At 37.7% G+C, this 72,089-nt stretch overlaps 1 pseudogene; it reads left to right on the top strand.

Annotated features, from left to right (window-relative positions):
* Positions 1–19,863: 19,863 nt before the first annotated feature.
* Positions 19,864–38,170, top strand: LOC125079808 (ubiquitin-like protein 5; annotated as a pseudogene).
* The last annotated feature ends 33,919 nt before the right edge of the window (positions 38,171–72,089 follow it).

The raw sequence follows: 72,089 nt of genomic DNA, 5'->3' as shown, positions 1-72,089 counted from the left end.
CTGAGCAGAGAGCCCGATGCGGGGCTCGATCCCAGGATCCCAAGATCATGACCTGAGCTGAAGACACAGGCTTAACCCACTAAGCCACCCAGGCGCCCCTCAGTGTTTTTATTCTTTATAATTATATTTAGACACGAGGAGACAGAGAGAGAGAGAGAGCAGAGGGCTTGCCTGAAGTTCACAGAAAACGTTTGATCTGGAGGCAAACTCTCTGCTGGGTTCAAGTCTGGTGTTCTTTCTCCTACTTCACGCAATTCCACTTTGCATGCAGAGCACAGTCAGCAAATGTTTTCTAAATGAATGCATGAAAGAATAAGTAAATGAGTGAGGAGACTGAATTGTTACATAAGTTGCAAATACAGCAATGAATAAGAGGAGGAATCATTCACTCAACCAAAAAATGCATGTGTCCGGAACCAAACCATGTTAAATCTTTTAAGGGGGTAAAATGATTTTAGAGCTGAAAAGTATCTGATAAATCATTTAGTCCCTGTGGTTTTCAAACTTTTCCTAAACTCCACAATTATAGAAATTCATAAAGGAAAAGTTTTTCAAAAATAGCTAAATATCTAAACTTCAATCATAGGTCTTTTTTGGTTATAAATGAAAGACTGAGGGGCACCTGGGTGGCTCAGTGGGTTAAAGCCTCTATCTTTGGCTCAGGTCATGATCCCAGGGTCCTGGGATCAAGCCCCAAATCGGGCTCTCTGCTCAGCAGGGAACCTGTTTCCCCCCTCTCTCTCTGCCTGCCTCTCTGCCTATTTGTGATTTCTGTCTGTCAAATAAATAAATAAAATATTTTTTAAAAATAAATAAATGAAAGACTGAGAAACACTAAATTTTTTTTGAACTTGATTCTTCCTATAAATATTGTTTGTGAATAATCTACCAACACCAATCATTAGTTTTCAGAACATGGATAAATCATGACCCACACTAAGAAGCCGCTGAAACACTTTAATAAGACTCATGTGTTTTAGTTTGGATTCCCTCAAAAGCAAACCATGAGACCAGGATTTGTGTACAACTAGTTTATTTGAAGGACTGCCCCAAGAAATACACGAAGTAGTGGGAAGTGAGATAGACCATAAGGGAGAGCAAATAAAATGGTGGATTGATAAGTGCGTTACTGCATTATTGAGTACCAGTTATGGGTGACCAGTACTCAGTTAAACTGGGGACACTCTACCAGACAGTGAGTGAGGACTAGTCTACAGAATTGTCCCCAGGAGGTGTGAGGCTGAGATTTCAGTCCCTCTTGGGTTGAGGGATGGTTACTCCCATCTGCTTGTTTCCATCTCTTACGGACTAGAGACTCTCTTATGACAAGAGAATGAATATCTGCAGCCAGGCAAAGATAAGAAGTGATAAGTGTTCTAGAATTTTCTGCTGGTGACCTCCAGGGTAACCCAAGGGGCTAGGATCAGGACAGGACAATATCTGCTATCCAAAGTCCTAACTTGAGAAAGGACTGGTTAAGATATTTGTTTTAGCTTCATGTCATTATCAAAATTAGTAGTAGTGTAAAAGGCAAGTGATAAACTGGGGCAAATATAAATATGACAAAGGATTTTATCTTTCAAACATAAACAATGGGGTGCCTGGGTGGCTCAGATGGTTAAGCGTCTGCCTTTAGCTCAGGTCATGATCCCGGGGTCCTGGGATCAAGTCCCACATCGGGATCCCTGTTCGGCAGGGAGCCTGCTTCTCCTTCTCCCTCTACTGCTCCCCCTGCTTGTGCTCTCTCTCTTTCTCTCTCTCAAATAAATAAATAAAATCTTAAAAAAAAATAAATAATGCATAAGGAAAGAGCTAAAAAAAAAAAAAAAGACCTGATAGAGAAATGGATAGTAATGAAGTACACTAACTCATAAACAATAGATTAGAAATGGTAAAAACATGGGGAAGGGAGTGTTCATTATGCCATTAATCTGAGGAAGTTTATTGAAAGTAAAAGCTAGATTTTTCACATCTGCTGCCAAGGTGGAGGCAACCTTTTGGAAAGCAATTTGGCATCTATGTCAAAGGCTTTAAAGTTCATTCCCTTTGATTCAATCATTCCACTTTCTGAAAGTGGGAGAAATGCAAATAGATAGGGGAAAAAAATACACAACTTCGTTGAAGCATATGGAGTAGTTTAAAACAATAAATTATCTACATGGACAATATCATGCAGATGACTAAATATATCATAGATTCATATGAAGTATGTTATGTAAGCACTTTGCAAGGAATTTTTAATAGCATGCTGTGTTCGTCTCATTTGTTTGAAGTCAACAAACTTTCATACAAAACACATAAAAGGTATAATATAACGGTGAGGACTTGCACTCACCACTTCCTTCCTAAGTACTTTGTGTATTAACTTGCTTAATCTTCTTCAGGGCCCCATGACCGACTGTTCTTACCTTCCCCATTTTACAGATGAATAAAATGAGGGCACTGGGCTGTTAAGTATGTTATCTAAAATTACACAGCTAGAAATGATGGAGTAGGGATTCAAACCGAGATAAAGTGAGTATAAAGCCTGTTAGACTCTCAACCAATCCTTTATACATTTTGCAGGAGGCTCCTAAAAGGATAAACTGAATTTGGGATACTGTTAGGCCCTGGGCACCACACACTCTCTCTGTCCCTTTCTCTCTCTCTGCCTTTTCTCATTCCCTCCTTCCCTCTCTCTTCTCCTCTTTGCTCATTGTGCAGAGCCCTCTCTGCCAGGCTATACTATGGGGTACCAGGAACTTAACGGCAAACACAACTCTTGATAGGTACCCACTCCTGGATCAATTCATGGCCACTCCAAATTAAGGCCTTTCTAGAGCTTTCTGAGCTAAGAACTCCCACCTAGGGAAGTCATGATTATTACTAGGGATGCCTCTTACTAATGATATTTAGTGCTATTAATGATAATTATTGTAAGATCTCATGTTTACAATGTTTTATGTACTCCTATTTCCCCATAGGATCATTAAAATAACATTATAAAGCGTGTGAAGGATACTAAAATCCCATCTTTTATGTTTTTTAAATTTTTATTTAAATTCTGGTGTGTAATACTAGTTTCAGGTGTACGATTCAGTGATTCAACACTCACATGCAATGCCTGGTGCTCATTACAAGTCCTCTCCCTAATGCGCATCACCCATTTAACCCACCCATACCCCTACCACCTCCCCTCTGGTCACCACCGGTTTGTTTTCTGTAGTTAAGAGTCTTTTGTCTTGGTTTGCCTCTCTATATATATTTTTTCCCTTTGCTTGTTCATTTTGTTTCTTAAATTCCCCGTATGAGAGAAATCATATGGTATTTGTCTATCTCTGACTGATCTGTAAGATCCCATCTTTTAGATGAAGAACATCTGCATTAGAGAGACTCACAGTAGCAGATTTCTTACAAGGTAAGATTTCTTACAAGATAAAATTGATCAGACAGACCTGACTTCAAATGCTACACTCCTACCTGCTGGCTGATTTTAGGTAGGTTACTGAGGCTCTCTGTTTCGCTCTATGAAATAAGAACAGTCCTAGCACAAACCCCATTGGTTACTGTGACATTTAAACAAGATGATGCAGGAAGTCCAGAAGCTAAACTACTGTTCTTTGTTCTTTTTGTGTTGTTTACACATCTGAAGAAGGGTTGCTGTAAGCTCACCTACAGTCCTAGTAAGTAGGCAGCCTTCCCTGATGCTTTGCTGTTGTCACCACTTACGAAGATAGAAATCAGCACCTTGTTTCCTTTTGGTTCTTGCCATAGACTCCAAACTGGTCCTTTACACACTGGCCCACTACAAGGAGTGTGGTGAGTCAACAATCTTTGGGGGCGGGGGTAAGTCCTTCAGGAACTTCCTTAGCATTTCAGCCAAGATCACACTCTTCTTGGGGCAAACTCTAGTCAAAGGATCATCTAAATCAGGGGTAGCTGACATCAGCTCTTCTCAGAGTATTACCTAAAAAAACAAAAACAAAACAAAACAAAACAAAAACTGAGCAAGACAGTGGTGCAAAGGTACAGGGACTCTTTACTTCCATCCAAGGTAGCATTCTCTAGTGGGTAGTCTTTTTCCAGACTCACTGGACTGGAAGAGATTTTGTCAAGTCAAATGGTCCCCGTTGTCCAATCCTGCCTTTGGCTTTTGTCTTTTCATGAGTGTTGCTTCCAAATGCACATCAGCGTGTGCTTTCTAGACTATAATCAGCTAATTACTTACTGCAGCCAGGGAAGTCTGCTTTCAGGCCAAGGTTTCTTGACTTTGGTACCACTACATTCTGTGTTGTGAACTATGTCCTCTGCATCCAGGAGCTTCAGCAATATCTTTGGCCTCAACTCACTAGATACCCATAGAACTGCCCCTCACCCCACCCCGCCACACACCCATCTCAATAACTGACATTATTTCTAGGAACTGCTTAGTATTCCTGGCTGAGGACCACTGCTGTAGGCACATGCCTTCACTTTTACCAATGAGGAAACTAAATCCAAAAGAGTTAACTTTACCCGCCCAGTTAGATGGCTAAATTCAAGAGAGAAGTAGGGCCTAGAGCACAGGTTTCTGCTATTTGAAATCTAAGACTCTTTTAAGATTTGGAATTTGAAAAACACAGAATTTACAAAAGTAATAGCATCGTCTTCTACTTTCAGACCAAAAGAGCCATAGGTGAAAAATTCCAGAACAAAAGAATTTTTGTTCATTTTCTTCTTTATGCCTCTGTGAGGAAGGTGCTGTAACCTCTACCACATCACAGCCAGGAAAGCTACAGAGTTGTGTGCCACCTTGGCTGCAAGTGTGAATCTCTTCTGTTTCTTTGGTTCCTTATGGAAACACTGGGAAATCATCGGGGTTCTTTAAGTGTGAAACTCTAAATTGGTCTCCCTCCAAACGGACTTAGCTCCTATGGATCTGTTCAGTGCACATCAGCCTTCCCTGTAACCTTCTGTGTCATCTCTTGTAAAAAGTTTTCCATTCATGCCGTTGCCTTGACCTTTCTGTAGAAATGAGGAGGATTCTGCGTTTATGAAGTGTCTATTCCAGAGCTCTCAGTCATCTCCCCAACTGTCATAGTCTTGACAGATGTCCCCTCTTGGACCGTGATGGCCTGAGCCTTTCAACATTGGATGCCTAATTCTTAAAGTTCTTAACTCAGTAGGTGTTTTGGTAATGAATGAATAAATGGATAAATGATGAAAAGCAGCCAGATGGGGTGTTATATGCAATGGATGAATAACTGAGCTCAACCTCTAAAACTAGTGATATATTGTATGTTAATTAATTACATTTAAATATAATTTAAAAAATTTTAAAGCAGCCAGATGACTCTATCAGAAAGATCATTATGAAAGGAAAAATATGTGGTTTTTTTTTCTTATTCTTTTTTTTTAAGACTTTATTTATTTGACAGACAGAGATCACAAGTAGGCAGAGAGAGAGAGAGAGGAGGAAGCAGGCTCCCTGCTGAGCAGAGAGCCCAATGCAGGGCTCAATCCCAGGACCCCGAGACCATGACCTGAGCTGAAGGCAAAGGCTTTAACCCACTGAGCCATCAGGACCCTGAGACCATGACCTGGGCTGAAGGCAGAGGATTTAGCCCACTGAGCCACCCAGGCGCCGCTCTTTTTCTTATTCTTCAGGAGTTTGCTATGTTCCTTACCTGAGTCTTGACTGTCTTCTCAGGCAAAATTAACAGGAAAGTGTCTTAAAACATTCCTATCAAATCAAATACTTTTGCAAATGTTCCGGTTGGGCATTCAGTCCCACTCACCTAAATGTAATGCAGGCATGTCTGTGTGATAACATCTAACCTTAGCTCCTTTTACCTTTTGCTCTGAGATTTAAAAGCCTGATCCTGGGGTAATGAATTTGTAATGCAGCACAGGCAAATCTGTTGCTGACTGACTGACCAAAGGAATTCAGATTCTTTTCATAAACCCCATTCTATCCAGTGCCAGGCATTATGATGGAATAATAATGATTACGCCATCCTCAGGAAAAATAAATCTGTAAAGCAGGACTATGCTTATTTAAATATTGTCTATCCAGGTATTTATTATAATAAGATCATGATCTTACTGTGAATTAGCTATCAAGTGAGATGTTCTGGTTGTTGGTAAAGTTTAATTCTATACCAAAAAAAAAATAATCTTGGGATGTAGTCACTGTAATTAGCTAATTCATTAGCTAATGAATAAATATGAAGCATATTTTCAAGCCATTTACACATTAGGAAATTTAGGTTTTAGCCCTCCTTATTTTATCACATTCAATATAAAATTATAGACAGGCTTTGTCTTGATAAGTAAAATAATTTGCATGCATCAATCACAGCAAGAAAGACAAGGTTTAACATTTCTCATAAATGAATACTGATGTGCAATTTGAGTTTTAGCTTGAAAGGGCGAAGAAGTATTTCTTTGATGCCATTAGTATAGATCTCATTGCTTGAATAGCAATGTGTATTAATCAAATATTATTTATTAAGCAATAATATTTACTTAGCCCTGAGCTGTATGTTGAAATATAAGAACATATAAATTATTTTAAAATATGATCATGAGGGGCACCTGGGTGGCTGAGTGGGTTAAGCCTCTGCCTTCAGCTCAGGTCATGATCTCAGTGTCCTGGGATAGAGCCCTACATCAGGATCTCTGTTAAGCAGGGAGCCTGCTTCCCCCTCTCTCTCTGCCTGCCTCTCTGCCTACTTGTGATCACTCTCTCTCTCTGTCAAGTAAATAAATAAAACCTTTAAAAAAAAATATGATCATGACTGTCAGAAACAGTACACACTCCTTGAGAAGATGATGTATATGTATATGCATAATGTGTTGATTTTTTTAAATTTTTTATTATTTGTTTATTTATATGACAGACAGAGATCACAAGACTTTATCCCAGCTCTATCTTTACCAGCTAGCATGGCAGCTTAGACATATTACGTGCAGTCTCTAGCCCAGTGATTCTCAAACTGCGGCATATCAGAATCATGTTAGGTAGATTTGAAAAACCCCAAAGCCTAGGTATCAGGATTTTTTAAAATGTAGGTTTCAGGGTGATTTCAATGAGCACCCAAGGTTGTGAATGATTAATCTACTTCACTATTTCTCAAACTTTAATATGAATATCAATTGTCTTATTCACTATAGAAAGTGTAGTTTCTCATTCAGGAGGCTTGGTGTGGGACCTGAGATTCTGCCTTTCTCAAGGTTCCCAGGTGATGTCAAGGTGGCCAGTCCATGGACCACACTTGAAGTGGGAAAGATCTAGCCCACAATTTTCTTATCTTTAAATGGAGATACTTCTTGGAGGGTTGATATAAAGGCTAGTCATCAGGCACCATGCAACTCACATGGCATATGTATCTTATAATAGTTCTGGTTGTAACATTGATTTCAACTCAACTTCCCCCAAACTATTCACATAACTAAGGAGAGTCATCTCTTTCTAGGATGGATTGACTCAAAAAAAAAAAAAAACAAAAAAAACCCGAAAACAAATAAACAAACAAAAAGCTTTAAATTCCTCTTCTTTCCCTAAGTAGGCAAAGGCTAGTCATTCTTCCCAGCCCTGAAGCATATGCGACCTCTACAGCCCATACTCATTTTCCTGTGGCTCCATAGTTCTCCATCCTGGCTCTGTATTGGAATCACCTGGAAGAATATTACAGCATACTCAATGCCTGGGCCACCCCCAGACAGATTAATCAATGTCTCCAGGGGTGATTCAGTGCAAAGGTATTGTAAACAATACAGCTCACCTAATTTTCTACATTCCATTTATTCGACTTTTTACTCAATTACCATGCATTGTGCTGGACCTTGGCATTGTGCTGGGCCATCGGACTGATACAAAAATGAGGGATAAAAAGCAACAAGGTGTTAAGATCTTGGTATTAATCACTTTACTATTTTTACAACAAACCTATAGGGTAGATATTGTTATTATATCACATGACAACACTGTTCTCTAGGAAGTTAGAGTACATCGTAAAACTGAAAACAGGTGCTGGAAAGACCTGTGGGACCATAGATGTAGTTTTATTTTTGGAATATGATCTTCACAGTTCTACACCTTGGATTTCTTTTCTTTCTTTCTTTTTTTCTTTTTTTCTTTTTCTTTCTTTCTTTTTTTTTTTTTTGACTGTTAGGTTAATTGGCTCAAGTATAGTCTAAAATCCTAAGGTCAAGGACCACATTTTATAGTTATTTTTTACCCTAGGACCTAGCAAAAGACTGAAAACAAAGTGTGTTTTCTCTTTCTCTGTCTTTCTGTCTTCCCTCTGTATGTGTGTGTACACATGCATATATGTACACAATTTTATTTACATTTAAACTTTTTTTTTCTTTCTAAGATTCTCTATATTCCTTATTCTGGGTATTTATGACCCTCATCAGTTGTAGAGAAATGTATTCATTAACTCTTTATATATCATTCCCCAAATCCTCCTTATAGCCCCCATTTATAAACTCCTTTTAGGCATATGTTGGCTCTTCTCATTGCAAATTCTGAGTTTCTTAACTTTACTTCTAATGTGTTTCATGCATTTACCTTTTGGGGATGGATTTTAAATTACTTCATCAGTTGCCCTTTTAGTTCATGAACATTACTTTCCATAGTATCTAATTAAACATTTAATGCATACATTAAGGTTTTCTTTCTTTTTTTTTAAATTTCTATGTGCTTTTTTAAAAAAAGCTTTTATTTATTTATTTGAAGGAGAGAGAGACAGAGAGAGCACAAGCAGGAGAAGGGACAGAGGGAGAGGGAGAAGCAGGCTCCCCGTTGAGGAGGGAGCCCAGTGCAGGGCTCGATCCCAAGACCCTGGGATCATGACCTGTGCTGAGACAGATGCTTAACTGACTAAGCCACCCAGGCACCTCTATGTGCTTTTTTCAATCCTAATAGTTCTGTTTGATTATTTTTCAACTCTTCCTGTTCCATATCCAAAGTATCTGATTCCTTTCTTTATTTTTTATTTAATTGCTTTATGTCTATAAAATTTATAAAGATACATTTTGTGTAGTCTTTTTACACTTATTTTCTCAGTTTTAAAATATCTCAGTTTACTCTACCTATATACTATGTTCGATAAATGTTCATTCATGAAGGGAATATTGTATAAGTGTTTTGAAATATTGAGCTTATTTTTACTGTATCTATGGAGATCTTTTCAGTGTAGCTTTGCCAATGCTTATAATAAGAGCTGTACCAGCAATATCATTAGACTTGTCAAAGATCTATGCTAATTTTGGATTCTAAGGCCAGTGATACATTTTAAACTCAGTATATAGAACATCAAGCCTAATATTTTAGCAGAATATATGCTTTCCTCTCCCAAATCTCAGTTGTGACATGTTTTCTTATTGGTTTTCTATGCTATAGGTAGATTTTTCAACTTTTCTTTGAATTCACGGTGAAGCTCTTGTGGGTTGCAGCTATATGCAGAGTCCCAAAACTGTCTCATGCAGAACCAAAAATTTTCCCATTTATATATATAAACATTAATACCTATCTGCTTTGTTTTTCTTTACCCCCAAAACCTCTATACTTACCTGGAACAGCTGTAATATTAGCACACATAAATTATTTCTCTATGATTCACTTCTTTTTAATTTTCTAAAACCTAAGAATTTATCTTTTCCTTGGGTCAGTTATTCATTATTCAATGACAGTATTTTATCCACCTCTTCCAAGTATTTGTTGTAGAATTTTCAAGTTTTTTGTCAGCCATGTTGCCAAATATAAAGCCATATCTGTAAGTAATTGGTATTAATTTTATAAATAATACTATAAAGTATTTTATTTATTTTTTAAAGATTTTATTTATTTATTTGACAGAGAGACACACAGTGAGAGAGGGAACACTAGCAGTGAGGAGTGGGAGAGGGAGAAGCAGGCCTCCTGCCAAGCTGGGAGCCAGGAGAGGGGCTGGATCCCAGGACCCTGGTATAATGACCTGAGCTGAAGGCAGACGCTTAATGACTGAGCCACCCACACACCCCAATATAAAGAATTTTAGGTAATAGTCCTTGTTTCTATATTAAAAAAAAAACAAAAAACAAACAAAAACACAAACACAAACAAAAAAACACAACACAACACAACAACAAAAAGGACCTTTAAATAATAGGGATGTTCCTTCAATATTTTGGTGGCACAGTTTCGTGTGTGTTGGGGGACAGAGATATAGAATGCAAAGGTAATGCCTAGTGTACCTGTACCTTTGCTGTGCAGTGCTTTCTAGCATGAGGATAGTGTTGCCCTAATTTCACCCCATTGTATCAAGCATTTGTTTCTTTCCTGCAATTCAGTAGCATGAGACAATGTAAGAAAGAGGAAAAGCAGGGCTGGAAAGGCCTTTCTTTGATTATCTTTATATATGTCACCTGGTAGTACTGTTCTCGGCCAATGTTACTTCTCACATTGAGTCTCGCCATCCTCGATTTCCCAGATTTGACACAATTCCATCCATTTCACTCTCTCTTCCATAGTATTTTGTACCTTTAGATGCAAGGAACTGCCAACAAACCAGCTAGCGTTCCATTCTGTACAGAATATCTGAAATATTTGTTGATCACTCAATTATGAGAAGATGGATTTGTGACTTTATCAGTAGTCAGTCATGAAAGAATATATAAACGAGATACCATTATGTAAAAGATGTTACATGGTGGCTAAGTATTCCTTAATGCCGGTGCTCTTCATGTAAGGCACCTAGTAAGAACCACATTTGATAAAGATTTATGAAGTAATGTTCCCAGAGAAGATATTCATTCATTTATCCCCTTAGTAAGTATTTATTCAATACCTTAGCCTGTGCCCAGTGATGCCATAGTGAGGTGCCTTTAGACTCAATTCCTAATTTCATTTGTCCCCTCCCTATTCTTCGAGCAAGACAATTAGGTTATTCTCAAACGGACACAAAATCCCATGCAGATAAGTCTTCACACCCTGCCTTACTGCAAGACTGCCAGTCCGAAGACTTTCTCATACAGGATGAGAAGCACTATATTCCCTGGGCCCTTCACTGTATAACTTATTGGGTTACAATGAATCAAAACAGATAGGGCCCTTGTGCAAGGAGAGTATGATATGCTGGGGCAGACAGTTATCAAAGGATTCACTAAAAACACTTGTTTGTTTTGTTTTGTTTTGTTTTGTTTGAGCATATACACAGCCATGGCTCATAGCCAACCTGCATTCATGTTCTCTTGACTGGTTGTTTTGAATGATGTCGATTCTGACGGGGCCAGTGTCTATTTTGATTTCTCAGGGTTCCTGCTCTACTGACTATTAAATGATTTCATTATCTCCTCTGATAGGCTGCTCTGAGAACTTGGGGAGGCATCCCTAGAGATTTCCAGCAGTTGGTTCTTTTTTCTTTTAAGATTTTATTTATTTATTCATTTTAAGATTTTATTTATTTTATATAAATTTATTGAAATTTATTTATTTATTTAAGATTCTATTTATTTATCCATTTTAAGATTTTATTTATTTAATATAAATTTATTTAAAGTTATTTATTTAATTATTAAGATTTTATTTATTTATTTGAAAGAGAGAGAAAGATAGAGAGAGAGAGAACATGAGAGGGTAGAAGGTCAGAGGGAGAAGCAGACTCCCCATGAAGCTGAGAGCCCTATGTGGGACTCGATCCTGGGACTCCAGGATCATGACCCAAGCCGAAGGCAGTCGCTTAACCCACTGAGCCACCTAGGCGCCCTCTAGCCATTGTTTCTTATTGACCTGTCCCTACTCAACACAAAAGTGTGGATGATTTTCATAGATCCATAGGTCAGTGCCTAGCTTATATTAGACCTATGCACTCCAAAACTGTGGCAACAGGGCTCATGTGGCAATTGAACACTTGAAATATGGCTTCTTCCAACTGAGATGCCCTGAAAGTGTAAACCGCTCATTATATTTTATCTTTTAATTTTTTGGCCTATTATATTTTATTTTTTAACAGTTTTTAAAGGATTTTATTTATTTATTTATTTGAGACAGAGATACAGAGAGAGAGAGAGAGAGCATGAGCAGGGGTAGAGGCAGAGGGAGAGGGAGAAGCAGACTCCCTGCTGAGCCAGAAGCCCGATGTGGGGCTCTATGTGAGGCTTGATCCCAGGACGTTGGGATCATGACCTGAGCCGAAGGCAGACACTTAACCATCTGAGCCACCCATGCCTATTATAAATGCTAGAATTTAAAATGGCTCATTAATTATTTTACGATGACTACGTGCTAAAATGATACTATTTTGGGGATGTTGGGCTAAGTAAAATATATAAGTAAAATGGATTACAACTATTTATTTTTATCCTTAATGTGACTATAAGAAAATTTGTAATTATGAAATCTTTAAGAAAAAGAGAGAGAAAGAGGGTTGAGGAACGCCTGGGTGGGTGGCTCAGTTGGTTTAGTGTCTGCCTTCTGCTCAAGGTCATTATCTCAGGGTCCTGGAACCCAGACCCATATCAGGCTCCCTGCTCAGCAGGAAGTCTGCTTCTTCTTCTTTGCTCCTCACCCCCCTCCCCCGCTCTCTCTGTCACTCGTTCTCTCTCAAATAAATAAATAAAATCTTTTTTTTTTTTTAAGAAAATTTAAAATTACACATGTGGCTCATGATTTCTATTTCAAAGCATGGTTTTAGACTTTAGATTTAATTTAAAATAAGCAATTATATATAAATGCCCCCATTTTTTGTGGTTTAGCAAAATGAGGTCCAGTAATGGGTTACTAGCGAGTTACTCAAGAACACAGAATGGGGTAATATTAGAAATAAGCTTGTGGACTGAGCTTTGCTCCCATACTTACATTGCTCTTAAAGTTATGGTCTTCAAAAGAAACATATTAGTATAAAAGCTGTTTTGGAGATATTAAACCCTATTTCTTGAACATTGATCATAAAATGTTTTATATGAAAGAAGAAACTGGAATTACAAATGTTTCTGCTTCTTGCCATTTTCTCTTATCGTAGATTTCAGGAAATAAAACTAACCAACATAAACCCTTTTGATTTCTTAAGGAAAAACAAAATTCAGATACTTAAAAATTGTATATTTACTAGGTTGTGTAAATGGAAGGAACCAGACAGTCAAGTAACCAAAACTGTAAATAGCTCCAAATTCAGTTATTAGTTTGTGATTTTATATACTTTTTGGGAGCATGAGATGAGAGTGTTTTCCTTCATGATTATTTATTACATATTTAAAATTTAAGTGAAATTGTGTATTCTAGACCCATATTCATTCACCACTAAGTATGTGGACTATAAGCACAATCAGTGCTAATTAATATGCAATTTATGAAAAATAATGAAACATGATACATCAGTAATATAGTGGATGTAAGTTTGTTTATAATATGATTACTTAAATGAAAAGAGATGGAATAAATACCATTTAAAACCTTTTAAAATCATTGTTGATCTTGTAGGTGAAAAGGATATAATCCTCCAGAAATACCATGGAAGTTTATTTAGAACATTTGGGAAGTACCATGTGAGGAATTGGACTCTTTTGGGATTAGCATAACCTACCCCTCCCCCAGGATAATGACTTATAGCTCACAATTTTATCCTTTTCCATAAGGAAAGGTAGGCATTGTTATCTTTCAGTTTGCTATGGCAACTCCATGATAACATCAGAGACCAGGCTATTTCCAACTCTCTGTCCACTATTTTTGGGTTGTGTGACTTACGCTCATTATGTAAAATAAGATGTGAAAGTCCAGATATCAGATCTGTGCTTCAGAAAACTAACTGGTCAAACCATGAAGAAGTATATCATTTCTCCCTTTAAAGGCATGTCTTTGAAATCCCACCTGACAACTCCACTTATATCTCTTTGTCCAAAACTCAATCATGTGGACACATTTTGGTGCACAAAGGCTGTAAAATGTGCATTGCTTTTTTTGTTTTTTCTTTAACTGGACAGCAAAACACTGCCAAAGTTGTTGGTTTTGTTATTAAAGGATATGAGAAAATAGATTCTTGGGTAAGCCATAAACAGACCATACTGTGATCTACACATTTGCTTCCCAGATATTTACGCATGCCTTCCTCTCTAAACCTTAAAATTTTATCCATTTACTGTATCCACAAATCATCAAGGAAATCAGAGTGATGGACAGTCCTTTCCTATAGATTCAGGTAAATTTTATGTGATCTGAAGACCAATATACTAAAAAGGTTAGTTATTGGATATTAACAAATATAATATATAAAAAGTAAAGAAGGAAGTACATGAAAACTCTCTTTTCAGAAAAGGAGAGAGTGTCAACTCAAGGGTAGTCATGGGTGGGTTAAAATCATCAAATCTGCTGGATAGAAACAGTGAAAGTTCTTTGTTCTGGTTCTATCTCCAGAAGGTCTTCATTATCCATTAATCTCCACATCTACATTTTAGGGGAGGAATTAGAAAATAAGCCCTTCTTGAGGAGCTATAGCTTTTGGCAAGATATCAAGTAAACAAAATGTTTTCAGGATTAAGTCATAGGCTTGAGATTGTTTTGGCAACATAATTCCCCTAAAATTTGTTAATTATCTGGACTATTAGCTCCTAGCCCATCCTGTGTGTGAGTAATCCTACCCAACAATTTTGTCCAAGGTGTATTCAGCCAAAATTGGTCAAGATAACCAGAGTCTGGAAGCCATGTGAAACTGGCTCCAAATTGATGAACGTAGGCAGAAGAAAGGTTGAGAAGAGGTCTGATATATCATCATGTAGCAAAGAGGAATATTAATGCTGATATATCATCGGGTAACAAAGAGGAATATTTTTATCTTGGGTTACTTCAGAAGGTAAAACAATCCCTAGTAGAAGTCAATTCTAGGAAGGCAAGTATTGATGAAATTTGAAAGAAACAGAATAGAATAAGACAAAGTAAACACTCTTTCCAATAGTAGGAGATGCTCCAAATCTGGAAGTCTCCCTCAGGACATTCCCTTGCTAGTTTGGGGGACTCCTTGGAAGGCATTTGTAGTGTGAAAAGTTAAATTAGCTAACCACCAGGGTTCCATCCTACTCTGCTTTCTATGTTTCTATGATTCTATGAAACCGAAGACAAAAATTGGACAAGTATTGATTCAGAAGAACCCAGAGAGGTATGAAGCAACTACTGAAACATATCAAACTGTCTTGCAACCTGCCTTAAAAGATTTATGCTACTCCCTTAAGAATAGCCAAAAAGTTAAGATTGTTCAATCTTCATCTTCCAGTTGGCCATTTGATCTACTTGAATTCCTGACACAAGTTTTTGCGGTCGTTTGGCCTACTTTGAATTCCTGACACAAGGGAGTTGTCATAAAAGAAAAGTTCTCTATAAATTGCATTTTGTTCTTCAGGAAATACATTCTGTTTCACAGGAACATTTTGTAGACATGTTCATTTTTTTGTAGATATGTCTAGTGAGTTGTGGGATTTGTCTTGGTTGGTGAGATGGGGGGGGAGTTGTTTTCAGTGACATCTAAATCCATGTTACTGTATTTTAAAGTTGTCTTTTTCTGTTGCTTCGACTGTTCACATGAAGTGTTTGACTTTCCTCTCTGCACTTATCTTTAAATTCAGAGGTTTGGACGGAGTCCTAAGTAAAGGTATTTAGCTATAGAAATTTTTAGGGCAGGGGCCCCTGGGTGGCTCAGTCAGTTAAGTGTCTGCCTTTAGCTCTAGTCATGATCTTGGGATCCTGGGATGGAGCCTGGCTTTGGGCTCCCTACTCAGCTCGGAATCTGTTTCTCCCTCTCCGTTTGCCCCTCCCCTGGCCACATGCTCTCTTGCTCTCTCCCTCTCACATAAATTAAATCTTTAAAAAATTGGAAAATTTGGGGTGAAAAAAATTCTGTTTTTCAACAAGGTATATGGGACATTCAAAAACTACATGTATATATCTAAGAAAGGAAAAAAATTGCTTATTCAGTAGTTATTCATTGAGTTCTTATGTAGCTTCCTTGTGTCATGTGCTGAACTTGGCATTAAAGATAAAATGGTGACCAAGTCAGACACAGCCTGTCTTTGAGGTACATGTAACTGGGAGTAACATATGATAAATTCTAAAAATGTTACAATAGGGGAAACCATTGATACTAGGGAGATGGCAGAAAGGGAAACTAATGTAGACTTAGAAAATCAGAAATTGCTGCTAGGTTGGCTCTGAAGTGTGAGTAGGAAGAGCTAAGAATGAGAAAACTCGGCTTAGCTGGTTTCCCAGATCTCTACTATATTCGTCCTAACTTAACACCATGACCAAGGCAGAACTGGTTTTTCTGGGACTCAAAGGTCATACATTTGTAAAGACTTTCTTTAAGGAGAAAACAAATAAGTAAAGTATGAAAACGCAACTGGGGACAAAATAAGTTATGATTTGAAATGAGAGAAATCACAAGAAAATTCTGAAATTTTAGAGATTTAGAGTCTTTTCTTCTGAGTTCTTTGTGGGCCATTTTCCAGAAATACTTGTGTAGATTTGCTTCTGTGTGCAACCTGGCTTTCCCTCCCCACCCAGAATCCTCTAGGACTCCTAAGTAACTCTCAGCACTGGTAGATGATGGTGCAAGTGAGGGATCTTGAAGCTCCATTAAATATAAAATAAACCCACCTTACCAGTTACTCCAGTTGAGAAGTAACAGAAGGTGGAAGTCTTATTTAAGTATGTTATGACTCTGAGAAATTTACTCTGAATTCTGGGTAAAAATCACACTTCAACTACCCAGGTTATGACACAGGCTTGGTTTTGACACACTTGGGTTTGAATTTTGGTTCTGCAGGTCATTAGCTGGATAAGGTCAGGCATATGAATTAAACTTATGGAGGCTCAATGATCTCATCTGTAAAACAGAGATAATAATGATACCCATCCTTTAGAATTCTGGTAAAAATTGAATAACCATCATAATCACCATCATCTTTGTCTTTTTATATACTTTTAAATACTTTAAATACTAAAGCACTGAAGTTCATGGAGAACATCATGGTTTGAAATATTAAAATGTAAGTAAGCAAGAATGTACAGGATTTATAAACCAGTATTATAATTATACCTAACCTTAGGTAAACTTCATAGTTAACAAAGCATTTCCATGTTTATTATGCCGTCTGATCTCACCGGATTCTGCCACGACTACTATATAAGCCTGGGACCCTTCAGTGTTTGTTGTCAGCATCCATTCTGATTGGACAATGTACTTGATATTCTAGTTGCTGCATATTTTGAATACCATCCTTTAAAAAAAAACATAATTGGGCTTCACTGTTACGATAATTTTTTTCTTTTTTTTAAGTGTGAAGTGACTGAAACTGAAAAGAATGACTTTCACAAAGACTCACAGGTCACAAGGGAGGTGGGTTATATTTAATTGGAAATGAACGGCCCAACTCCAATCTCAGTGCTTATTCCACAATATCAAAACTCGACATTAGTCTTGACATTAGTCTAACCTCAGATCATCTTGGAATTAATAATAAAGGCAAATCAAGTAGAGCTAATTTCACAGATATTCTAAAAGGCCGTACTTACACTTTTGTTTCCTTCCTTCTGGTGGAAGAATCACCAGTGGGCTCAGAGCTGTTGCTGCAATTAAGAGCATTAGAAGTACTGCATTCTAGTTCATGTGACATTGGAGATGTGCAGAGGCCATGCCTTACAGAGGCCTGGGTGATGACTGGGTGTTGAAGTAACTGGTGAAACAGAGAGCGAAGAACCCATCAACTTACACTTAAGAAAGCCATAGTTAATGAACATACAATGAATGCAAAGAGTCCATAACCAATACTGATGACTTGGTCATTATCATTAATCCTTTTCCTTGCAAGCTTTTAGCCTCTATCTATATATATGCATCATTGGATTTCAAACCATGCAAAGTGTTAAGTGTTTTCTTCAGAGTTCCTTCAATCACTTCAGTGGAGGAAGGAGTTGAAGGGCCGGGCGTGTTATCTGGCATCTTTCATAACTGATAGTAGTGGGTGCATATTTATCTCTGTTATGTGTTGAACTTGTGCTTAAACTTTCCTTTGAAAGAGGGATGCTTATCTTAGAAGTAAGTTTGGAAACTTACTTAAAGGACCAGAATCTAGGTTGGAGACCCAGTCTACCACTTTTTAAATCTGATGTTGGGTAAGTTACTTCACAACTCCAGAATTCAGTAAAAACTGATTTGGGGGGAGAAAAAAAGGAAGATTACCTTCACCCAGGTAGTTGATAAACTGCTGAAATTGTGGTATGAGATGGTCATTTCACCCGTAGAATAAGGGGTGCCTGGGTGGCTCAGTGGGTTAAGCCCCTGCCTTCGGCTCAGGTCATGAACTCAGGGTCCTGGGATCAAGCCCTGCATCCAGCCCTGCATCCAGCTCTCTGCTCAGCAGGGAGCCTGCTTCATCCCCTCTCTCTGCCTGCCTCTCTGCCTACTTGTGATCTCTCTCTCTCTCTCTGTCAAAAAAAAAAAAAAATCTTTAACCTATAGAATAAGATTTCAGTTTTAGTTATTATTAAAATCTTATCAGTGGTACATTTAATGGCCAGTCAGTACATCTGACTTAATTAGCATATAAATATTCTTGGTAAACAAAGGCAAAATGCATTAATTAGGTGATTAGTCATGAGGATTGTTACCCACGCCCATATATTTTTAATTTGATCCCAACATTTTGCCTGAAGTTAAATTGATTATGTCGAAAGGGTATAGTTCCTACCACTATAATTCACTTGGATGACTTGACTACAAAATAGGCCTTTAGCAAGACAACAAATCATGCACAACTCCATTAAATAATATATATAATCAGGGTCTTTGTTTTTGCTACTGGTGTTATTATTATTATTTTTTGTCTTTTAGGAGTATGCTTGAATACAACTGAATATCAAAAAAAGAAACAATTTGGTTAAAAAAAATGGGCAAAAGATCTGAACAGACATTTTCCAAAGAAAGATGTACAGAGGGCCAACAGCTACATGAAAATAGCTACATGCATTTCCCTAATTATCAGGGACATTCAAATCAAAACCACAATGATGTATCACTTTACATCTGTTAGAATGGCTAGTAACGTATGAAAAAGACAAGAAATGACAAGTATTGGCCAGGATGTGGAGGAAAGGAAACCCTGGTGCACTGTTGGAGGGAATGTAAGTTGGTGCAGCCATTATGGAAAACACTATGGAAGTTTCTTAAAAAAATTAAAAATAGAACTACCAGGAGTACCTGGGTGGCTCAGTTGGTTAAGTGGTCAAATCTTGGTTTCAGCTCAGGTGATGATCTCCGGGTCCTGGGATTAAGCTCAGTGTCATGCTCCACACTGAGGGAGGAGCCTGCTTGAGGATTCTCTCTCTTCCCCCTACTTCTGCCCTTCCTCATTCACTTGCACTCTTTCTCTGTCTCAAATAAATAAATAAATATTAAAAAAAAATAGAATGGCCAATTTGATGCAGCAATTCCACTAAGTATCCAAGGAAAATAAAAACACAAATTTGAAAAGATAAAAGTACTTCTATGTTCATTATAGCGTTATTTACAAGAGCCAAGAAATGGAAGCCGTCTCAGTGTTCACGGATAGTTGAATTGATAAAGAAGATGTGGTATAATGGAAGAATCATCATCAAAAAAAGAATGAAACCTTGCCATGTGTGACAACTTTGTTAGGCCTGGAATCTATCATGCTGAGTGAAATAAGTCAAAAAAGACAAATATTGTAGAAGTTCATGTATATATGATACTTAAAAACAAAGCAAACACAAAATAAAACAGACTTATATTTACAAAGCACAAACTGATGGTTGTCAGTTGGGAATATGGAGTGGATAAAGTAGGTGAATTGGATTAAAGGTCTGCTTCTAGCCCTTGGAGTCCACTCTGACTTGGGCTTGGCCCTTGAAGGAGGAGCTTGTGGCAGCCACAGGTTCCAGGTGTTTTGAGCTCCAGACAGGATGATGGAGGTCGTTTGCAACAACTATCTAGGTAAGAAGGTCCGTATTAAATGCAACACTGATGGCCCCATCGGGGACCTTAAGAAGTTGGTCACAACCAACTGGTACCCATTAAAACAAGATCATCCTGAAGAAGTAGGACAAGATTTTTAAGGCCCATGTTTCTCTGGGGGACTATGAAATCCATGATGGGCTGAACCCAGAGCTTTTTTACCAACAGAGCAGAATTCCTTACCCTGCCCCACCCTCCTCTCGCCTCCCTTCTCCTCCCCTCTTCTCCCATCCTCACCCCCACACTGGTATGGGTGCCTGTTTTTATTTATTTGTTTTAAAGATCTTATTTATTTGAGAGAGAGAGAGAGAGAGAGAGAGCAGAGGTGGGGAGGAGAGGGAGAAGCAGACTCCCTTTGAGCCAGGAGCCTGATGTGGGGCTGGATCCCAGGACCCCGGGATCACGACCTGAGCCTAAGGCAGATGCTTAACTCATTGAGCCACCCAGGTGCTCCAGGATGCTTGTTTTTAAAAACTCATGTTAGGGGCACCTGGGTGGCTCAGTGTATTAAAGCCTCTGCCTTCTGCTCAGGTCATGATCCCAGTGTCCTGGGATCGAGCCCTACATCAGGCTTTCTGCTCCGAGGAGAGCTTGCTTCCTCCTCTCTCTCTGCCTGCCTCTCTGCCTACTTATGATCTCTGTCTGTCAAATAAATAAATAAAATCTTAAAAAACAAAACAAAACCCCTCATGTTAATAAAATCTTTGAAGTTGCAAAAAAAAAAAAAAAAAAGGTGTTCCTGGAGTATTGGCCTGCCATAGCCCTCTGAACCCACCCTAAAGTCCTGGGTGGGTGGACAGCTCCCGCAGCACCTCCAATCAAGCCTGTCCACCCAAGGATGGCAAAAGGCAGCAAGAGTCTGAGGGCAGCTGGCCAGAAGCTGCAGGAATCCCCTGCCCAAGTTTGGACCCCCTCCTCCGCTGTCCCTTCTCCATTGCCCCTGTGATTCCAGCCAGAGCTGGTATTTCTAATCAGAGGATGTCTTCACAGAGTGTAACCCCTGAAAGGGGTCTTGGTCATTTGGAAGAGGATACAGTGTCCCCTTTGGCTAGGGGAATGTCAAAAAGGAATAATTTGGTTTGTTTTATGTTATTTTGGGTTTTATTTATTTATTTGTTTTTTATAAAGTATAAAAATACATTTTCATAAAATATAATATATAAATATTATATAATATATATTTATAAATAATTTTATATTGTTTATCTTATTTTGGTTTGTTTTTTTAAAGGTGCTTGCTTGTTTAATGTAAATAATAGAAAATCTTAATATCTTTTCTGTAACACAGAGTAACATTTTAATGTCATTTTTAGATGTACATACTATAACAAAGCAAAAAAAAATAACTAAGTATTAAATACATCATGGGGATGTAATGTACAGCTGAGAGAATACAGTCACTAATATTGTAACGACTTTTGTGGTGACAGGGGGCAGCTAGACTTAATACTGTGGTGACCATTTTGTAATGTATATGAATATCGATTCACCATAGCTAACACCTGAAATTAATACAATATTGTATGTCCATTATTCTTTAATAGTTTTTTCAAACAATAGGCTTGATAACGTTCTGACTCTGATTTTCTGAGAGGTCCATAAATAGCTTTCTGTTTATGCCTCCATTGAGGCATAAATACTATTTCTGAGCTTAGATATGAAGTGAATTGTCTAAATGGCCAGGAAACTGTGTGAGGTGAGAAAGTCAGAGTCTCCGAGTACTGTTTTAAGTATTACTAATTCTGGCCACTCTACTATAAACTGGCTATTTTTTTCATGAAAACATGTTTTTTTTCTGAGATTTATTCCTCTAACAAAAAGCAGGCTTAATGTTTTCTTGCATTATTTGATGTTAGCTTTCTTTCACAAATATAAGAACCCTAAGAATGAGATTCGAAATCCATTGTTAAGCGATATTGAGGGTGGTCTGTATTCCTGGAAAAATCGTGCAATGTGGGCATTTCCAATCTGGGATGTTAAAAATAGCTTTCCCGTCAAAATCCTGGAGCTGATCTGAAATCAGAATGACCTGGCAAGAACTCATATTCAAAGTAGAGTTGGCTACAATACCACTTTCAATGGGGAAATCAGTGTGATAGCAAATATGCTAAGTATAGTGCTAGTTGTTATTAACATTATCAGTTATCATTTTAAAAACACATATTTCAGTGATGAGCAACTAATGACTTACCTTGCCTTACAACTTGGTCTAAGACATCATCTGAAAGACAAGAAAAAAAAAAACATATTTCTTCATCCAACCAAAATTTAATGAGCACCTGCTCTGTGCTGGAGATGTGAATAAGACAAAATATCTGTCCTTAAAAAATTTACATTCTTCTCGGGACGCCTGGGTGGCTCAGTTGGTTAAGCCACTGCCTTCTGCTCAGGTCATGATCCCAGTGTCCTGGGATTGAGTCCCACATCGGGCTCCTTGTTCTGTGGGGAGCCTGCTTCTCCCTCTGCCTCTGCCTGCCACTCTGTCTGCCTGTGCTCGCTCTCTCTCTCTCTCTCTGACAAATAAATAAATAAAAAATCTTTAAAAAAAAAATTTACATTCTTGAACAGAAACAGACAATTAATGTACTTTATTTTAGTTAGTGATGAGTACTATAAGAAAATAAAATAGGGCACTGTTATAAACAAGGGTGGAGTATATAAGAAGGTAGGGATTTCTCTTAGAGATAGCGATTATACACTGAGTAAAGAGAAGAATGAACAAATGAGCTATTCAGCGGTATTGGGTCAAAGTTCCTAAAAGAGGATAATGCAAAGATCCTGAGGCAGAAATTAATTTGTATGTTACAAAAACAGAGCAAAGGCCAATATTGCTGCAATGAAGTGTATGAGGCCAAGAGTAGTAGGAGCTGAAATGGTAGAAGCAGTATTTCTCCACCTGCTTACCAATTCCTTAATCAGAATTTTAAAAATCCTATTTGTGTGGCTAAACTCTAATATGAAATTAGGTCCCCTACCTTAAACCCTTCTCTAATTATTATTATTCCTAGATGTTATTTCAAAGACTATTAATACATTTTCTGAATTTTTCTTTGCTAAAAAAGCCTTCAAGAATTTAGAAATAATAAAATAACTATCCATCACAGTTATAGATGTTACATTTCCTAAAGATGCCAATATAAATGTAGATGGCTGTACAAATCAGTACAGGTGGGTATAGATGTCTGTGTAGGTATAGGTATAGATATACACAATTTCTTCAAAATATAAGCCCATGCACCTTTCTGCCCTGAGCCAGTGCTAACAACAATGGTTCCCCATCACTGGTCTAATTCAATTTCCAGATTTGTACATGGGTAGACTGAGGTTCATGAAAGTAAGCAACCAAATTGACCAATGAGATGTTGACACATTTTCTGCTTTCCCCATATCCTTGTGATTTTGATGCTGATTGGTTTAAAACATATGCATATTTTGTTTTGTTTTGTTTCTGAAAAGCAGAATTGATATTATGCTGCAGGAAATGGGCAAAAAAAAATATGATCAATGTTTCTAAAAAGTCCCTACTTTATGCAGGAATACCTTCCATGTAGCCACATCAAATATGATGCTTGAATCAGTTAGATGCAAATGTGATCTTCTTTAGAAACATTCCTCCTACCAGTGTTCATATTTTGCATGAGCACATGTTAAGGGAGACAAGTCCGCATTGCACTCTCAGGGATTTAAAATGTGTCAATTAGATCAGTTACATGCAATTGCAAAGGGGAGAAATGTTGTCTTTTTTTTTTTTTTTTTTTTTTAGAAAGTACTTATTTTCAGTGTGGCTGAGGGGACCCTGAAATGTGAGGGGAAAACTCGTATCTAGTGTAGGTGGTTGTATACTCCAAATTTCACGTCTCAATTTAGCATATTGTTCTCCACTCCTAAGAATGAATGCTCAGTACATTTTATATAGTTTCGAAGTAACTTTTTTTCTCTCCCCTGGGGAAGACGTTGCTCTTGAAAAGGGAAATAAACACATTTCTTATTGTTGGTGACGAAAGTGAAGCGCCCTGGAAAAAATACTGTTCTTAGCAACAATTAAAGCTATCATCAAGGGAATTAAATGTTCTAGTGGCAATAAGAATATGGTGCGGTTGGTTGGGTTTATTATAAAAGAAGAGATATCATATCCACTGTTCCTATAATTAGTTCAATGGTAAGAGACAGTATCCTGGGGAAGAGATATTAGAGTGTGTATCATAGTTAGAAAAGAAGTTTAGTCAGCAGAGATTCAGATTAAACATAAATATAAAAGAAAAGAAAAGAAAACCACAAGTAATAAGTGATCAAAGTGCCAAGTGGCACAGCCCCGTCAGAATTTGAAATGTGAGGAGGCCACATCTGAAATTATTGTTAGAGTTTTTGAGAGTAAGAGACTAATCGAAACACAATAAAATATGTTATTTATTGGGATGCACACAAGTGTGTATTAAAGGTCAATCTTTGTTCCAAAGGCAGCTTCAACTGAACATAATGGGATTGGGGGGGGGGTGGGGGTATTGCGGGAAAGAGAGAGGGGAACAGACTGTAGTACCACGACACTCTGTTTGAAACATGTGCTATGTAAGGGTTCCTGAACCCAGTCCCACTGACCTGAAATTTAAAAGCAGGAAAAAAATAAGTCTCTGAGAATTCTTTGACTTTGAAGATGAGATCGTAAAATATTTGCTTCTCCTTTTTCAACGTTGTTGTTCATTGTTGCATTAATAAAAGGAAAAGTCTGCTTAAACTTTCAGCAGGATGCCTTCTGAAGTCCTGAAAACTCATTCAAACCCAGTACATGATTAATGGATTTCACAAATTCTGCATGGGGATGATTAGAAGAAGAGGAGAAAGGGGTCTGTTCGTTCACTCATTCATTCATTTTTTTTTCCAGCAATATAATAAATCATCTTAAAGGAAATCTGCCAAGAAAGTAGTTTGACCCCATTTGAAAAGAGGGCAACCCAGAATGAACCACTTATTCAGGATTTATAGTTGCCCTTAGAAACTCAGCAACCATAGGGCCTTGAACCAGAGGTATAGAGGTTAACACGTTAAACCAAGGATCAAAACTGAGGCACATGGGCTTCTAAGCTGCTATCCGATACTCTGTCTGTTCCTGTTACTCCTCTTTTTTGAAGACAAAAACCAAAAATCAATTCCTCTATCCCCTCAGCTTCTACAACTTTCCTTCACAGTACCTTGATTTGGGACAATATAAATTAGAAGTGAATAGAGGGAGGAAAAACTCCATCGTCTTTATTCCATGGGGCCATTACTTTTAAAATATAAGTAAGATCGAACTTTAATTTACAGCTGAGAGTTCTCCAAGGTTTAGTTTCTCCTCTCTTACCTGTATTTTCCTCTCTCATTATAGATTGATGATGGCGAGCAACAGAGCTTTGCTAGGTATGGGTACAAAAAATAGGCAGTAGGAAATATGAGATGTTTGCCCAGCAGGAGCTGGGATGGAAGGGGAAGTTCTGGTTTTAGAAACAATGAGAGGAAAGAAAGTAGTAAGATGTGCCTGTTCCCACCCCCACCCCAAACAAGCCTCATTTATAGTCACTTTGTGTGTGTAGGTCATTTAAAATGTGTGCGTGTGGGGCGCCTGGGTGGCTCAGTGGGTTAAGCCTCTGCCTTCGGCTCAGGTCATGGTCTCAGGGTCCTGGGATGGAGCCCCACATCGGGCTCTCTGCTCAGCGGAGAGCCTGCTTCCCTTCCTCTCTCTCTCTCTCTGCCTGCCTCTCTGCCTACTTGTGATCTCTGTCTGTCAAATAACTAAATAAAAAAATCTTAAAAAAAAATTATAAAATGTGTGCGTGTGTATCTATGCTTCTCTCTCTCTGTCTTTCTGTTCCTCTTTCTCTCTTTTAAGAAGGAAAGGAAATGTCCACACACTGGTTGATGACATATTGGCTTGGAAGATGGCCAAAGATAGATATATTTATCAAGCACAGCTGGTTCCATGTTTTAAAAATTGGTCTCTGGAGCTACAGCAAACGTGTGATTTTACTATACAAAAAAATGAGAGGAAGTAAGCATATCAACCTTTGGATGCCAAATGCCATTTGTAAACATATTTATAACTAGAAAGGATCTTAAGGATCAGATCAGTGTCATCAGGATCACCTGGAAATCTTTAAAAAATTCGTATATCTCAGCCCCATCTCTCAAAATTCTGATCAAGCAATTGCTTTGAGGTACAGAATTGTGTATTTGTTTAAAAAGGAAAAAAAAAAAGTCTTGGGTAAGTCTGATGAACACTCAAAATTGGAAACTTCTGACAATGCAACTTTTTCACAGCTGGCAAATTGTTTTAGTTGTCTGTTGCTACATAACAGATTACCCAAACTTAGGTGCTTAGCACAGTATACATTTCAGATCTCGCAGTCTGGTGGATCAGAAGTCTAGGCAGAGCTCAACCCGTTCTTTTACTCATCTTCTCACAAGATTGCAGTCAACATGTGGGCAGGGCTGTGTTCCTTTCTAGAACTTAGAATCCTTGCCCAAGCTCTTAGGATCTGGGGCCAAATTTCTTATGATTGTAGGATGGAGGTCCCCATTGGTGAATAGCTATCCTGAGGGCCCTCTCCTCCTACTTGACACTACAGTTCCTCCCCAAATGGTCCTTCTACAGGTCTACTCATAACCCCCCTCACCCCTAAACCACCTTACAATGTGGAACCTTATTCCTTTAAGCCAGTAGGAGAAGCTCTTGCCACCAGCTGCTAAGATACAGTCTTATGTAACTGTCCAGAGTGACTGTCCCACCACCTTTGTCATTTTCTGTTGGCTGGAGGTAAGCCTCAGATCCTGCCCACACACTCAAGGGGAGTGTGTTATATAAAGATTTGACTCACTGGGGTCCCCTTCAAAGTTTAGCCACCACAGGGTATGCCAAGGAGCTCAACTGATCGCTTGAGTTTATATAACTATTTGGCAGAATGTTAGTCTTATTAGTCTGGGTGATCTTCTGATAAATAATTAATTACATTTTATGTTTTTAAAATAGAGTATTCATGGTTAAATGCTGGTATGGGGGCATGTGTTTCCACTTTCTTACTGAGCTTGTCATAGAATGTGAAAACCAATTTATGAGTTTGCTCATTTTCCTTGTATCCTGTAGGTATAGAATTTGTGTAAAAATACTAATAGTTAATTTAAAAAGAACCTTTGGCCCTAACATTCAGTGGTGGTTTGAAACATGCCAATTTCTGCTAAAGTGTGATTTTCATGGCACTTGGAACCACTTTTTGAGTAGTCTGCAGTTCTAACTGGAATCATTCATGTGGCAAACATTTTGGCCTAAGGAAAGTTAAGTATTTGGCAAAAACCACAGCTGACAATGTGAGTTGAAGCTGTTTTCCCATTCTTAGCACTTTTATCACTACTTAAATATTTCTGCAGTGAGCATCACACAAATATATGAAGAACCTCAGGAAAAAGCTGGTCATTTTAACTGACCTCTAGCTAAGAGAACGTGTATGAGTCTGAAATTTAGTGGATCACCATCTGTTTCTAAATCTCTAAAGTCTGAACTTTGCAGTTGAGAAGTTCTTTCCAATATCTTTTTTTTTTTTCCTGTTCAATTTAAAGTTATTCCATCTTGATACACCAGTAACAACAGTGGGCATATGTTGGATGTGTTTGGGGAGATACCAGTTTTTCTTTTGCATTATTAGTTCATTTAAATACAGATTCTATGGTTATAATTACTTGTAATACTCCTGTTGGCACAGAACACTTCCTTAAGCCAGTTCACCTAATTTGATTAAGAAATCACTTTTGAGACATTGCAAACACTCAGGTATACCAATGCAATATCATCAGATTTGTTTCATATCCCTCTTTTGGAAAGAAATATAATTTTGTACTTACAGCTGATTCCTCATTATTCCAATCATAATCTGCTCTCCTTAACCATGTAAAGACAACCAAGCTAGAGGTAATTAGGATCCTGCAGCATGTATGTATCCTTATCATGTATGTTTCTATACCTTCACTCCATATAGCTATAAAGGTATATAATATTATTTGTTCTTCTATTGCATAAATTTTACAGATGTACTTTTTCAACTTGCTTTTTGTACCCAATATTATATTGTGAAATTTTGCATAGTGATTCATGAGGAGCTAGTTCATTTATTTTGACTATTGTAGTGTTTTGTTATATAAGAGTACTATGAATTATTTACCCATTTTTAATTGAAGGACTTCTAATTATTTACCATTACTCATGGTTGGGAAAAATGTTTCAGTGAACATCCCTGTAAATGTCTCACTGTGCTTATATGGGGGTGTTTCTCCAGGAAAATTGTGTTTAAACTTTTTAGACTGTAATTCACAGAAGGAAATACATTTTATCTTGGGACTCATGACCTGCACACAAGCACACAAGCCTATGTATTGAAAGATACTTACCTTTACCTTTTCTATATTCACATGCATATACACATGTGCACATGCACACAGATATTTGTATATGATGAATGAAATTTACTCTGGCATTTTGAGTTCTGTTCTAATAAACTAAAGTGGATAAAGACCCACTAAATTGAACTGGAAATCTTTTAATGGGTTATAATCGGCACTTTTAAAAATGATGCCATAGGTTATATATCTAATACCAGAACTTCTATGAAAAATAGGCATTTTCAACTTCTTCACATTGCTAAATTGCTTTTTAGAGAGTTTGAGAAAATTTATACTATCACCAGTGGTATAAATGAGTTTCTGTTTCTTTATTCTCTGTTTTCTCTTCAGTCCTTCACATCTTGTAGGATTTTGGTTTTTTGTTTGTTTGTTTGTTTGTTTGTTTTTTGGTCTGAGGTATATATGACAAATAAAAAATTATATATGTTTTAAGATCTACAACTTGACATTTTAATGTATAAATACATTGTGAAATGATCATCACAATCAAACTAATTAACATATACATCACCTCACTGTTACCTTTTTTTTTTTCATTTCTTTATTTTCTAATTTTGAGAATGAACACTTTAGATCTATCCTCTTGGAAAATTTCAAGTATACACTACAGAATTGTTAACTATATCATCATGTGGTAGATTAATTCTCCACAACTTACTTATTTTGCATAACTGAAACTTTGCACCCTTGAACCAACATCTTTTCATTTTCCCACCAGTCCCACTAGTCCCTGCAAACCACCATTCTACTCTGTGTTTCTAGGAGTTTGACTATTTTAGATTCCACGTACCAGTGAGATCATGTACTATTTTGTCTTTCTGTGAATGGCTTATTTCAGTTTTCTCAAATTCCTTGTCCAGATTTGGAAACATGATCAGGGATGTGGAGATTATCTGAAAGAATCATAGTAAGCTTTGGTAAGACTCATTGCACCAAAATGGTACAGAAATTTTATAACATTATAGGAAATAGAATGTGAGATTACTTACCTATGGGCAGCCACTATTTCTCTAGATGTGCCTCCTACTCTTCTCATAACATAAAAGAAGATGGAATCTGGGTTCCTCCAAACCTGTGGCTTCTTTACTTTGCATAAGTTACAGATAGCACCAGATTTTCCCCAAGAGAAAAAAGGGGAGGTTTCAGGAATCTACATTAATTCTCTTATACCCTTGATCTGCTGAATATATTTTACATGATAGAACCATTATTACGTCAAATTGAAAGCACCCTACCAGAAGTCATAGGGTGACTAGGGGTCAGGGGGTGAAGAGTATGTTACTTACTACCAATTCAAGCTACTTAGTGGACTTTTGTTTATTCAAGTTTCCTATATATTCTTTAGTCAGTTTGGGTATTTAATATTGTTCTTAAAATTTTCTTTTAATAGGGTTTTCTAATATTTTGTCATAAAATTATCCATAGTACTCTACTATAATTTTTAAATATCAGTTTTATTTCTGATGATAGCCTGTTTTCAGCTATGATTTTAATGTTGTTTCTGTCAATTATTTCAAGTGTTTCCTTCCTGTTATTTCTTTTTTTCTGGAATCAGCTTTATTTTTGCTGAAAATTTTTGTGATCCCTCTGCCAATGTTGCTGTTTTAGTTAATTTCTGCATTGATTCCAAACTTTTCTTTCCAATTTGTTTTCACATTCTCCTCCTTTTAAAAAATCTAATTTCTTTAGTTAAATAGCAAAGACCACTAATATGCTACATTTCTGCTTTTATAATACATGCATTAAAGCTTAAATTGTTATGAAAGATAGTCCTATCATCGCACACCATAAGGATTTAAAGAATCCAGTGTGCGCTGCCATTCAGTTCCAAATATTTCATGATACCAAGTATAATCTCCCAGGCTCTCACAAGAATAACTTGAGTGAAGTGTTCTCTAAATGTCCATTGGTTAAGTTTATTCATTAGATTCAAATATTTTCTAAACTTGATGTTTTGTTCGGACAACATCATCAAGAGGATTGGAACTAGTTACAGTTTTGCTGAGAATCTGTTTCCTTTATAGTTACTGTCTCTATTTTTCTTAATTTTTACAATCATCTTAACATTTTTCTGTAAGTGACTATGTGAGGTATGTTAAAATCTTCCACTATGATTATGGAATTGTCTATTTCTCTTTTTAGCTCTGTCATCTTTGTCTTTACATATTTGGGACTGTGTTACTGTTACGGATGCATTCAGGTTTAGAAATGGCATAACTGACAGTCGTGTGACTTCAGGCTTTGTAGAGGGTCTCTCTGCTGCTAGAGCATTTCACCTGCCTCTTTTCAGACATGCATCATCTTGTTTAGCTCATACTACCAGCTAAATTTTCTTTTTCATTTCTCACATCTGGCAGTCCATCCTCCACTTATTTTTCCTTCAGAGCTGTGTACCTGTTGTTGCTCTCTTTCTTAGATTCATATTCAGTATTTCTGTTTTGTAATGGGAAGTGGATCTAGGTTAGTTCAATCTGTGATGTGGCCGGAATCAGAAATTCAAACCTTAATTACTTACCCAGACTAAGGGCTTCTATTCGAGCAAAATAAATGTTATCTAAGTGATCCTTATTCCAAACAAAACAAGACAAAATAAATTCCTGATTGCAACTTATTTTTAGGATTTACTGCATTATATCAGAACTTGCACCTTATTGTTACTACCATTCTAACAATATCACTATTACTCTTTCTTCTAATAATAGTAATAATAATAATAGCTAATTGCTAATATTTATGCAATGCATACTCTCTCCTAGCTACTTTTTGAACTGCTTTGTGTGCATTAACTCATTCTTTCATTCTCAAATACTATGAAGTAAATGATTATCATTCTTATTTCACAAAGAAACCAAGGCATACAGGCTAAATAACTTGCCTGAGATTACTTAATTGCTAAAGAACAGAAGCAGAGTCAGAACCCCAATGGTTTGGCTCCAAAGCCTTGATTCCACATTTAGACTTAAGCCAGAAAGTTACCTTCCCTAGGATCCACCCTTTAAAAAAAATCTAAACAGGATTTCTCCAGTCAGTTCCTTTTTTGTAGCCATGGACTTCATATAGTTAAGGGGAGGGTCCCACTTATAGTCCCCAGCCATCTCTTAGATCAGGCCTTACTGTTTGTTGAGATCTGAATTCCTACTCAAACTCTTTTTAAATGTCTATATGGGTCTCTTCCCTCGGTGCACCCTCCTAAGAACAGATATCATTACTGCAGTGGGCACCTATAAGCTCAAGGGTGACTTTGTATAAGGTATGTAGTTGGACCTTGGACATGTTGGCTGAAATGTCAATACACATGCAGGTGAAGTCCCTCCTATAAAGCTAGACTTAACAAGTGTAGGAATATATTCAGGGCTTCAGGGAGAGGGCCGGGCACCAAGGCTGCCTCTTCCTATGCCACCTCAGTCCAGTACAAAATGCCAAGTCATCTGAGAATTCTAAGTTTGAAAATAACCATTGAGGCCATTTTGAAGATGATGAAATGGCTTTATTAAAAATTTGCTAGCTTTATTCTTAACTCTGAAGTATTTTTTAAGATATTATTTATTCATTTGAGAGAGAGAGAGAGCATGAGCAGGGGGAGCAGCAGGCAGAGGGAGAGGGAGAAGCAGACTCCCTGCTGAGCAGAGAGCCCCACGCTGGGCTTGATCCCAGACCCCGGGATCATGACCTGAAATGAAGGCAGACGCTGAACAGATTGAACCACATAATTGTCCCCTCTTAACTCTGAAATATTTAATCATTTGGATGTGAGCCTCCGTTTACTGGTTGACTAAGAGGCTCAGTGAGACTGTGTAACTTACATGTTGCCTGTGGGGGACTTGCTTCCAATATGGATGCTTCATTATTCCTTCCTTCAGCCAGATTAAAGTTAACAACAGAATGACACTATGATCCAGCAATTGCACTACTACAACTACTATTTACCCAAAGAACACAGAAATACTAATTCAAAGGGGTACCTGCACCCTGATGCTTATAGCAGCATTATCTGTAATAGTTAAATTATGGAAACAGCACAAGTGTCCATCAACTGCATAAAGAGGTGATATCTATATCGATATCTATATAGATATAGATATACATATATAATGGAAAATAACTCAGCCATAAAAAAGATTTACAGCCATTTACAAGGATGCTGCTGGAGCTAGAGAGTATTATGCCAAGTGAAGTAAGTCAGAGAAAGGGAAATACCATATGATTTCACTTGTATGTGGAATTTAAGAAACAAAACTAATGAGCAGAGGGAGAAAAGAGAGAGAGAGAGGCAAACCAAGAAACAGACTCTTTACTGTAGAGAACAAACTGATGGTAACCAGCAGAGAGGCAGGGTGGGGGATGAGAGAGGTGAAGAGGTTTAAGGACTTGTTATGAGACTTGTTAGGGACTTCTACTTGTTATGATGAGCAATGGGGCTTGTATCGAAGTCTTGAATCACGACATTGTACACCTGGAAGTAATATTAGACTGTATGTTAACTAACTGGAATTTAAATACAAACTTAAATAAATACAAGACATGGTAATGTGGACTCCTTTCTTTACTGCTCTGCGAGAATGCTCTAGTTTCTTTATATTTGGGATTTGGGGTTGGGTTGTATGTGACAAGGTGGGGGCAGAGTTGACAAATACGTCATCTGGTTGTTGCCTAATAGAGTATATCGGTAGGCATTTCAAAAATGTTGTGGATAACTGAAAAATAATAGCTAGCATTAATTTAGCATTTGTCATGTCAGAAGTAGTGTTTTTTGCTCTCTGTAGGTTATCTCATTTAATACTAAAACAAACTTTTAGTTAAATACCACTATTATACCCTTTTACAGATAAGGAGACAAATCAGAGAGTAAGTATCTGAAGGCAATAAAGTCAGTGATTGGCAGCCTGGATTTGCCCTAAGGCCATATGACTTTATAATGAGTGCAGATTATTATAATGTTATTTTGCCTTCCTGAGAATGAATGGATGAAAAAAATAGCCATGATTTTCCTTAAAGTCAAACTTATCTTGAAAACTTAGCTGGGACAGTTGGATGAGACTATGCTCCACTCATCTTATTGAATGTGTTTTTAGGCAGGTTGGACTTGAACATCTGACTAGAGTACCACAATCATGTTTAAACTTGAATTTTGTTTCAAAATTTATTAGAAAATAGACTGTGGGAATGAATGAAAGATATACACTGGCATCATATTTTTTTTGAAATAAATGTATTAACACATTATTAAGTTATATGAATTGTGATTATTTATCATGCTTCTGATTGACAGCACCAGCTATGATATTATTGTTATAAAAATAATAACTCAGCTCTTGATTGTAAGTTTATGTCAAAAGCCCCATTGAGATTTGGCATGCTGATGACCCAAATTCAATAAAAGAAGCCTTTATTCATTTATATTCAATAAAATAGTATTAGAAGATGATACATTCCCTCTTCCTTATGGTTAGCAATTTGGGTCTCATGATCCTCTATTAAATTTATTATTTGTTGGGATATAATTTGCAAAGATTCTGTGTTTAGCATTAGTGTTTCTGTTTCAGCTTTTATTATAAATTATGGGTTCACACTCAGATGGTGAAAATATACATTTCTGGAAATAATTGCAGTAAATGGGTACATACACAGCAACTGCCAGGTTTGAAAAGGGGCTGATCCAATGGGCAAGAGATGATAGTGTTTATTGACACCAGGGCTTGAACTTTTGGGGAGTGTCAGTGTCAGGAATCAAGAGGTAATCACTGCATCCTTACTCTCCTTAACTCCTGCTCATGTGTTATATTCTACACAATTAACAGCAGCATGTGGCAAAATGCATGATTGGAGCCAGCAAATTTGGCCCCTTGTTAGAATGGATCCCTCAGACAGACCTAGTGCTGAATGAAGAGATAGTAAGAGTTCTCATTATTTGAGTCACATTTGAACAGTATGCTATAGTCTTAAATGTGGATATTGTATTTTATTTTTTAATATTTATTTATTTATTTATTTGAGAGAGAGAGAGAGAGCAAGCAAGCAAGGAGGGGTAAAAGGAGAGAGAGGGAGGGAATCTCAAGCAGACTCCACACCCACCGCCCAGCGTGGAGCCCGGTGTTGGGCTCATTCTTAGTACCCTGAGATCATAACCTGAGCTGAAATCAAGGGTCACCCAACTAACTGACTGGGCCACCCAGGCACCCCTAATTGCAGATATTTTAATTCTCATATCAAGCCTGGATGGTGGGCAGGGGTAAGGGGTAGATGCTATGAACTCTATGTTAAGATTCTGAAGCCATGCCCTCTGTTGGACATCAAAACCTTGCCCTTCTTATTATGTATGGAACCCATATAAGGAATTTAGTATTTGTCTTGGTCTAGTGTCTACCACAACTTTCTTTATTTTGATGAGGTAGTTTAGTTTTCTCAGGAAACATGAGCTCTTTGATTTAGGGATCTGGAAAGGCCACAGTGATAGAGAGCTTCTGAGGAAATGTCAACTTGCATCCTACTTCCATTTGGAAATTCTGACTTTAACATTGAATGTACCTTAATGTACCTTAATCTTAGCCCTTAATCCAATTGTATTAACATCATAGGTATAATTGGTTACAAAGCTTAATGAGAACCCCCTTATTTCTCCTAGATGGAACATCACTCTCTTTGAAGCTCTTACTCTGTATAGAACATAAGCGCTTCAGCCATTTAGATATATTTATACAAGGAGAGTCCAGCTTGGACCAATTGTTAGACAACACGTTGAAATTGTAAATATGTGTAAATGGAAAAGAACATGGAGGCTGATGTAAGGTCCGGGGTTTTTTAATTTTGTTTTGTTTTTTAAGATTTTATTTATTTATTTATTTGTCAGAGAGAGAGAGTGCACAAGCAGGCAGAGGCAGAGAGAGAAGCAGGCTCCCCACTGAGCAAGTATCCCGATGTGGGGTTCAATCCCAGGACTCTACGATCATGACCTGAGCCAAAGGCAGCAGCTTAACTGACTGAGCCACCCAAATGTCGCAAGTCTGGATGTTAACACTTAGGACGAGCTGCGTAGCCTTGGTCATATCTTGTCACCTCAGTGAAACATCAGTTTCTGAATGTTTAAAAATGATGCATTCCAGGCAGACCCTTTAAAATTATCCTGAGGAGTATATGAGACGACTCATGAAAAATATTTTTATACTGTTTTCCTGGTAGCTCAGACGGAGTCGAACAGAGTTTGCTAAATGAAAACAAAAATGGGAATTTTTAAAATTCACAAAGGGGGGGAGATTATGATTAATTAGAAAGTTAAGTTTCTTTAGAGTGTTTTCCCATCATTCCATTTTCAATACAAGCAGCAATTCAACACTGCTCAACTCGCCAGCCTCTCTAGAGGGATCCTGTTTTCCTGGCAGAGGTTTGATAAATTTGGTGACCTAGTGATATGTGGATTATATTTTAACAAAGGGATCAGCAGCTCATCCAAGTACCTTTGACTCTAGAGGGAAATAACACTTTGAGGTGGAAACCTGCAATATACTTGGACATCTGCATAATGACTGAAATTAGCATAGGTTTACATAGTGCACTACTCCATTAGAATTTTGATGACTTGGAAAGGAGCAGAAGGTTGTAAATTTCCTAAGGGAAAGTCTCTGGGGGTGTGAAGTCTCGAAGCAAAATCAGCCCCATGTAAGAAGCATGTTGTGAATGACTGGAAGGACAGAAAAATGACAAATGTGTGGCATTTTTTCCTTGCAGACAGGGAATGGTTGCTGATGCTATGATCTAGCACTTTGAGGGATGCTAGTAACCTCTCTCTGCTCTCCTCGTTGAGAGGGGATATAGTATAAGCCTGTTTATTAGATACCTGTGATCATAATTTCCTCCTAGCAAAGCTTGTATGGAGGGAGAGGAGGCAAATAAGGAACAGGGAGAAGACAAAAACGGTACGAGAGGAAAGGGAGACTAGAGGAGGGGACAAAGGCAAGGAGAGTTGGGATGAGGTGGGCAAAAAAGGAGGAAACGCATGGAATCTTGCTTGGTATTATGGTTTAGTGGTCATGAGGGCGTGACCCTAAAAGTTTCGGGACTGATGTGTGGTCCATTCTCTTAGGTGACTAGTCCCAGATAAGCGGAAAGAAGCACAGAAGATAGAAGCAGGAGATGTTGAGGCAGGCCCTGCTCCTAGCTGGATCAAAGATTAAAGAGAATCACTCTGTTTCCCTGAACTCTGCTTTTCCAGCTATAAAATGAGGACACTGGGCTGTGTGATCTCGCTATCTCTTTCTATTCTAAAGTGATGGGATTTTTTTTTTTAACATCACTTTCACTGAGCCTCATTTTTCTTATCTGTAAAAATGGGAAGAATGCCTACCTCACAAGGTGACTTTGAGGATTTAAAGATAACAATAGAGTGCCTTTTCCTATACAAATCTACTTGTTTCCTGAATTCAGTTATTAAGAGTTTATAGAATGAATTCAGATAGTGAAGGGGATAGCACTGTTTGAATCTATTTGAGTTCACTATTTCATATAGCAAGGGGTGAGTTTTGGATAGTGAGGGTTTATATGTTTTTAGTGCCTGGATATCTATGCAGGCACCTTGCATATATAGCCTGTACTCAATAAGGATTTATCCTTGTCTCCTTGACCTTGAGGATAAAGACAGCTGTGTTTAGCTTTGCACCCTTAGCTTATAGCACAGTATCTAATCGCCAGGAATGTCTGTTGGGGTTCATGGCCCTCAGGCTCATGGGACCCTGCTGAGACTTGGGTCAGCTAAGCAAAATGTACTTAACAATATATATGCTCTATAGAGTTGGAGTAATGAGTGGTAAGAGATCATTTAAAAAAAAAATAAAATAAAATCATGACTCTCATACAGATATAAAAGGAACAGGTGTTAAAGATTTTATAAAACTTGTGAATCAATGAGAGAATCAGGAGTGTTATAACCAGTTCAAAGAAAAATCCAAAATAAAGACAAATTTACAGATCAGGAATACTGAAACTGATGTGCAAATGTAGGTGAAACTAGTTTCTTCCACGTGTGCAGAGAAGTTAGTTGAACCTCTGCTAGACAGGGTAAAACTTTTGTGTTTCTAGAAAATAATTATTTTATCTATTTTGTTTATTTTATTATTGTTATTTATATAAAAGCTACTAGCCCAACGCCAGGCCCATGGTAACTTTTTTTTTTTTTAAAGGATCCCAATGGCATTCCTTTTTTTTTCTTTCTTTTTTTTTTTTTTTTTCTTTTTTGACAGAGAGAGAGATCATAGGTAGGCAGAGAAAGGAGGAAGCAGGCTCCCCGCTGAGCAGAGAGCCCGATATGGGGCTCAATCCCAGGACCCTGGGATCATGACCTGAGCCGAAGGCAGAGGCTTTAACCCACTGAGCCACCCAGGTGCCCCCCATGGTAACTTCTTAAATATTGAATTCCTTGTCACCTTCTGAGGCATGCAATCACAAGCAAATTTTAGTCAAATCTATTATACTGGGTCTCTAATCAATAATTTTTTATTAAGATTTTGCCATTCATCTGGTGTACTTCTGCTAAGTGTAATTGTAGATACCAAGCCACATTAACACGCAGTACAGTTTTTAAAAGAGAAAAATCTTTATTCCCATGACTTTCTTTTACAAATAATAAGAATGGTAAAAAAAAAAATAGTGTGAGTTATGGATGTTAAAATATCTAAACTATCAACCAGTATTTATTCAGCATTATATATGCTAAGTGTATCCTTTAATTCTCTGTGTGTGTGTCTGTGTATGCTTTTATAGGCGTTACTAGAAGAACGGAGATAACCCATGTAGAGTAACAGTATGGAAGTATCCTGAAACTCCTTCAGAGTCTAAATAAACTGACTGGATTGGAGTTTCACAAGCAAGGAACCTGGTCCATGGGCAATTTGCTGCAGGTAAGTGAGAGGTATAATTTACTCTGTTAGAATCCTTCAAAGATTCATTGGCTGTGGGGCTGTTAATTGCATTTCAGATGATTATAATGTTCATTTGGTACAGCTGACAGCTTCTCTTCCCTCCCAAACGTACACATGTGGATGCCAACATATGGCTAAATATCTGGCCGTTTCATCTTGCTCATTTGGGCTTCAGTCAGTTACAAAAGGAGGAAGCAGGAGGAAAAAAGTACCCGCCCCATAAAACTTTTACTAGCCGTTATTTCTGTGGAGGGGCGGGAGTCAGACTCACTGTTCGTGGAGCAGATGTTCCTCCAAAGTGCCTGGGACTTGAAAGAGTGGCAGATTGGGCTGCCCAGGATTCAGAATGAAACAAGCCAACAACTGGCGATGCCCCCCACCTTCTCTTTTGAAAAGGGGGGCAGCTGTGAGGTCATTAATATGGAACAAAGTGTTTGGGAAAGGTAGCAGGCTTTTTATTCTTCCTTTGAAAACCCGGTGAGATTGGAATGCTGGTTGTGGTCACAGCATGAAAATAGTTGCTGTTGGGCTGATGGGAAAGTTGAACTTGTCTAAATGAACCAGTGGGGAGGCATGAAAGTCCAAGCGACTCCTACAAGTGGCAGTTTGTGAGCTGGGGTGTGCGTTGTGGCATCTCCTTCTGTTACCTGTCGGACCATCAATGGTCAAGGCTATGTGAGACTAGAAGTAAGAGCTGTCTAGCTCTGTTAAATGGAAATAATAGGTTCATTCACCTGTGTTGAGGAGAAAAATAAAAGATCAAAGCCTGAATCTCTATCTATGGCAAGAGAGACATTTGTGCTTGTCATTTTAATTGGTAAATATTGACTTGAATCATTCATGCTGTTTTAAGGGGGAAAGAAGAAATGGTTGTAAGAACCTGAGACCACAGTTGAAGGAGGAATTGTTCATACACTTTCCTGTTAATATTTAGTCTTCCTGGGTTGCATATATAACAGCTATATGTCCTAAAGTCATAACTCAAGAGCTTCCTGAAGACAATTGTTCTTTCTAGTATCAACTCCATCACATTATGTAAACTAAGCCAATAGAAGACATGCTCTCTGTCTCTAAGGAGACCACTGTGTTTTGAAAGTCATGTAAGAACACAGATATGGAGATGTTTTGTAGTGTGGAAAGTGCTTGCTAAAGATGAGGAAGTAATGGTAAAAGAAAGTATTGTAGAGGAATGTGAACCAATAAAGAAAGGATTTGAGCTCTTTTTTGTTTTTAAGATTTTACTTATTTGTTTGAGAAAGAAAGAGAGAGCAAGTGCATGAGCAAGGGAAGGGCAGAGGGACAAGCAATCGTGGAGTCTGTTGCAAGGCTTAATCCCAGGACCCTGAGATCACAACCTGAGCCGAAGTCAGATGCCTAACAGACTAAGCCATCCAGGTACCCTGTGAAGCTCTCTCTCTCTTTTTTTTTTTTTTTTAAGTGTATGTGGTTGTCCCATTTCTTTGTCTTTAATCTTAGTCCTTCTATCTGTTCAGAAAAGGGGATGCTGTTTTCTTTCTTTCTTTCTTTCTAAGTTTTTATTTATTTGACAGAGAGCGAGACAGTGAAGGGAGAACATAAGCAGGGGGAGGGACATGGAAGAGGGAGAAGCAGTTTTTTCACTGAGCAGGGAGCCCGATCCTGGGGTCCATCCGAGGACCCTGGAATTATGACCTGAGCAGAAGGCAGACTCTTAACAACTGAGCCACCCAGGCACCCCTGGGATGCTGTTTTCTTTTAGTTAATATCGTTTGTTTATGGGGAAGAAAGACTTGTGTAAGTGAAAAGAGAATTATCTGGTAACATACATGGGCCAGAACTGAATCATAACTTGAAAACAAGGTGGGGAAAAGGCAGCACTAGAATGTCCTCCTATTTTTGTACTGTTCTCAAAAACAGAACACTTATCTCTCTGCAGCTCTACTTCTCCCTGAACTCCTATCCGCCTCCTGCTTCTGATTGTTTTTCCTGGCACCGTGTTTGCCTATCTCATAATTTTGCCTTGAATGTAGTCTCTCATTGCCTTTCTAGCTACTTTCCCTTTATTTGGCTTCAAACCCTGCCACGGATAGCCTACATCTGTTAGGCTGCACTCGGGAAACAGAAACTGTACCAGTTATTTTAACAGACACATTTTAAGAATTATTAACCAGATACTGGAAAACTGGAAAGGCAAAAGGGGGCATTGAGGAATCACAGAAGTAGTCACTACTAAATTTGTTGCCCTGGTTTCAGGGACAGCAGGCAAGAGTTTGGGATGATTAGAAGTTGGAATACTGAAGAAGGGATTTTGTACAGCTGGACTTCAGGAGTCTTGGGTGACGGTGTTGCCTGAGAAGTAGAGGAACTTTAGAAGCTTAGGGGGTGGGGAGGACTCACATTGCTGAGATTTGTGTCTCTAACAAGGATTATACCAGCTGGCTGGTGCTAGTGCCCCAGGAGCTCAGATTGGGGACCATATGGAGCTGGGACTCCAGAATTTTGTGAGGGATCACTTCCAGCAAATATTGTAGCCTGAGAAACTAGAAGGGAACCCACAGATGGGACCAGGTGGCAAAGGGGATATACTCTGTGGCGACCCAAGCCCCACCTCTCAAAACAAAATAGAGGAAGATGCATTTGATTGAGATGTAGTCATTTAATAATGGCCACAATAAAAAAAACACTGGCGCAGGGCTATGCTGGACAGGTTTCCTTCAAATCAACTAAGGGCATTTCTGTGATTACCATATAGTCCAGAGACAAAATATGTAGATGTGATGTTATTGATGATTGAATTTTTAATTGTTCATTGTGAAACAGTGTACATTAATGTATAATTTTAAGAAATGACATTGGAGGTATTCCATGTACCTTGTTCCACTTTCCCCCTGGTGATAATTATCTTACAAAATTATAGGACAACAACTAGAATATCAAATTAGTATGGTCACAAGACAGAGCATTTCTATCATCACAAGGGTCCCTTCTCTTGTCCTTTTATAGCCACACCCACTTCATCCCCATCCCCCAATATTTGTCCTAAGCAGCTCGCAACTACTGATCTTTCAGTTTCTATCATGTACTCATTACAAGAATGTTGTATAAATGGAATCATTTGGAATTGGCTTTTTTTAAGCAATGTAACTCACAGGAGATTCACCTAAGTTATGGCACAGAGTAATTCATTTTTTTTTTCAACTAAGTAGTATTTCTGGGAAGGATATACAAAAGTGTGTTTAACCAGTTGTTTCCAGTTTGGAGCTGTTATAAATAAATTTGCTATAAAAATTAATGTACAGGGGCACCTGGGTGGCTCAGTGGTTAAGCCTCTGCCTTCGGCTCAGGTCATGATCTCAGGGTCCTGGGATCGAGTCCCGCATCGGGCTTTTCCCTCTGCAGGGAGCCTGCTTCCTCCTCTCTCTCTCTCTCTCTGCTTGCCTCTCTGCCCGCTTGTGATCTCTCTCTGTCAAATAAATAAAATCTTTAAAAAAAAAAATTAATGTACAGATTTTTGTGTGAAGATAGGATTTCCTTTCATTTCCCAAAAGGGAACTGCTTGATTATGTGACAGTTGCATATTTGGAATTTTTTCCCTAGCTCTATTGTAATATAACTGACATAGAACATTGTGTAAGTTTAAGGTTTACAAATGGATGATTTGAGACAAGTGTATACTATGAACTGTTTACTACTATAAGGTTAGTTAACAGCATGCTATGTTTGAAATAATTGCCATTTTGTGGTGGTAGTGGTGAGAACATTTTAGATCTATTCTCTTAGCAACATTCAGCTATACAAAACAGTATTGTTAACTATAGTCATCCTGTTGTCCCTGAGCTCTCCAAACATTATTCATCTTGTGACAAAGTTTATACATTTGGAGCAATACCTCCTTATAACTTCCCACAACCCTTGGTAATAATCAATCTCCTATTTGTTTTATGAGTTCAGTGTTTTTCGATCATACAGTATTTGTCTTTCTCTATCTGACTTATTTTACTTAGCATAATGCCCTCAAGGTCTACCCATTTTATCACAAATAGCAGGATTTTTATGACTAATATTTCATATATATGTATCTATATAGTTGTATATGTTACTTATATATAATATGAAAAAATTATAGCATTTTCTTTATCCATCTATTGATTGACCCTTAAGCTGTTATCGTGTCTTGGTTATTGTGAATAATGCTGCACTGAACATGGGAGTGCAGACATCTGTTCAAGATACGTTCATTTTCTTTAGATAATATATCCAGAAGTGGAATTACTGGATCATACGGTAGTTCTGTTTTTAATTTTGGGGGACATCTGTTTTCTACTGCTTTCTACAGTGGCTACACCAATTTACACTCCCACCATTGGTCCACTGGGGTTCCCTTTTCTCCATATCCTTGCCAACGCTTGTAGCTATACATTTTTTGTTTGTTTGTTTGTTTTTTCAGGTGTGTTTTTCTTTTTTTTTTTAATAATGCAGGTATGAAGAGATCTCTCATTGTGGTTTTGATTTGCAACAGGAAAGCTAGAAAAAGATGCTGTCAACCAGGAAAGGAAGGACAGAGTGAGGAGTGAGTTACCCCAACCTTTTGGGACACTGCATAAAGGACTTACTGGGATGTGACCCCATCCAGAAACTGGCAAAGCTAACATGTATACGGGTACCTAGGAACAAATAATTATGGCAGGGGTCCCAGTATCAGCCATGCAGTGGGAGGGACAGTGGTTTTAGTGATCTACTCTGCAGAAGACTTCTTCAGTTTTTGCCACTAAGGAAACGAGGCTCAGACAGCCTACGGATTTCAGTGGATTTAGCCCCACAGGTTTTTGTGTTTGCAGATGCCAGCTGTTCTGAGTTCTTCCCTGCCCACAGCATCCCAAGGCTGGGAGACCCTGAGTCCCAAATGGTAGCCAGTCCTGTGCTTTGTGGCTGTGCAAATACATAATGCCAGTCTAGTCCCACTTGTTGATTTTTGCCTTTGTTGCTTGTGCTTTTGATGTCATATCCCCCCTCCCCCTGCCAAAAAAAAAAAAAAAATGTTGTCAAGATGAATGTCAAAGAGCTTTTTCCTAATTATCTCATTGTGTCTTTATTTTCATTTCCCTAAAAACTAGTGATGCTTAAAATCATTTTTTGTGTTTATTTACTGTATGCATATCCTCTTCAGGGAAATATCTGTTCATGTCTCTTATCCACTTTCTAATGGAATTGTTTGTTTTTAAGTTATTTATTTTTTTGGGAGAGAGCATGAGCAGGGGGAGGGGGAGATAGAGGCAGAGGAAGAAGCAGACTCCCTGCCAATCAGGAAGACCAACACAGGGCTCAATCCCAGAACCCTGGGATCATGACCTGAGCAGAAGGCAGATGCTTAACCAACTGAGCCACCCCAGGTGCCCCAGTATTTTAACTCTTGAGTTTTGAGAACTTCATTTTTTTCTTTTTTGTATATTCTTGGTACTAATTTTGTCAGATAAATAGTTTGCAAATGTTCTCTCCCATTTTTTAACTTGAGTTTTCACCCTCTAATAGGCATTCACAGGACAAAAGTTTTGAATTTTCATGATGTCCAGTTTTCCAGAGTTCCCCTTCATGGATCATGCTGTTAGTGTCCAGTCTAAGAATTCTTTGCCTACCCCCAGGTCCCAAAGGTTTCCTCTCATGTTTTTGCTTTGTTTTTTTCCAAAAAGTTTTGTATTCTTACTAATTGTATTTAAGTGCATAATCCGGTTCGAGCTAAGTTTTGTATAGGAGGTGAAATTTAAGGCAGATTTAACTTGATTGCCCGTGGTTGTAGACTTGCTCCTTTTCAAGTGGGTATCTATGGGTCGTCTCCTTCATTTCATTTGAAAACCTCCTGGTTATTGGTGTAATGACTAATTTGCACTCGAAATGTGGACATTGGGCACATTATATTATGAGACTCTATATGTTATTCAGAACTTCTGTTTTAGCTGGCTCCTTCTGAAAGGTAGAGTTCACACCAGGGTGGAATAGAATTCATATTCATTCCTTAATTGGCCTTTGTTGACACATGAGTGGTTGGGGGCTTCTCATTACTTCCGGGCAGGAGTTTCAGCTCTCCCACTAGATGTCCATTGATACTTCCCTGGCTGGTATAGGAGTGCATGTAACTGCTACCCACTTGGCCACCACTGACAACATGGGCAGAAGAGTGGCCTCATGGCTGCTGGGTGGAGGTGAAAGTCATGACTGTCCCCATGGCCAATTCTGATACTACTGCGGCATGTCAGGAAAAGGTCCCCTTGTTACTGTTAGGTGGAGACGGTAGTCTGGGGGTCTCTATGTCATTCCTACTGACAATGCAAGGGATAGAGAGTGCCTTGTTGCTCCCTGGCAAGGATAAACATTCTGGTGTCCTACCTGGCCTTTTCTGGTATCACCTTACTGGGGAGTTTGGGGGACATTTCATAGCTTGGTGAAGATGAAAATCTAGGTCCACACTTGGATTTTGCTGGCCTGAGAGGGGATAGAGCTATGATTCTTTTCTGTGATGTTCAGCAGGATGAGAGTCTTGTCTCACGGTTTTCTTTCTTGCTAAGTCATGTTTTCTTTGTCTTTTGGTTAGAGAGAGCGGGACTTTGTTGTTTCCTTCTTTTTTTTTTTTTTTTTGTCTGGACCTGTCAGTTTTTCTGGGTCTCTGGTCTCTTCTACCTTAAATCTGGGTTATATGAGGCAAAAGGAAAACCCAAGACCTCTCACCTCTGTGTCTTCACTTGGATCTAAGTTTCAGAGATTATCTCTCTCTTGATCTCCACCTTTCAAGGTCTTCTTACGTTTTTCTTTCTTTTCTTCTTCTTTTATATAACGTCCAGAGTTTTCAGTGTACTCGATGGGGTGAATAGGAAAAGGAAAATCTACTCTACATCCCGAAAGTGGTAGGTCCCTTGGTAGCATTTTTGAAGATACTGCGATGGATCTATTTTCATGACTAAATTTCAAAATATAATCAAGGTAGAACAAGCAAACAAGAAAGCAAAACAAAAATCCAACTCTTCACCAAATCCATCCCCCTGTATTTGGGCAGGAATATCTGTAAAAACCATCTTACAGAGATGATGGCTTCACAGAGTAGGGACTTAAGGATAATTATGGAATGAAGGAATATTTGCTAAATGAATTAAATTAACAACTTTTCTCCTACCTGTTAAAGAATATGCTAGGCACTAAGTTGGATATATAGGTCCCATACTACATACATATCATATCATAGAGACCTAAAATCAAGTTATATAAAAACCATTCCCAGTGCTAAAATAGAAAGACTAACATAACTACGATATGCGTTCAGAAGTTGTCTTTCATCTCCTTAGAGTAAGGCAGTGTCTTGTTCATCTCTGCTGCTAGTGCCTGATGCTACACATTACTCATCACACATGACTTGCCCTAGAAGTTTAGCAGAGGGAGAGAGCGTGCTTTGAGATGCTAGGAAGTAATCTGTCTCATATTCTCAATCTGCAATAACCTCTGCAGGAAAGGAGTTCTGTAACATTTCTAGATAATGTAGTCCCACATTTCCCATTTCTTTAGCCAGTCAGGGAATTCTTAATGTCAATCCTAGTCCTACGAATGAACCCAGGTGCTTATTGTTGTAGCCTTGGTGGAAGCAGAGGAAAGATAAGCACCTTTCTTCACACATACACTTTAAAATATTTAAGATCGGATACCCCTCTATTTGTATTTTATGATACATGCTTTGAGCCCAAATAGCAACTGTGGTAGCCTTGTGTTTTGTAATAGATGTAGACCGGTGGTCTATGAGTCAAGTGTCAATGCCACCCATCCCATTATACATAAGAAAAAAATAACTACAAAGAAAAATAAAAAATAGCAGCATGTGATACCAAAACGATTTAACATCACTGTCCTTTAAGATAGGCATTAATTCTGTCCTTAAACATATAGCCCAAGGAGGTGCTCTGAATTTCATGGATTGGTTATAAAAAGTCTTTCAGGGTAGGTATCACATAGACAATTGCTTTCCAGTTTCCTAAGGAAAGGACTTTATCCACAAATACAAAGAGAACCTTGACAGAAAGCGTGAAGTACCGTCAGCAAATAGTTTAGCACTTTGCTCTTGGACTAGTGGACGCTAGAGGCTTAGAGAAAGTGCAAGAACTCTGATGCTTTAAGAAGCTTGATGGACCAGAAACAGACCATGCTTCATGCAAAGCAAAGGGCTTGCTGCAAAAGCTGAGGAGTTTACTCATTGACTGCAGTTGAAAAGCCAACTTTGTAGCCTACATTCTAAAACACTGACTTAGAGGACATCAGCTTTGATTTTGTGTATTGATAAGGAGTGTACTTAAGGAGTTTTCTAAATAATGAATATTTACAGAATCCATTTTTTTTTTTAAAGCATCCTGGTTTTTGTTTGGTTGTTTTCATCTTAAAAAGCTTGCTCTTGGGGTGAAAAGCTTCCCGTGAGTGCCTACTGCTATAAAATAAATAGCAAGAGTGTAATTGGAAGTATGGTGAGTTCCACTTTATATAGTTTTCAGTAAAGACTAAGCCTATTAAAATAAAGAGACTATATTTATATTTGGTATTCTTGTTTCATGGAAATGAAACTTTGATTTCCTCTTCACTTTACTATCTCCTCTATACAGAAAATTAGAATGAGAAGAAGAATTTGGAAACTTATGGCAGAATTTTATCTGTCCTTTAAACTTCGTAGCTTCCACTAACTGAAATGATCACAATACTATACAGTACTCAGCCTGGAAGATAATCCGTATTAACAGAAAACTACCCTATTCTGTGGGTTTTAATGTTTACAAAGATTATTAGGTTTTAAAACTTTGTCATGCCTGGAGTAATTATTTCCTTTTAAATACGGTTTTATTATATTCAGAATTAAAATGTTATTTAAAGTATATCTTGGCATTATTAAAAACAAAACTACTTTTATTCTTAGAAACTTTGAAACAAAGTAATAAAATAATAATCACTTTGTTAAGGAAGAAAGATTCTGTGACAGAACCTATTTAAATGTTGTAGTTTTTTCTTCTTCTTCTTTAAGACCACAAGAGTAAAGATTTGGCTCATCTCTATCTCTCTAGATCTTAAGAAGCTTCACGCCTTGAAGAAATATATTACGTTTTTTTTTAAAGGACTTATCATAATCAAGGCAGTTGTTTATGGGAAAAGACAAATCTAAAAAGTCCTATTTCAAAATCTTGCTTCCCAAACTAGAGTAAAACAAGAGAGGATAGGATTAAAAGGAATTTGACTTGTAAGAAATGGCGGGGAAGCTGAGAGCCCATAAGAAATCCTTTAATACAAAATTAATTTTTATTTTCAAAGTTAAGGTCAAAATATAAAAGCTAATAAAGAAATTAAAGACATCAAAAAGTATGAGTAAAAGAGTGGCAGGCACCTTTTATTGCCATCCTCCTAAATATGATTTTGCAGAAAAAATTTGCAGTTTTTCTGCAGTTTTTTACATGCTAAATTCTGTAAGACAAGATTTAGCCAATTTTTCTGAGCCACCTTTACATGACCTAGTTGAAAGCTGAGAGGTGATAAGTAAACAATGCAGAGAACACAATCAGAGAGATTGCATCTTCTTGCCACATTCCAGCTTATCAAACATAATTTCAGAAGTTTCCAGGTGTATGTGAAACACCTTTTGAAGGAAGAATTGGTCCATGTCTCTGAAGTCCCCTATCCTGTCTGTCCCACTAGGTGAAATGATCACATTATTGGCAGGACCTTGATTTTCTCAGGGTTTTTTTTCCCCCAATGACAAATAGGCTAAATAACATGAGAATCCCCTATGCTTGATTTATTACATTTTACATCTTTAAAGCTCCATATTCATGTTGCAAACACAATGAAATATCTCTGCAGTAAAGTAAAATGCTTCACAGCGCACATTGACTGCTCAAGAAACCAAACCATAAACCAGAAATTTCAAGGCAGTAAAACAATTTGAGGCAACCATTCTATTCAACTGAATGGTATGCATCTATTTCAGAACAGCTCCTAAATTCAATGCCTTGCACAGAGAAGGTACAGCAATAACAAATTTTTGAATGAATGGTTGTTTATTTCATACATTTGGAAATAACAAGGTAGAACCGATGGTATGGAAAACCAGCTCTCTGAAGAAAAAAAACAAAAACAAAAAACAAAAGCTCTGGTTTCTGGTGTTTTCCTGTTTCTGTGGTGTAAATACTCCCTCTATGGCCTATTTCCAAGAACCAATGTGATGTCACTGAACACAGAGGAGGAAAGAGATATTCTGCACAGAATATTCTCTTGCAAACTGGTACAAACTAGCTCCAGGATTCTGCTGATAAGTTACTTGGCTTGTTTTCATGTGATTTGGCAAAAGAAAACCATAGCACCAGATTTCCTGTTGGTTAATTAGCTGACATGGTATTGACAGAAACTGGAGGATTCCTTTTTTTTTTTTTTCCCTCGGTAATGATAACAAAGTGTTACTTTTTTTCTAGTGGGTTACCTGCAGGAAGTAGGTTGTAAAAATGCCTCCCCAGGAGTGTGTGTGCTTTTGATAGCAAATAAAAACCAGTGAAGTTCTTGTGAATTTTCCTGAAGTTGAAAAAGAAATCTCTTTAATAAGGGCCACCTACTTTGGGCCTGGGAGTGGTTCAGCAGGCCTTGAAGATCCTTATTCTTAGCCGCTACAAGCTCAGCACCTGGATGTGAAAGCCGTAGGCACAGCACTCTTTTAGCAACATGGTATATTAAGTCTTAAAATTTACAAAATCCTTCCAATCCCCAGGACGCCCAACTACTTTTGAACTCAAGAAATTTAGTGCATGGGTGTATTATAAAAAATCTTGAAGATAGTTTAACTACAGTTGAAACAATCACTCATTATAGAACTTCTATGGACCAAGCCCTGTGCTGCCCATTTTTACAAATATATATATGTATATTCATATATATATAATTTATATATTAAATATAAAACAATTATATATTATATGTATTATATATTTATAGATATGCATATTTATAAATATAATATAATATATAAATATATATTATAATTTATATATTAAATATAAAAATAATAAATATAAATACATATATTTTTACTTAATTCATGTTCCTTTACACTTTGTGGTAAAAGTAGAAATTATTCCACTTTATGAAGAGTGAAAATGGCATCCCACAGGTTATTAAAAATAATATTTTAATAACAATGCCAATCATCATCTGTTTCATATCTACTATGTCCTTGGCATTTCATATTTACCATTTTAATCAGTACTCTTCAAGCTATTTCTGCTCTATAGATGAGGTGAATGAAGCTGATACTGAGAAAAAGTTATGCATGAGATCAAGGGATAGTAAGTTAGGAAGAGTTGAATCATCACAAGTCCATATTTCTCTAAATTCATTGTTTGCCTTGTATTAATTCAGTCATCCCACAGTGATTCAGGCACTGTTCTTGGCTTTGGGGATACAATAAAAAGCAAACACAAATTCCAGCTCTTCTCGATCCACATTTTAGTCAGCAGAGACAGTCAACAAGCAAAGAAGTATAATAAAAATACTATTAAATAAGTATTATGCCAAATGGTGGTAAGCTCTATAGAAAACTATAAAGTAGGAGAGGAACAAATTATACTGGTGTGGGAGTGCCTTACCATTTTAAATGGAGTGTCAAGGGAAGGCATCACAAAGGAAGTAAGCAAAACCAAAAGGAGGTGAGAGACTGAAGCGTGCAAATATCTGGGAGCACAGATGCTCAGGTGGAGGAAAGGAGGGGAGAGGCCAGGAAGTGAGAGCGTGCTTAGTGCATTTGAGGACCACCAAAGGCTACGGAGCAGTGAAGCAGAGCAAGGGAGGGAGAAGGGATGGAACTGGGGTACTGCAAGTGGGGTATGTGGGTTAGGATGCTAGATTCCTCTGGCTTCTGTGGGGAGTATAGACTGAAGAGAGGTGAGTGAGGAGAGAAGAAGAGAGAACAATTAGTAGACTGTTGCAAAATTCATGTGAAAGATGATCGTTTCTTACAGCATAATGATAGAGGCACACATGGTAAGAATTGGTTGGATTATGAATATGGCTGGAATATATATAATTTTTGAGATGCTTCAAGGTAGGATGGGAAAGAGCAAAAGTAAGAATAATGCTAAAGTTATTGGATGGAATAAATGGAAGTTTCAGTTTTCATTTATTGAAAATGGGCAGGGCCTTGGAAAGGGAGATTTGGGGTAGAAGATGAGCTTGCTGTTAAATATGGTAAGTTTAAAATGGAGGGGAATGCAAGAATAAAATAATATTCTCTAACTTCAAAGTATAATTATAAGTTTCATTAAGTTAATGTATATGAGAAGACTATAAATGTTGGTTAGCTCTTTTATCTTCATCCTAGTCTCAGTAGGGTGGTATAATTGTGTCAAGACTAAGTTTAGAGAGTGGCTATAATAGAATCAGTAGACCATGGGCAACTTATTTCATATACAGAGGAACAGGGTTTTTTTGTTTTGTTTTGTTTTTACTTTGGCTTAAAATCTCAGAACAGGCTGATGTGTGCTTGTGGATACAGAGTTTTTCAGGCTAGAAGGAAGACTCAAGACAGAAGAAGATAGCATGGGGTTGGCCCTGGTGAAGTCATTTCCAAACATCTGGAGTTGTTAAGAACTTAAATGGAAGAATCTGGCAGCTTGTAGGAGAAAGTAACATTGGGTATGAGCCATGCTGCACTGGGTTAGCAGCTAACATCAGGTGCAGGGTTAAGGAAGTTCTACCTCAGACACAGTGTGATGTTGTCACCTGAAGATATAAGAGGGTCATGAGAAGAAGATGGTGTCTCAGAGCAACATTCTCAGTGTGCTCACTGCCAGATGGAGGTTGTTATACAACCTGTCGACCAATATGAGAGTAAGTGGACATTTCCTAAGGAAAGACTTCCAAGAGGTTCTTAGAAACAACATTGGGCATCTTCATGAAACAAGTGAATTTTTGATTCAGAGAAAATTAGAAAGTATCTCATCTACCCATTAATGAGGCCTCATTTTTCACGCATTGGTTGGAGATGCCAAAGGTTATTCCTGTTGTATGTCATAGAGGACAGCCACTTTCTCCAAGCAACCCTGGTGTGGTGGATGGTGACCTGGCCATCTGGAGGCCTGAGGGACCCCTGTGGGAATTTTGGTAGTTAAATCCCAATGTCACGTCTCCATTCTGAGCCATTATATGCTCCTTATATGCCATTCTGTGGTTTTCTTACACTTTAGAGATTTAGTTGGTTTTACTTTACTTTCTGAGATGTTGTTACCTATGTCTTTATACTCATAATTCATCTTAAGATGGTAAAGTTTTCCTGACTCTAATTTTACTTACTCTTTCTGTAAAAAGGATTTAGTGCTCCTGTCTGAACTTCCCTTAGTCATAAGCCATATTCCTTAGGCTGAGTGTCTTGGGCCCCTGCTATTAGTCTATCCTAGATACTTCCTTTCCACAATGCATAGAGACATGCTGGCAGCTGGCTGTTGAAATAGATGTCTTGTAGAAGAGTACCTCCTTTGCTTTACTAACACACCCTAGTTGAGTAATGACTACCAGGTGTTGTTTACTATGTTTTGTCTAGAGGCAGGGTCACCCTAGGCCCTACCAGGTTGCCCCATGGTCTAAGGGGTCCATGTTTTGCTGCTAATCCATGCTGAGGCACACCAGATAAGGCACACTCTCCTTTTCTCACATCTGCTTTTTACTCATTTATGGCCCCTTGTCTCTATTTCTGCTTTCAGATATCAGCCTTTTCCTCAATATCTGGGGCAAATATCATCCTAATAAAGCATCTCCGGATGTCCCCCTGTGGAATATGTGCTCCTTGGATTGTCACTGTGTTTTTGTAGACATGTCTTATAGCATCTTATATGAACCTCTTTATGTGTGTGTATATGTTCTTCCCTTCCTACTTGAAGACCAGCTCCTTCCTTACAGCTTGAACAATAAGCATCACTTAGCTCTCCAAAGCCTGGGAATCCCTAGGGCAGCTGAGAAAGTTAATGAGACCCATAGGCTGGGAGTCTGGGATGTATTAGGAAAGGCTTAAGAAAAACCTCCCTGTAGACAACTAGCTTTAATTATAATTGAGATTTAAATTCATTTCAGTAACATACATTCGCTTAGGGTACTAGAGCTCAAGGTTGCGAATTTTATCGTAGATCACCAGGGTGAAACAGGCAAAAGAAGAAAGGGCTGGTAAATATTAGCAGACCACTAAAGCCATCGGTTAGATTTATTTTATTACTATGCTATTTGATGAGTAGGGCTGTTGGGACTCTTTTTGCAAGACTGCCTTAGGACTTGAGGAAAAGTCTATGAGCCAAAGACTAAACCTTTCAACTTGTAGCAACTTGATAACATCTTATAATTAGCCATGGACTCCCTTCCCCTTTTAAAAAGTTATCTATTTAAAAAAAAATAAAAAATAAAAAGTTATTGAGAATGAGATCAGATGAATCAAAAGAAATAGAATCCACATTTCGTTGCTAGCCATAAACATAAAAACAAAGCACTTATCTCTAAAGCAAACTCTGTCCAAATGCTGGTATAAACATCCTGTTTTTCAGACTTAATGAGAATGTTGCGTTTAACTCCACGTATACAGTGCTAAGACTTAACTATTTGACTCAGGTGGTTTTTCACAGATCAGTTGAGAAAGCAACATACTTATTTAATAAAATCTAAAAGCCCTGAAAACAACTTTCTTTAATCTGTAGTAAACTGAAAGATATATATATATATATATATATATATATATATATATATGAATTTGCAGTATCTTCAATCAAGCTCCTTTCAGCATAAGACATAAACACAACTTTAGCGGCCCTTAGGTTGAAACCACTAAGAATGAAGAATCATTATGGAAATTACACTTAGTTTGTACTGCTTTCCTGCAATTCCCTATCCTTTATTATTAGTAAGCCTTGCTTTATTCTGAAAACTTCCACTTCATACTAACACTGCTATTGACCGTGAAATCCAGAAAAAAGAAGAAGGAGAAGAAGAGGCCGGGGGGAGGGAAAGGGGGAGGGGGAGGAAAGGAAGGAAGAGGAGAAGAAAATGTCAGCTGTGAGAAATAGAAGGTTTTCAAAGCACGCTATGACCCAGCAAAATACTCTACCCGCATTGTATACAGAAAGGAATACAAGAACGTACATTTACAGGTGTCATTATTTACCCAACTTTATAGCCAGTTCATTTAGTCAATGAAATGGGCTTTTAATTTATTAATTTCTCTATTTATTTAGTAAGTTTTTATAACTTCATTGATTTTTCTGCCTACAAAACACTGTTGTAAAGTCAAAATCAAAATTAAAAATGTTAAATTTCCCCATAACTCCATATTCCCCAAAGAACGTATGTTATTTATGTCTTCCCTCTCCCATTTTGTAGTAGAGGTAACTGGATCTCAGAACTGTGACTTGGCTAAGACATTATTTAAATCAAAGCTTTTTACTGCAAAACCCATGATGGGTGTGTGTATGTGTGTGTGTGTTTATTCCTTTTGCATTCTATGGACATTTCATAGTCAGTGGGAAAAGATAACTTTATCTTCTTCAGCACAAATATATTCTTTGGACCTGATCATTTATTCATTTGTTTATCCACATATTCATTCTACCACTTATTGAATAATAAATATTAGTGAGGTTTAAATAAGTATTAGAGAAATAAATGACTTAGGAAGAGGAAAAAAAGAGATAAAGTGGTTGAGAAAGAGGAGCAAAGTCACCTCAACAAAGAGAAAGGGATTGCATTTTGATTAGAAAAGAAGAAGCTGAGTCTGGATTAAAACAGATTTCCATCCTAAACTCTGTGCTCTTAAGAACTGCACAACATGCTTCCTACCTCTGATGAGCTTGTTTAATCAATATGTTTCCCTGAAAGTTTTCATTACTGAAGTCTCATTGCTGAGACCCTCCAGTGTCACAACCCACTGGAGGGTGAAGTCAACACTTGCTAGATACACGTTATCCTGAGTGTTCCATTCAGAGATAAATAAGATAAAATCCTTGACTTTGTGATGGCCAAGTCCAGTAATGGGAACCCCTCCATGCACTTGTTTTGAGATTTTATAACAGCTTCCTCAGATTATATAAGAGTTACAGGCACACTCATACTGTTGGGTATGCTCTCAATTGTATGTAAGGCTTCATCTCAAATACAGACTGTCTTCCTGTCTATGTCCCCATTTCTGTGTTCCATTGCTGCCTTCCTTTCATCTTCATTCCTCATAGCTTGAACTAATTCTGGTTCCTCCAAAATGTAGACCTACAGGTGCCAGTAGAAAAAGAAGAAAGGGAAGCATTGGAAGCATCAGGAAACAATCTCATTAGTCTCCTTTCTTCTTGACCCAGAAACATTTCAGAACTTTGGTTGAGTTCCCTGGATTGCACATGGTTTTCTGAATTATTTTGAATGTGTGCTTTTTGATATGTTCGTTATACCAATTCAAGAATATGTCACCAGTCTGAGCGATCACAAAATATTTCACTTTTGAGTCTGAGCCAAGCCTTTTCAAAAATGAATACCTAATATTGAATTCATCCTCCAATACATAGCTGTATTTTTCCTTAACTGAAAATCCATTTAACAAATATTTTTCAAGAAGCATAAGGTGGTAGAGATAATTAAAAGTAATTAAAATTAGAAGCTCTGGGGTATAGATCTAGAGCTGTCACTTACTAACTAGGTAACTTTGGACAAGTCACTTAGCTTCTTTGAACCTCAATTTGCTTTTTTATAAAATGATGTCAATCATACCTGCCTCAAGCAATTGTCATGAACATTAAATAAGACAATATTTGAGGGGCGCCTGGGTGGCTCAGTGGGTTAAGCCGCTGCCTTCGGCTCAGGTCATGATCCCAGGTCCTGGGTTCGAGCCCCACATCGGGCTCTCTGCTCAGCGGGGAGCCTGCTTCCTCCTCTCTCTCTGCCTGCCTCTCTGCCTACTTGTGATTTCTCTCTGTGAAATAAATAAATAAAATCTTTAAAAAAAAAAACCAATATTTGAGGGATACCTGCATGGTTCAGTCGACTAAGTGTCTGAGTCTTGGTTTCAGCTCAGGTCATGATTTCAGGGTCATGAGATTGAGCCCCACATCCGGCTCCTTGCTCAGTGTGCGGAGTCTGCTTGAGATTCTTTCCTCTTCCCTCTCCCACCTGCTCTGCTCTACCCACTCTCATTCTTTCTCACAAATAGATACATAAATAAAATCTTTCAAAAATATTTAGTAAGAGGTATTGTTAGTAGTTTTGGGTTAAGTGCCAGTTGTGAATTAATATAATAAGATACCACATTCTATATTTGCCAATAAGATCATTATAGGGCTCCTGAAACCCAAAGAAATTATTTTTGGGGGCAAATATGCTTTACCTGGATGACATAATTGGCAAACAATACAAGACCAATATGGTCAAGTGATTCCATGCTTGTTAAATTCAGATCCCAGACCATAGTTCCAAAATGCTATTCCAAGTGGTTATTTTTCTTACTCTACTTTACCAATGGTACATTGTTATAGTCTTTTTAAAAATTATGTTCAGTTAGCCAACATATAGTACATCATTAGTTTTTGCTGTAGTGTTCAGTGATTCATTAGTTGCATATAACACCCAGTGCTCATCATAACAAGTGCCTTCCTTAATACCCATCACCCAGTTGTCCCATCCCACCACCCCCTTCTGTAACCCTCAGTTTATTTCCCAGAGTCCAGAGTCTCTCATGGTTTGTCTCCCTATCTGATTTTTTTTTTTTTTTGAAGATTATTTATTTGTCAGAGAGAGAAAGAGAAAGCACAAGCAGGGGGGAACTGTGGGCAGAGGAAGAAGCAGGCTCCCTGCTGAGCAAGGAGGCTCATGCTGGACTGGATCCTCTGTCCTCAGGTCAGATTATGACCTGAGCCAAAGGCAGACATTAACTGACTGAGCCCACCCAGACATCCCTCCCTCTCTTATTTCTTAGTGTAATAATCCTACAATCCATTTTGTGTTAAGAAAAAGGATGGATTGACGGGGAAGAGAAACGAGGAGTCTAAAATGAAGCCTTCCGTATGCAAATAACTCAAGTGGTATTAGGGGAAAGTGCAGCAGAACAAAAGTTCCCAGGGTAAAGCTGTTGCCTTTCCCATTTTGCAGCCATATGTCTGTCACAATATTGAGCTGTCACATACTGAGATTGCTAGTGTGACATCTTCATCAGTTTCAACGGACTCCAGCCAAAAACAGCTCCAGCAATTGCAAGGGCACCGCCCTCGCTCCGCCCTCCTTCACTCCGGCAGCTTCAGAAAATCTGTGTTCTGCTCGCTGGACACATCTCCAGAGTGATTTAACTGTTGTGGGCATCAGCCAACTTTTGGCACACACAAAAAAACCAATCAGCTTCATCTCCATTTTTAACTGTGCTAAGAGCCCGGAAAAGAGCATCAGATAGGCAGAAGATAGAGTCCAGCTCATTTCACAGAGTGAAAACCAATGCTGCTTTCTCCCTGCAGCAGAAGTACACATCAGGCATTCAGGAGATGGATTAGGGAAGTCAGAAAACTCTCCCATTATTCTCTAGAGAAAGCATAGTAAATTCTTTTCTCTCCTTTTAAATGGCTTATATTTATTTTTTATATCATTATTATTTCACATAGAGAAATTACTCACAGAAATGGAATTTCTTTTAAATTTCTCTGTTTCAAGATGCACAGAAACTGTGCCCCCAAGGAAAATGAGCGTATTCATGAGTGGGCTATGAAAGTATAAAGCACATTTCATATCATAAAAATCTCTGTCTGTTACAAAGTAAAGTAACTTGGAATTGTGGGAGGCTGTTGGGAATGTTAAGATCATGGATGCTTTGGTCATTGTAGCCAGAGTTCACTTTAGATTTTGAAAGGCAAGCAGCCAAAGAACTGAGTTTGGTTGTATTTTGGTGAGAGTAATAATTGGAGGCTCTGCTTGTAGTTTAATACATTGAAATATTGTTATATAGCAGCTCTGAAGTCAGAAATCCCAGTTTCACCACTTGTGTATTGTATGATCAGAGACAATTGCTTTAACCTTTCCAAGATTCAGTGTTCTGGACTAGCATAATCATAATTATGAGCTGTGTTGTAATGTGAAAACATACTTGTTACAGCATTGTTCTGATTGCATAAAGCAACTATATGAAATGTTTAGCTCGATGCTTGCGATATAATAAAGTCATGATGAGCAGTAGTTAGTGGCAAAAGTGGCAGTAATAGGAACTTGACTATGAGTAAAACAAGTAATAAAAGCAAAGAGAAAGGGGTATCTGGGTGGTTCAGTTGGTTGAAAGCAAGGTGATGTATTAAAGTTCTGGATCTCCACATCATATCTGATCTTAGTGGGATTTTTTCCCCCATTGTGATTCTTATACTTCTCCTTCTTGGAAAAATGTTCATGAGATTTTCTTACATATGGTTTTGAGTTTGTCCAAATGTAAGTACTTTCATAAGAATGCATCATAAAATTCAAAAAGTCTACATCCAGAGGTTAAAAAAAAAAGGTACAATGAAACCTTGTCTCAAAATCATACATTTTGGTAAAATCATACATATTGGTGATTTCAGTATTGAAAAAAAATTTTAGAGGGGATACCTAATTTGGTATCTGGTATATTTACATCAATTATATTAACTACAATTATAAATATGCTCCACATGTATATTTATCTATTTCTATGGGTGGTCATATAGACTTTATCTCTAAAGAAACCAATGAAGATGTTTGTATAAAATAGAATTAAAAGTAGAGGTGCTTTGGGGCGCCTGGGTGGCTCAGTGGGTTAAAGCCTCTGCCTTCGGCTCAGGTCATGATCCCAGGGTCCTGGGATCAAGCCCCACATCGGGCTCTCTGCTCAGTGGGGAGCCTGCTTCCCCCCCCCCTCTCTGCCTGCCTCTGCCTACCTGTGATCTCTGTCTGTCAAATAAATAAATAAAATCTTAAAAAAAAAAAAAAAGTAGAGGTGCCATACTATTAACCTCTAAAATCAAACTGCTGTGAGCAGTGACGATTCAGCTGACAGGGAAATAATCAATGAGGTTAATACCATTCCATTTTCATGTGGGTGAGAAATCTGTACTCTGTCAAATCTCTGTATTCAGTATTTTCAATTGGAGATGTAGTGACACAGGTGAGGGACTTAACAAGTAAGTGTATATGACTTAAAGTGAGTCTGTTTCTGTCACTAGCAAGTATAGTTCCTGAAGTGCGTGCCTTTGGTGTCTAACATTCTCTTCCTTTATGTAAGTTTCTTCAGCAAAGAGAAATGTAGGTTACTTTCTCCTTCATTTGGAGAAAACAAGCATAGAATTATGTAGGGAATGTGGAAAAGTGCCTGCCTTGTAAAAGCCACACTAAATGAAAAATCCAGCCTGAGCAATTATGGTATATTTGGTCAAGGACATCAGAATCTCTTTCTGTAAACACTTGGTTGGAATGTTCACAAAGTAGTATTTGTGAGGAAAGGGAATAGCTACCAAAAGCAATTTATTATCAAGAAAGTAAATGATCAACTGTCAATAACAATGTTTAAATGACTATTACAAGCACCACACCAAAATCAGAACTGATTTTCACAGTCTTATAAGAATGTATTTTCTAAAGTTAACAATCAAGGGTAAAGATGGTTTTATAATAATTTGCTAAAAGGTTGGGGCGCCTGGGTGGCTCAGTGGGTTAAGCCGCTGCCTTTGGCTCAGGTCATGATCTCAGGGTCCTGGGATTGAGCCCCGCATCGGGCTCTCTGCTCAGCAGGGAGCCTGCTTCCTCCTCTCTCTCTGCCTGCCTCTCTGCCTGCTTGTGATCTCTGTCTGTCAAATAAATAAATAAAAAATCTTTAAAAAAAAATAATAATTTGCTAAAAGGTGTCTTACAAGTTGGTCAAAAAATGAGAATTCAGATTTTTTTGTTTGCTTGCATTCTTACCATAATAGGCCAAAGTTTTAGATAACAAGTGTAATAAAAGTGGAATTTCCAAAAAAAAGGTGGAATTTCATATCAACAATTGAGAAAATACATGTTTTTCTACTTCATATGAACATACTTAAGTATAAGAAAATTAACCATTGCATTAAAGACTCAAATTTTCAGCCTCCATCAGATTGATGGAAACACCTCAATTTCTTCCAAAAATCTGCTAACTTCTGATTAAAGTTAGGTTTTTTTTTTCTTACTAGAGATCTGGAAAATAGCAATAAAAATATATCAGCTTTGCAAAGACTTCTGAAATTGTCAGGTGTCTTTCCTACTAGTTAGATCCGTAATGTGTTGCTGAAAGTATGTGAAGCCAACACTTGACAATTTGCATTAACATGTTTGCAAATATTGACTAGCAATATCACTCTGAGTTGGGTGGTATCATTAACCCTAATTTATATGTATAAAAAATCAACTGTTGCTAAAGTGAGTTTCCTGTGAGTCTTATATGTTTAAAAAAAAAAAAAAAGAGGGGTGCCTGGGTGGCTCAGTGGGTTGAGCCTTTGCCTTCAGCTCAGGTCATGATCCCACGGTCCGGGGATCGAGCCCCGCATCGGGCTCTCTGCTCGGTGGGGAGCCTGCTTCCTCCTCTCTTTCTCTGCCTGCCTCTCCACCTATTTGTGATCTCTCTCTCTGTCAGATAAATAAATAAACTCTTTAAAAAAAAAAAGAAAGAAAAAAAAAACGCTGAGTTAGGTTTTAATCTCTGGTCTTTTGACTCCATGTCCTATGATCTTTCCTAATATCATACAGTGACTTTTACATGGTTATGGTAAAACTAGCCCTCAGTTAAAAGTCACTTTCAATTTTAAAATCTTGCATTTATGATTTTCAAGTGTCATTATGTTCATTGACACATTTGATACTCAAATCATCTTGGTTAGGTTTGGAAACTCTTTTGTATATGTCAAAAAATTAAGATATAATAAGACAACAAATAGCTCCTAGTAACCAATTTGGGACATCACTATGAAGTATGTGACTCTATGTCCAATGCTGCTTCTGTGAAATGAACTAAAACCAAAATCTTTCTGTAGGAGGAATACTTGACTATAGGGACAAAATCCTAGAAAAGAATTTGAATTTAGAGAAATATTTCTTCCTGTTTGAGTTTCTTAGCATTTAAGTGCTCAACTGGAAGAACAGGGCCAGAGAAGAAATTGTGTTCTCTTGACTATATGTTCTTCCTAAGGAGGTAATCATGGGCTGACTAATCAATCATAAACACCAAAGGGGCAGACTTCATGCACCATCTGGAAGGAAGTCTCAGTGCAATTTCCTCTCTAGGCAAATGCAGCCCACAATATATTTTACCCCTGCACAGCTTAGCCTGAATACTATTCCCTAATATGAAACCCTTTAAAAATTATATTTTACAGGGGTGCACGGGTGGCTCACTGAGATCATGACCTTCAGCTCAGGTCATGATCTCAAGGTCCTGGGATCAAGCCTCCCACGGGGCTCTCTGCTCAGCAGGGAGCCTGCTCCCCCCTCCACCCCTCTCTCTGCCTGCCTCTCTGCCTACTTGTGATCTCTGTCTGTCAAATAAATAAGTGTAATCTTTAAAAAAATATTATATTTTACAAAATGAGACATACTTAAGATTCACTTCATTCCAAAGTCAGACACTCAATTTTCACAGTGCTTGATAAATGCATACTGAAGACATTCAGCTGTGGACTTCCATAATTTCCAGTTTTGAAAATCACAGTCTATGTCTTAATATTAAGCTATTTACTCTGACTTACTTCATTAATGATGTCTATCTCTCTGTCTTCCTCCTCACCACCATCTCAAGGGAAACACACCTTGCTTTTTTTTTTCCTTTGTACTTTACCAACTTTATGGAATAATGAGCATTACTAACTTTCATTATCTTATATACAGTATTAAACTATCTCTTCCTTTATGCATTTGTGTGTGTGTGTGTGTGTGTACAAAGAATAGGTGAAAAGTGAACTTTAAAAAAGAATTCAACCTTCAGTACAGAGACCTAATAAGAACTTGGCATACTTTTAAGTACTTGTCATTTTAAGCTTGACATTTGTGTTATTGTAGGTATTCTTCATAAGATAAAATGTAATCCTGGGGCGCCTGGGTGGTTCAGTGGGTTAAGCCTCTGCCTTCAGCTCAGGTCATGATCTCAGGGTCCTGGGATCGAGTGCCACATTGGGCTCTCTGCTCTGCGGGGAGCCTACTTCCTCCTCTCTCTCTCTCTCTGCTTGCCTCTCTGCCTTGTGATCTCTCTCTGTCAAATAAATAAAATCTTTAAAAAAAAATGTAATCCAAAAGGTGATGTCTACATTTGGTCAGTAATTTGCTGACCCTTTTTAGAATGTGGCAAAATAAAGCAGTAGAGCTGATAGGTTAAAGACAAACAAACAAAAACTGTGAATTACATGTGGGATGTAGTAGAGTGTCAGACCTCAGAGGCTTAAATGAAACCAGGGAAGATATGGAATTGATAAAGGAGGGAAAACTATTCTTCTCACATGAAGAAGATATTAGAAGAAACTACATCTAGTCTGTCTTTTTTGAATTGGAGGGATTTATCCCTCATGCTTCTGTGGTTCCTTTTTTTTTTTTTTTTTCTTTGAATTAGGCTCCATGCCCAGTGTAGAGCCCAACATGGGCCTTGAACTCATGACCCTGAGCTCAAGACCTGACCTGAGATCAGGAGTCAGACACTTAACCAACTAAGCCACCCAGGCACCCCCAATGTGGCTCTTAAATGGAGAGGACCAGCACTGGGTTCGGGTAGAAAGAATATTGTCCTGAGAATTGCTATAATTTAAACAGAATGATTTTTATACATATAAGAAACAAGAGGAAAATTAGAAACAAGAGAAGGGATTAGTGTATATGGAGTTGGATGGTGCAGACTATGTGTGGAACTTCACAAGAGCTGGGCAAATGCTTTAGGAGCCAAATCTTAGAGTTTTATTCTTATATGGTACTTGATGCATGGTGTGGTGACTGGGGAACATGATAAAGGGATTGCACAGTGATGGCGGGGAAGAGAATCCATCCATCTATTTTTTTTAAGTTTTTAATTTTATTAACATATAATGTCTTATTAGCCCCAGGGGTGCAGGTCTATGAATCGACAGGTTTACACACTTCATAGTACATACCTTCCCCAATGTCCATAACCCCACCACCCTCTCCCTACTCTCCCTGCCCCCGGCAACCCTCAGTTCGTTTTGTGAGATTAAGAGTCTCTTATGGTTTGTTTCCCTCCCGATCCCATCTTGTTTCATTTATTCTTTTCCTACCCCCCAAACCCCCAACGTTGCCTCTCAACTTCCTCATATCAGGGAGGTCATATGATAATTGTCTTTCTCTGATTGACTTATTTCGCTCAGCATAATACCCTCTAGTTCCACCCACGTCACCGCAAATGGCAAGATTTCATTTCTTTTGATGGCTGCATAGTATTCAATTGTGTGTGTGTATGTGTGTGTGTGTGTGAGATATATATATATATCACTCTTCTTTATCCATTCATCTGTTGATGGACATCTAGATTCTTTCCATAGTTTAGCTATTGTGGACTTTGCTGCTATAAACATTTGGGTGCACATGCCCCTTTGGATCACTACATTTGTATCTTTAGGGTAAATACCCAGTAGTGCGATTGCTGGGTCGTAGGGTAGCTCCATTTTCAACTTTTTGAGGAAACTCCATGCTGTTCCATCCATCTGTTAAGTGAGTCATCAAAGGTTTGTCTCAAGCATAGTTACAAGTAGTGGAGAAAAAACATTAATAAAACTTTTCATGGGGCTTACCTTTGAGGAGGTATAGATAGAAATAAATAAGATAAGTCAAAGAAACAGTATTTAAAAGGCAGTGCCGAACTAAAAAGCAAAGCAGGGAAGGAAGGTAGGAAGTATCTCTGTGTGGCAGTGTCACTGAGAAGATGGTGTTTGAATAAAGGCAAGGCAAAGGTGAGGAAGTAAGGCATGAGGATACCTGGAAAATGAGCATTCCAGCAGAGGGAGCAACACTTTTGAAGAACAGAAGGGGACTAATGGGTTTGAAGTCACAGCATGAACAAAGTAGAGTCTATCAGAAGATGAGTTCAGAGAGGGTGTGAGAATGGCGAAGGGTGGAGAGGAGGAGACCATGTAAGGTCTTGCACTCCACTGAAAAGTACTTACCACTTTGATTCTAAGTGAAAAATAAAACCATTGGATAATTTTGAGCAGAGGACAGAAATAATCCATCTTCTTTTTTTTTTTAATTAATTTTATTTTTTATAAACCTATAATATATTTTTATCCCCAGGGGTACAGGTCTGTGAATCACCAGGTTTACACACTTCACAGCACTCACCATAGCACATACCCTCCCCAGTGTCCATAATCCCACCCCCCTCCCAATCCCTCCCCCCATCAACCCTCAGTTTGTTTTGTGAGATTAAGAGTCACTTATGGTTTGTCTCCCTCCCAATTCCATCTTGTTTCATTTACTCTTCTCCTACCCCCTTAACCCCCCATGTTGCATCTCCTATCCCTCATATCAGGGAGATCATATAGAAATAATCCATCTTCTGATTTAATAGGATCACTTTGGCTGCTCTTGTGAGATAAGACAGGGTAAGAGAAAATAGAAGAATTAAGAATACTACTTAGGAGAATGCTGAGATAATCCACAAAAAGACAATGAGTTTGGGTAAGGTTGGTTATAGTTAAGGTGGAAGAGTGGTCATGGTCGGAATAGTTTTTAAAGGTGGAGATGACTGGATTTAATTTACAGAGTAGCAAGTCATGTTAACTATTTGGGGTATGATGTGTGAGGAAATTAGGCAAATACCAGCAATTTTCTAGCAGTAAATTATATGGTATACCATGGCTCAGACTATTATGGAGTACTTAGAAGGAACACACTACAGCAAAACTTTGCAATTATTATTTTAATGAGAATTGGATATAATATAACATAACCATTAAGATCATGGACTCTATAGACAGATATATTTGCATTAAAGTCTTAGCCAGTACAGTTATTAGCCATGTGACCTTATTTAAAATGCTCATTTTCCTTATCTTGGAAAAAGACAATATTACCAATATCACAGCATAATTCTGAATATTACATGATCTGAGCTGTTTATTGCAATATTTATACTATAGTGAATGCTAAGTATTACTAACCATTCCTTTAATCTTAATATGGCCTCAGAAGTTTGTTGGGTTTGGTAATACTATCAGAATTTAAAGGCCTTGTATTAAAATAGAAATGCACTGGACTTGAAATTAAAAGACCTAAGCTCAAATGTGGTGGTCATTTACCCAGATTTATGGTTTTCAGATATTAAAGCTAATTCAGGTCTCATGACTTCAATTCAGTGCTTTTCCTATTATGCTACCATTTCTCAGGAACATATTTTACACTCTACCCAAGAGTCCAAAACCCTGCATAGTTAGATGATCCTATCATCTAGCCAGCCAAATTTATTCTCTAGGCAGGGATCTTTGGGTCTGACCTAAGCAATCAACCTTACTTTTTGGCACAGAGTTGGTATTTGTGAATCTTGGCACATCACTAGAAAGCCAAACTGGAGATTCAGAAATTGCCAAGTGAAAAACCATTTGGGATACATCAAGATTGATTGATTTTTGATTTTGTATCACTGAAAATAATGGTAAAGTACCCAGAGTTGTTTTTGGGGTCAGGGTTCTGAGAATTATCAAATCTGGGAGCTTCGCTTTGACTACAGGCTGCTACAAATTATCAAAATATCACTGTCCTTTTCGTCATAAGTTTTTGTTTTTGTTTTTAAAGATTTTATTTATTTATTTGATGGGGAGAGACAGTGAGAGAGGTAACACAAGAAGGGGAAGTGGGAGAGGAAGAAGCAGTCTTCCCACCAAACAGGGAGCCTGATGTGGGACTCAATCCCAGGACCCTGGGATCATGACCTGAGATGAAGGCCAACGTTTAATGACTGAGCCACCCAGGTGCCCTGATGTCATATGGTTTTTAATCCAGTTGTAATTAATAATTAGGGACCAAGTAAACTGGAATAAATATATATTACAGCAACTTCATAACCATGTTATTTTTTTAAATATTTTTTAAAGATTTATTTATTTGAAAGAGAAAGTTTGAGCACATGAAGGCGCAGAGGGAGGGGGAGACAAACAGGTTAATCTGAGTTCAGATAGATAACTTATTAACGATTGTAGAATAGGATTTCTATGTGATCATAGAACTTTTCTTCTAACTTTTTTTCAAGAGTAGGTATTTGTTTTGTGCCAGTCTCAACCTACTAATAACCAGTGTTGGGGCTGGACTGGCCCTTGTGGTCCTTATTATGATTGCAAGATGCCCTCAGCCAATAACCATCAAGAAAATTTGAAAAAAATAAATAAATAAACAAAAGTCTTATTACTTATATGTTCTGGAAATTATACAGATGCCAGAACACTGTTGGAATAGACTGACACCTTGGTGGGTTTTCTTGGGTATATGGAGCTTTCATGTATATTCCAATTAGCAGAAGAAATTAATTTTGCTAATCAGAAATCAAAGCTTGACACTTGGCACCACTGCAAATAAAGATGGTAAACTCCAAATAATATTACATTATGGATCAGAGGACTTACTTTACACATTTCAAAGTTCTGTTAGGATCTAAGTAACTGGCCAGAAAGTTAAGTGTAAACCGAGAAATTTATTTTCATGACTAGGTAATTAAGCAAAAAAAGAAAAAAAAAATTGGGTCAAAGAGATTCCCTATTGCTGGAACAGCCTCAAAAAGATAATTTGAAGTCAAAATAGAGACAGTGGTTTCTATATCTCAGCATTTTCTGAACTGTCTTTTCCTGTAACTCCTTTCTATGAAATGTCAGTAGATGCCTTCTTAACAAAAGGTATTAGAGGTCAAAGAAGTGTTACAACCTGTAGGTTAAATAACATCTATAATTATTTTTAACTATAAAACATGTCTAAATCTCTAGTAGATCACACAGTATGAAAGGATCTCCAGTATATTTAGCAATAGAACCCTTTGATATTTTGGCTGTTTTAATTTTTTTAGTTATTCTTAATATCAGACTGGATCTGTGCTCCTCAGTAGACAATTCAAGAAAACTAAATTTCATGATGCCAAAACAGCTTGTTTAGTGAATTTAATAAAATTAAGGGTCTGTTCAAAATGATTTGATTTTATTAAGTGGCTACAACTTGGCAGCCTGGTACAGGTATTATCTGAATATATCCTATATCCCTTCAAAAGGGACAGACTTTTGTCAAAAATTTTCAGGAAGTATTTCCTGTGCAATGATGTTACTACTGCTGATTGACAACATACTATAATCTGGATCCCATGCTAAGTATTCTACATGTTTTGACTCAGTTTTTTTTTTTTTTCTTTTTAATTCTTAAAACAGTTCTTTGAGGGACACTCAATTATTGTCACCACTTTTTTCTTTCATGGCCAAGAGACAAGTCTAATTTTTCTAAAGATGGAGTTTATTGTGGAGCAGAAGGCAGAAGCCTGAATTCATGAGGATTGGACTTAGGTCCACTATTATGATTCTCTATGGAATTCTTCGTGCAAAAATCCCTTTGTAGACCTTACTCTTACATCCACTAGCATCATGGGTCACAAGGTCTGTTTTAGTTGCTTACATGATCAAATAAAACAGTTCCAAATTGAAAGAGTTGATTTTATAGTATAAATTTGGAGTAAAAGTTATAAAAACACAAAATTGTATGTGACAGAAAATATGATTAAAATAATAAGAAATGCATTTGGTATGTGATTAAGAAGATGTTGAAATTTGTATTATGGATTGAAAACCATGATAAATTGGTTTTAATTACTTTGTTGTTAAATGTTAAGCTGGATTTGGAGCAAGTTGCCAACACATCCTTAGTCTCCTGGTCTGTGAGGCCTAAACTCTTGAACTAGATTGGCTTCATTCAAATCCCAGTTCTCCATCCCAGTTTTGTGGTGTAGGGCGAAGTCTCAAACTTCTCTGTGTCTTTCAGTCATTATTTGAATAATAAAATAAAGAGAGTACCTACCTCATGAAGTTTTTATTCCGGTTAATTGAATTAATATATGAAAATCTCTCAGAACAGGGAAACAGTGCCTGGCAGATATCAAGCACTCAATACACACCGATCATTCTTATTTTTAGATCCATTCAACTAATTTAATTGAGAACATACTCTGTGTCAGACACTGAACAAGGAACACAGGGCAATAAAAAAGAATAAGACAAGATCCCATTCCTCATATGGTTTGTAATTTAGTACACAACATACAAATAGATACAGTCATGATTATACTCAATGTGAAACAAATGTTAATAAAAGTGTCTCGAGATGCAAATGTAGTTTGAATAAGGGGCGCCTGGGTGGCTCAGTGGGTTACGTCTCTGCCTTCTGCTCAGGTGATAATCTCTGGGTCCTGGGATTGAGTCCCATGTCAGGCTCTCTGCTCAGTGGGGAGCCTGCTTCCCCCTCTCTCTCTGCCTGCCTCTCTGCCTACTTGTGATCTCTGTCAAATAAATAAATAAAATCTTAAAAAAAAAAGTGGTTTGAATAAGAAAACAATTTGTTCTTAAGATTTCATTTGTTCTTAAGATTTCGTAACAGTTTCATAACAGAATAGAAGTTTAATTGGTGATAGGTAGGCACTGAGAAGAAAGGCTTTGAGTTAACACTGAATGAAAAGCAGATGCGTGAAAGCTGCACAGTATGTCTTGGCAATGGGAGGTGTGGTTGTATTGCTGGTGGAGGTGGAATGGTGAACGAATGGTAACGCTAAGCTGAGAGCTGTAGGCAAGGGCTAGATAAAAACAGGCTTCATGTCCTACTAAAGTGTCCCCATTATCCTTGGAATGAGAAAAACCACGGAAGGGATTTAAACGGAGAGAAAAAAATGATCAAATTTGTACATTAACACCTCATTCTGTCTACATTGTGTTCCCACTTAGGTGAGGAAAAGAAAGAAGACTTATTAGGAGGATGTTGTTCTGATTCATAATAGAAATGAAAAGGGCTGAAGAGAACAGAGAAGAAAAATGTGAGAATTATGGCCTTAGTTTATTTGACTAATTCAGTGGTATTCACGCTGTCTAGATGCCACCTCCCCATGGGAAAAAATAAACCCGTAGAGCACATGAAGTGATGAATGAGCCTCCTTTTAGACATGAATTATTTGAAAGACTGTTGTAAGTTGGGGAAAAATATTGGTGCTTGTATCATCCCACATTTTATACTAAAAGTCTCAGATATTATTATATTCTCCCTGCTAATGAGAAGATAAAGTTATGCAGGTTAGGATCCTTATATGCAAAGTTTAATGACTGCAAAAAAAAAATGTTTCCTAAGTGATCAATGCATACTAGAGAGTTACAATATCATGATTTCTTAAATACACATTGTTAACTGAATACACAGTAAGTGGCAGCTTGAATGGAGCGGCTGCAAGACTGAATTCCTTTTAGTCTAGTATAAAATGACAAAAACTTATTCATACTTCTTTATCTCTACATTTGTAGCCCTAACATACTATTTTATGTTCTATAGTGAAGGTCAGTTTTACTGTACGCTGTCCCTCCATGATCCAGATATAATACCAGTTGAATCAAAGAAATTTAGGGATCTGTAAATAGTCTTAGACTGTTGCTATTCTACCTCCTTCCTGCTAAAGAGGAGGAACTTTTGACTCCAAGAGCTTTGGTGATTGGCCTAAGGCTCCTGAGAAGGAGAAAAGCAGAAAAGAACCAAAGACTCCTTATCTAGTAGAGGGATTTTTTTTTTCTTTTTCTTTTTCTTTTTTGGTCCGCAACACCAGCCTCTAATTATTTATTTATCATAGTCTCTTATAGCTAGTTAATTTCTGATAGTTTATTTATTAGCACATAAAATGAAATTGAAGGCACAGAGAAAATCACACAAAGAAACTCCTCTTTTTATCTCTGAATGCAGAAGCACACTGCAGGACTTAGAAAGCCAGACCTGCAGCTTGGCCACGGGGAGCACATTGTAAAAACAGGGTCAGTGCAAGTCTCAATTTCACTCTTTCTTTTCCTTTCACCCATGTTTTCTAAAACTTCAGTTTTTCACATGTGAAGATGCTACGTGTAATAGTAGACGTTTTCATTCGTTGGCGTGTACACTCATAACAGTTCATGTTTTACGTAAAGTACAAACCACCTGCAGTGAATTACAACTACTACCATTATTCACTGTTTGAAGAATTGAAGGGGTATGTCTTGATGTTTCCTGTCCATTCACAAGTGCTTTGCTCTACAACAAGCCAGGTTAAAATAAGAGTGACCAATATATTACAGAATGTTGACATGTTCTATCTTGAGAACAATGTGCCAACTTGGAAGTGAAAGTAAATACTGAGAAAGATTAGGTTGTAGACCAGGTTATTAATTCTAAAGAGGAAGCAGTAGGGGAAGGCCAGGATATAGCTATTGGATTTCAGGGGGAAAAGTCTGCTCAGACAAAACAAAATGATAACCAGAGACTGAGTGGCAAATTACTAGCAATGGGTGTCTGTATCTTTCATAGACTTTTAAGGACAGAAGAGTAATTGGGGGTAATTTCATAGACCACACAGTTGATTAGGAAAATGAGGCTCCCTGTAGCCTTAGTTGGAAAGAGTGTGTGATCTCACAGAGCTATTGGCCATGAGCCAGGGAATGGGGAGTGATGACGCTCAGTTCTTGTATTTGGTGACTATAATTATGGTCCAACCTACCTATCTGTAGATGGAAAGCAAACAAATAGAAATACATAAATGCTACTGGCTTTTCTACAATTTACAGTCATTCAGTGGCAGAACTTGACTTAGGAAACAGGTAATATAGTCATCCCAATAGAAGCAGGATGGATCTCCACCCAAAAGTGAGTTCAGATGTTGAGAAGTGATACCGCACATACACCAAGAGGGTATGAAGAGATTTGTTACTTACATACTGAGACTTCATGGTGAGAGTAGTGAAGGCTCCCAGCCAAATCCAAACAAAGACAGTTTGAGCAAAAAATGGAAGGCTCTCTCTGGCTTTGGATTTGATTGTGGTTAGGTGGTGGGACTGGGGTAAGGCTTCCCATATATGTGGGTCAGAGCTTCATGTTTTGGGGCATTATTGTAACAAATTAACACCAACATGTGGTATAAACACAATAAAATTTTTCTCTTACATTTCTGGAGGCTAGAAATGAGGTAGGTCATTGTGGAGGCTCTGAGAGAAAAATCGCCATGCCTCCCTCCTACCTTCTGTGGTTTCTAGTAATCCTCACACATATAATACTAATAATTAGTAATCAATATAACCATCTGTAATAAAAGGAGACATAAAACAATTTTTAAAAGGTGTTTTATATATATATAAAATCACATATTACATATGATAATATACATAATATTACACATTATATATATAAATATAAATAGCTAGACTCTTCCAATGTAGAAAACACAGTAAAGCAGTCAAATGCTTCCACCTAGATGTAGAGTTACTGAGGATGAGATATCTATAAATGCAAGTTGATTGTATTGGTGATTTAAAAAAAAAAAATCCTGAGAGGAGTAGCTCAGAATGTAAATTTTTGTAATGATGACCAACTATTGGTAAAGGTCTGAATAAAACAGAATAGTCTTCCCTTGATTTATTTGAAAGTTTCAGTCCTCATAATGTCCATGCATATTTAAAGCTTGCAAAGTATTTTAATTTATATGTAAAACAGAATTAGATTCCAGGTTTAGATAATTACATACAGACTTTTCTCCACCTATTTGAGATCAGGTGGGACATTTATGTACCAAACACTCATTGTGACAACCATTAAATGCTCCAACAAATATCCAAAATGCCCTTGAGACCCATTAGAATAGATTATTTCAAATTTCCAGATTTAAAGATAATGTATTTCCTTCAGTATAATAAGCGGTTACTTGAAATTTTTAATATATTTTTTTTAAAAACTGCATTAAAGCCAATTTTAACAGGTTCTATTAGTCATAGAAATTGATATAACCTCACCTTTCTTCTTAGTGGGTTTATTTAATGCTGTGAAAGTATTTCACTCCACCCAAATGGAAAGCTAACATCTGTTGGTATTTGTTTTAATCAAATGAAGGGTAGGGTCATCCAGTAAATACTGACATGAGCAAGATTGTGATGTTCCAAATAGATTGGGACAGAGAAATGGAGGCAAATTTCTGACCTTTTATTATTTAGGAAGCTAGTGATCAGAAGCAATATATATTAAATATACCAGCTTTATTTGTAAAAAGATTAGAAATGGATTTCAAATTGGTGATATTCTGTGTCTAGGAACTGGACCACAAGCTTAATATGAACACATGCTAACTGATCCACTGAAAAGAGTTTATGCACATATATGTGATTAAGTATTAAATATATGAAGTATAAATTGATTAGTCAGTGTTAAAGAAGTATAGTGTCTATTTTTTTTAAAGATTTTATTTATTTATTTGATAGAGATCACAAGTAGACGGAGAGACAGGCAGAGAGAGAAGGAAGCAGGCTCCCGGCTGAGCAGAGAGCCTGATGTGGGACTCGATCCCAGGACCCTCAGATCATGACCTGAGCCGAAGGCAATGGCTTAACCCACTGAGCCACCAAGGTGCCCCAGAAGTATAGTGTCTAGAACCAGGAAGTTCTCTGCAGTGATCAGATACTATCAACTATTGTTGATATCAATATCAACTTATTCCAGATCCTGAATTTTAACAAAATAGATTGGGACATGCCCAGAAAAAGCAGTAAGGTAGAAAGGCCCCCCGAAAATGAGTGTGTGTGTGTGTCTGTGTGTG

The sequence above is a fragment of the Lutra lutra genome, chromosome 10 (genome assembly GCF_902655055.1).
Source record: "Lutra lutra chromosome 10, mLutLut1.2, whole genome shotgun sequence".
In the NCBI taxonomy this organism is placed as follows: Eukaryota; Metazoa; Chordata; class Mammalia; order Carnivora; family Mustelidae; genus Lutra; species Lutra lutra.
Note: the sequence above shows the minus strand (reverse complement) of the source record. Positions and strands in the feature narration are given on the sequence as shown.